Raw genomic sequence first — 72,089 nt, forward strand, 5'->3', positions numbered from 1 at the left:
GATGGCGCCGGACTGGATCCGGAAAAGCAACAACTTCTAAGCCAGTTAGAGACTGGGGAGAGCGTGTTGACAAAGGTGAGGCAGGAGAAGAATGATCTTCAGGATGCCAACACCAAGCTGGGCGTTGAACTAAAAGATGTTTGTGCCCAGCTGTCGGACTCCACTAAGGAGAATCGACGGCTTCGACGCGGCATGTATAGTAAGTGCTTAAACGAACTCTGAAAAAAAGTTCGGCGAGGAAGTCAAATAACAGAGTTATGTCTGTAGGTATCCTAACAGGTCGTCCTGCAGAGGAGATGCCCAGTTCAATGGGTGACCTTCTTCCCGAGCTCTCGCAAGTGCATGAGCGAGTTCGGCAGGCGATGCAAGGCATTGCCCAAGCCTTATGGCCATCCCTCCCCAGGCTCAAGGGCCTTGGAGAGCTTGCGGAGAAGCTGAAGGGAGCACGGCGGCGCTTCCGGTTGTGGAAGATATCGGCCTGCCGCCAAGGCGCTAGGGAGGCATGGGCCATGGTGAAGACGCGGTACACGAAGGCTGACCCGAACCACATGGCCGAGGTCGGACCTGTAGGGCCTGATGGGAAGGAGATCCCTGTAAGCTTAGTATACGGCCAAGTAGAATTGGCCGCAAAGTATTCCCAGCAGGACTGTAAATTAGACAGCCTGTTAGATGGTATTGAAGAGGAATACAATCAGTCAGAGTGACTATGTAATTTTTAATTGACATGTGTAATGCCTTCTAGCCGGATTGTAGATCGTTTGTCGTTGCCGACCTTTTCGCTTCGACCTCGGGACCTGACGATCCGGAGTGTGTCCGAATACCCTAGCGGTTATGTAAGAACCGGGGTATGCATGGAGACCAGGCATAGGGGTCATTAGTGCTTTATCATACAAGTGCCCAACTAGTTATGTTATATTACATGGTTAGTAAGAAACATCTTTCAGAGAGAATAGTTCCATTAGGGGTTCCTTTCTCTGGGAGGCATGCCCTAAAGTGCATGTCCGGACTGCAAACGCAGGAAGAGCATCTGGGGGCATATATATAAATAAGAAAAAAGGTCATCTTTTAGTTCATCGACCGAATATTCCCTTAAGAACGCTAGCTTTCGGCTTCACCCAGTCTGAGGTACACGTCCGGCTAATCCGGCAGTAACAATCGCAGAGGTGCTCCCTTTACTGCCTAGCCGAACAATCGGGAACGTAGGGGTAAGCACAGGAGCCAGGCAACCTAGCTCGGCCAAAACTTAAGTCATATCGATGCATATAATGGTGAAGAAAAGGTACATGCGGAAGTTTGACACATGTGTTGGGCGTGAAGCCCGTATAAATAAGCTTCTGTTAAAGAAGCCCCCAGGTTTAGTGAGCGCGGGTAGCGCGTTACTTGATGAGCCTTTAAGGGCTATAAGAAAGAAAAAAAAGAAAGGGGGGAAGGAGAGGAATGTAAGACAGAAAATGTAAAAAATGGACAGGGGGAGGAGACGAACACAGAGTCCGGCGCTAGGCATAGAATCTTCGGAGACGGGCTGCGTTCCATGGGCTCGGCTCGAGTCGGTTATCCGATGCATCTCACAGACGGTATGCTCCACCAGTCAGGACTTGGTCGATTATGAAGGGACCTTCCCACTTGGGCTTGAGTTTGTCCTTTTTCTTATCCGGCAGGCGTAGAACTAGTTCGCCAACATTGTAATTTTTGGCCCGTACTTCTCTGCTTTGATATCTTCGAGCCTGCTGTTGATAGAATGCGGAACAGGCTTTTGCCACATCACGCTCCTCCTCCAAGGCGTCCAAGCTGTCCTGCCGATCGAGCTCGGCTTCTCTTTCTTTGTACATGCGCACTCGAGGTGAGTCATGAATTATGTCGCAAGGCAGAACTGCCTCTGCGCCGTACACCATAAAGAATGGTGTGTATCCGGTGGTGCGATTCGGCATGGTCCGCAGCCCCCAGAGTACGGAGTCGAGCTCCTCTACCCAGTGCGTGTTAGATTCCTTGAGGGACCGCACTAATCTGGGTTTGATGCCGCTCATGATAAGACCATTTGCACGTTCGACCTGGCCGTTAGTTTGTGGGTGATAGACGAAAGCATAATCGAGCTTGATGCCCATGTTTTTGCACCGGAGTTTTACCTCATCGGCCGTAAAGTTCGTGCCGTTATCAGTGATGATGTTGTGGGGGACGCCGTAACGGTGTACGACCCCGGATATAAAGTCTATCACCGGTACGGATTCGGCCGTCTTAACAGGCTTGGCTTCTATCCATTTGGTGAACTTATCCACCATGACCAGTAAGTATTTTTTCTTGTTAGTTCCCCCTTTAAGGGGTCCAACCATGTCAAGCCCCCAGACCGCGAAGGGCCAAGTGATGGGGATAGTTTGGAGGGCGGTAGGTGGCATATGGCTTTGGTTTGCAAAAAGATGGCAACCGACGCATTGTTGGACCAAGTCATGAGCGTCTGCCCGGGCCGTCGGCCAATAAAAGCCTGTACGGAAAGCCTTGCTTACAAGGGACCGAGCTGCAGCGTGATGACCACCGAGTCCGGCATGAATTTCAGCCAGCAGTTTCCGCCCTTCCTCTTTGGAGATGCACCTTTGAAGGACTCCGGTAGTGCTTTTCTTATAAAGCTCTCCCTCATGGACTTTATAGGCTTTAGATCGCCGCACTATGCAGCGTGCCTCGTTTTGGTCCTCTGGGAGTTCCTGCCTAGTAAGGTAGGCTAGGAATGGTTCTGTCCACGGGGCGATGACGGCCATTATTGCGTGGGCTGAAGTTGTAATTTCATTGGCAGAGCCTCCAATTATGTCAGATTGTTCGACGTCGGACAGTGTGGTTGGGTTCGGGCTGGTATTGCCAGGTTCCCCTTCCCATGCTACGGAAGGCTTGAACAGCCTTTCCAAGAAGATGTTGGGGGGGACTGCATCGCGTTTTGCACTGATGCGTGCCAGGACGTCTGCCGCCTGATTGTTTTCTCGGGTTATGTGGTGAAATTCGAGCCCCTTGAACCGAGCTGACATTTTTAGGACGGCATTGCGGTAAGCCGCCATTTTGGGATCCTTGGCATCGAAGTCTCCATTTATTTGGGATATCGCGAGGTTCAAATCCCCGCGCACCTCTAGGCGTTGAATGCCCATGGATACTGCCATCCGGAGGCCATGTAAAAGGGCCTCATATTCGGCTGCATTGTTGGAGTCCGTGTACATAATCTGGAGTACATATTGAACTGTATCTCCTGTGGGGGATGTCAAAACGACGCCAGCCCCTAGTCCGGCCAACATTTTGGAGCCATCGAAATGCATGATCCAATTTGAGTATGTGCCGTACTCTTTAGGGAGTTCGGCCTCCGTCCATTCTGCGACGAAGTCAGCCAAAACTTGCGACTTGATAGCGCGCCGTGGCTTATAAGTTATGTCAAACGGGAGGAGCTCGATGGCCCATTTTGCAATCCGGCCTGTTGCGTCGCGGTTGTTTATAATATCGTTGAGTGGTACTTCCGATGCTACTGTGATTGAACACTCTTGAAAGTAGTGTCGTAGCTTCCGGGATGCCATGAATACCGCATATGCAATCTTTTGATAATGTGGGTACCGTGATTTGCATGAAGTGAGGACAGTGGACACGTAGTAAACCGGCTTTTGAAGGGGGAATTTGTGTCCATTCGTTTCCCGCTCGACGACGAGTACTGCGCTGACAACTTGATGGGTTGCTGCAATGTACAATAGCATTGGTTCGCCGATGTTTGGCGCGGCCAGGACTGGGTTTGTTGCCAATATGGCTTTTATTTCACTGAGTCCGGCCGTGGCGGCATCCGTCCACTCGAAGTGTTCGATGCGCTGAAGGAGGCGATAGAGGGGTAGTGCCTTTTCTCCCAAACGGAAGATAAAGAGGCTTAAAGCCGCCACGCATCAGTTTGTTTTTGTATTTGTTTGAGGTCCTTTGGGATATCCAATTGTGACAAAGCTCGGATCTTGGCTGGATTTGCTTCGATTCCTCTACCGGATACAATGAAGCCCAAGAGCTTTCCGGCTGGAACGCCGAAAACGCATTTTTCTGGGTTTAGCTTGATGTCATATGTTCGGAGGTTATCAAATGTAAGCCTCAATCGTCTACTAGAGATTCGACATGTCTTGTTTTTACGACCACATCATCCACGTATGCCTCCACTGTTTTGCCGATCTGGTTTGCCAGACATGTCTGAATCATGCGCTGATACGTTGCGCCGGCATTTTTGAGCCCAAAAGGCATTGTGTTGAAGCAGAATGGGCCGTATGGGGTGATGAATGCTGTTGCGGCTTGGTCTGACTCGGCCATCTTGATTTGATGGTAGCCAGAGTATGCGTCGAGGAAGCACAACGAATCGTGTCCTGCAGTGGCGTCAATAATTTGATCGATGTGGGCGAGGGGGAAGGGATCCTTTGGGCAAGCCTTGTTAAGGTCTTTAAAATCAACGCACAGGCGCCAGGATTTTTCCTTCTTTGGTACCATCACTAGGTTTGCTAGCCAGTCCGAATGCTTTATATCTCTGATGAATCCGGCCTCTAATAGTTTGGCTAGCTCCTCTCCCATTGCCTGTCTCTTGGGTTCAGAGAAACGCCGAAGGGCTTGTTTGACAGGTTTGAATCCTTTTAGGATATTTAAGCTGTGTTCGGCCAGCCCGCGTGGGATTCCTGGCATGTCTGAAGGGTGCCAGGCAAAAATGTCCCGGTTCTCACGTAGGAACTCTCGCAGTGCGGTGTCTACATCAGGGTTTAATCGTGCCCCGATGGAAGCTGTTTTATTGGGGTCCGTTGGATGGACCTGGAATTTGACTATTTCATCCGCTGGCTTGAAGGAGGTGGACTTGGATCTTTTGTCGAGTATCACATCGTCCCTGTTTACCGTGGAGTGCAGCGTAGTCAGTTCCTCAGCCGCTAGGGCTTCGGACAGTGCCTCAAGGGCCAATGCGCCTGTCTTGTTTTCGGTGCGGAGTGCTATGTCCGGATCAATAGCGAGAGTGATGATTCTGTTCGGCCCGGGCATCTTGAGCTTCATGTACCCGTAATGGGGTATTGCTTGGAAGATTGTAAACGCTTCCCGCCCTAGCAGAGCGTGGTATCCGCTACTGAACGGGGCCATCTGGAATGTGACCTCTTCGGACCTATAATTATCCGGCGTGCCGAACACCACATCTAGTGTGATTTTTCCTGTACAGCGTGCTTCCCGACTGGGGATTATTCCTCTAAAGGTTGTGCTGCTTCACTCAATGCGGTTCCAGTCTATTTCCATTTTTTGAAGGGTTTCCTCATAAATGAGGTTCAATCCGCTGCCTCCGTCCATGAGCACCTTGGTGAGGCGAAAGCCGTCCACTATTGGATTGAGGACCGATGCGGCTAGTGCTCGAGCTGTTCGGAATTTAGGTTCATCACTGGCATTAAAAGTAATGGCCGTGTCGCTCCATGGGTTTATTGTTGCTACTTGATAGACTTCGGCGAGGCTGCGGAATGTCCTTTTTCGCATATTATTCGATGCAAAAGTCTCGAAGACTGTTAAGACTATACTGGAGTCCCTGAGGTGGCTTTCTGCGGCCTCCAGAATTAGGAGATCTTCGCCCCTTTTGGCCACCTGCCGGAGTATCCAACATGCTCTAAGGCTGTGAGTTGGTGTGGCGTCCTCTGTACTATGAATTTTACAGGGTCCATTAAGCCATCCCTCTAGTACGGTTCCATGCCCTATAAAGGGTTTTGGTTTTTTGGTTTTTAACCCGGGTGTCTGATGATGATGCACCCTTTTATTTTGGACGAGGTTTCTATTCAGGGCCGGATTGTCCCAAAATTTAATTTTGGTTTTCCAGGCGCTTTCCATCGCACAGTACTTTTGTACTATGGATGCCAAGTCAGCGAAGCGTGTAATATCATGACGGCCTATGGCGTTGAGGATTCCTTTGTCCGTGCAAATATTGCAGAAGATTGAGATTGCGTCTTCCTCACGGCAGTCCTTTATCCTGTTCATAACCAGGAGGAACCTTGCCCAGTAATGATGTACTGTTTCTTCGGGCTTTTGCCTGATTTGGGATAGATCGCTTATGTTCCGGTGGGTGGGTGGAATTAAATCCGAACCCTCACCCAATCTGAGACTCAGAGGCCAAGGAGTTTCCAAACTCTGAAGTTTGGATTCTTGGATGTTGTCCAGTGAATCTAGCCCGTTGCCTGATTCTAAGTTCAGGTCTTAGGTTACATCCTCCCCTCCGCGGGTATCCGGCTTGGAGGGATCGGGAATCCGGACGTAGCTAGTCCTTAAGATAGATGAAGGGTCGCCGCACTGTGCCTCTACCACGGCAACGTGATGGGTGACTCGGGGAGAATTAATCTCTCTTAGATCGGGTTTAAGCCCAACCTGGTCATAATCCGTAGTGACCCCCAAGGCGGCGATGCGATCCAAGAGTTCGTTTACGGAAGAGAGCTCCATTGGATCTAACTGCTCGACGAGTTCCGAGCTGACGTGAAGATTGCTTTTGATGACCCGAGAGGTCACCGTCGGTGCAACTGCCGAACAGGCGGTCATGAGAAACCACCTAGCCGGGGAGTTTGGCCGACAGCCAAGGCTCCCTTAGTAACGGCGCCGTCTTTGAAGACGGGAAGAGACATCCTTCCTGATTGCGACGGCACAGAGGAACTCTCAATGAAAGCACCAATGTCGATGTCAAAACCGGCGGATCTCGGGTAGGGGGTCCCGAACTATGCGTCTAGGCCGGATAGTAACAGGCGGCAAGGAACACGATGTTTTACCCGGGCCCTCTTGATGGAGGTAAAACCCTACATCCTGCTTGATTAATATTGATGATATGGGTAGTACAAGAGTAGATCTACCACGAGATCAAGGAGGCTAAACCCTAGAAGCTAGCCTATGGTATGATTGTTGTATCTTGGAGTTGTCCTACGGACTAAAACCCTCCGGTTTATATAGACACCAGAGAGGGTTAGGGTTACACAAAGTCGGTTACAATGGTAGGAGATCTTGAATATCCGCATCGCCAAGCTTGCCTTCCACGCCAAGGAAAGTCCCATCCGGACACGGGACGGAGTCTTCAATCTTGTATCTTCATAGTCCTGGAGTCCGGCTGAAGGTATAGTCCGGCTACCAGGACACCCCCTAATCCAGGACTCCCTCAGGGCCTGTTCCGGAGCTCCACCGGAGGGGGCATCCATCACGGAGGGCTTCTACATCAACACCATAGCCTCTCCGATGAAGTGTGAGTAGTTTACCTCAGACCTTCGGGTCCATAGTTAGTAGCTAGATGGCTTCTTCTCTCTTTTTAGATCTGAATACAATGTTCTCCCCCTCTCTCGTGGAGATCTATTCGATGTAATCTTCTTTTTGCGGTGTGTTTGTTGAGACCGATGAATTGTGGGTTTATGATCAAGATTATCTATGAACAATATTTGAATCTTCTCTGAATTCTTTTATGTATGATTGGTTATCTTTGCAAGTCTCTTCGAATTATCAGTTTGGTTTGGCCTACTAGATTGATCTTTCTTTCAATGGGAGAAGTGCTTAGCTTTGGGTTCAATCTTGCGGTGTCCTTTCCTAGTGACAGTAGGGGCAGCAAGGCACGTATTGTATTGTTGCCATCGAGGATAACAAGATGGGTTTTTTTATCATATTGCATGAATTTATCCCTCTACATCATGTCATCTTGCTTAAGGCGTTACTCTATTTTCATGAACTTAATACTCTAGATGCATGCTGGATAGCGGTCTATGAGTGGAGTAATAGTAGTAGATGCAGGCAGGAGTCAGTCTACTTGTCTTAGACGTGATGCCTATATACATGATCATACCTAGATATTCTCATAACTATGCTCAATTCTGTCAATTGCTCAACAGTAATTCGTTCACCCACCGTAAAATACTTATGATCTTGAGAGAAGCCACTAGTGAAACCTATGGCCCCCGGGTCTATCTTCATCATATTAATCTTCCAACACTTAGTTATTTCCTTTGCTTTTTTACTTTGCTTTTATTTTACTTTGCATCTTTATCATAAAAATACCAAAAATATTATCCTATCATATCTATCAGATCTCACTCTCGTAAGTGACTATGAAGGGATTGACAACCCCTTATCGCGTTGGTTGCGAGGATTTATTTGTTTTGTGTAGGTGTGAGGGACTCGCGCATAGCCTCCTACTGGATTGATACCTTGGTTCTCAAAAACTGAGGGGAAATACTTACGCTACTTTGCTGCATCACCCTTTCCTCTTCAAGGGAAAACCAGCACAGTGCTCAAGAGGTAGCGAGAAGGATTTCTGGCACCGTTGCCGAGGAGGTCTATGCAAATGTCAACATACCAAGTACCCATCACAATCCCTTATCTCCCGCATTACATTTTTTGCCATTTGCCTCTTGTTTTCCTCTCCCCCACTTCACCCTTGCCGTTTTATTCGCCCTCTCTTTTTCGTTCGCCCCTTTTTCGCTTGCTTTTTCTTTGCTCGTGTGTTGGATTGCTTGTTTGTCACGATGGCTCAAGATAATACCAAATTATGTGACTTTACCAATACCAACAATAATGATTTCCTTAGCACTCCTATTGCTCCTCTTACCAATACTAAATCTTGTGAAATCAATGCTGCCTTGTTGAATCTTGTTATGAAAGATCAATTCGCCGGCCTTCCTAGTGAAGATGCCGCTACTCATCTAAATAGCTTCGTTGATTTGTGTGATATGCAAAAGAATAAAGATGTTTATAATGATATTGTTAAGTTGAAGCTATTTCCTTTTTCGCTTAGAGATCGTGCTAAAGCTTGGTTTTCGTCTTTGCCTAAAAATAGTATTGATTCTTGGAACAAGTGCAAAGATGCTTTTATCTCTAAGTATTTCCCCCCGCTAAGATCATCTCTCTTAGAAACGATATTATGAATTTTAAGCAACTTGATCATGAACATGTTGCACAAGCTTGGGAGAGGATGAAATTGATGATACGTAATTGCCCTACTCATGGTTTGAATTTGTGGATGATTATACAAAGAATTTATGCCGGATTGAATTTTGCTTCTAGAAATCTTTTAGATTCGGCCGCGGGAGGCACTTTTATGGAAATCACTTTAGGAGAAGCTACTAAACTCCTAGATAATATTATGGTTAATTATTCTCAATGGCACACTGAAAGATCTACTAATAAAAAAGTGCATGCGATAGAAGAAATTAATGTTTTGAGTGGAAAGATGGATGAACTTATGAAATTATTTGCTACTAAGAGTGTTTCTTCTGATCCTAATGATATACCTTTGTCTACTTTGATTGAGAATAATAAGGAATCTATGGATGTGAATTTTGTTGGTAGGAATAGTTTTGGTAACAACGCGTATAGAGGAAACTTTAATCCTAGGCCTTATCCTAGTAATTCCTCTAATAATTATGGTAATTCCTACAACAACTCTTATGGAAATTTTAATAAGATGCCCTCTGAATTTGAGACTAGTGTTAAATAGTTTATGAATTCACAAAAGAATTTCAATGCTTTGCTTGAAGAGAAATTGCTTAAAGTTGATGAATTGGCTAGGAACGTTGATAGAATTTCTCTTGATGTTGATTCTTTAAAGCTTAGATCTATTCCTCCTAAGCATGATATCAATGAGTCTCTCAAAGCCATGAGAATTTCCATTGATGAGTGCAAAGAAAGAACCGCTAGGATGCGTGCTAAGAAAGATTGCTTTATGAAAGCGTGTTCTTCAAATTTCTATGAAAATAAAGAAGAAGATCTAAAAGTTATTGATGTGTCCCCTATTAAATCTTTGTTTTGCAATATGAATCTTGATAATTATGGGACTGAATATGATCCACCTTTACCTAGAAGGCGTTCCAAAAATTCGGAGTTTTTAGATCTTGATGCTAAAATTGATAAAAGTGGGATTGAAGAAATCAAAACCCTAGATGTTAATAAACCCACTATTTTGAATTTCAAGGAATTTAATTATGAAAATTGTTCTTTGATAGATTGTATTTCCTTGTTGCAATCCGTGCTAAATTCTCCTCATGCTTATAGTCAGAATAAAGCGTTTACCAAACATATCGTTGATGCCTTGATGCAATCCTATGAATAAAAGCTTGAGTTGGAAGTTACTATCCCTAGAAAACTTTATGATGAGTGGGAACCTACTATTAAAATTAAGATCAAGGATCATGATTTCTATGCTTTATGTGATTTGGGTGCTAGTGTTTTCACTATTTCCAAAACTTTGTGTGATTTGCTAGATTTCCGTGATTTTGATGATTGCTCTCTAAACTTGCACCTTGCGGATTCCACTATTAAGAAACCTATGGGAAGAATTAATGATGTTCTTATTGTTGCAAATAGGAATTATGTTCCCATATAATTTATCGTTCTTGATATAGATTGCAATCCTTCATGTCCTATTATTCTTGGTAGACCCTTCCTTAGAACGATTGGTGCAATTATTGATATGAAGGAAGGGAATATTAGATTCTAATTTCCATTAAAGAATGTCATGGAACACTTCCCTAGGAAGAAAATAAAATTACCATATGAATCTATCATGAGAGCCACTTATGGATTGCCTATCAAAGATGGCAATACCTAGATCTATCCTTGCTTTTATGCCTAGCTAGAGGCGTTAAACGATAGCGCTTGTTGGGAGGCAACCCAATTTTATTTTTAGTTTTTTGCTTTTTGCTTCTGTTTAGGAATAAATATTTGATCTAGCCTCTAGTTAGATGTGTTTTTATGTTTTAATTAGTGTTTGTGCCAAGTTAAACCTATAGGATCTTCTTGGATGATAGTTATTTGATCTTGCAGAAATTTCCAGAAACTTTCTGTTCACAAAAATAATTGTTAAAAATCACTAGAACGAGATAAAATAGTGATTCCAATTGATTATGATCAACAAAAAAATTGTCTAGGTCTTCCTATTTTTGCTGATTTTTTGGAGTTCCAGAAGTTGGCGTTAGTTACAGATTACTACAGACTGTTCTGTTTTTGACAGATTCTGTTTTTCGTGTGTTGTTTGCTTATTTTGATGAATCTATGGCTACTAAATAGTTTATAAACCATAGAGAAGTTGGAATATAGTAGTTTTAACACCAATATAAATAAAGAATGAGTTCATTACAATACCTTGAAGTGGTCTTTTGTTTTCTTTCGCGAACGGAGCTCACGAAATTTTTCGTTGAGTTTTGTGTTGTGAAGTTTTCAAGTTTTGGGTGAAAGATTTTGATGGATTATGGAAAAAGGAGTGGCAAGAACCTAAGCTTGGGGATGCCCATGGCACCCCCAAGATAATCTAAGGACACCAAAAAGCCAAAGCTTGGGGATGCCCCGGAAGGCATCCCCTCTTTCGTCTACTTCCGTCGGTAACTTTACTTGGAGCTATATTTTTATTCACCACATGATATGTGTTTTGCTTGGAGCGTCTTGTATGATTTGAGTCTTTTCTTTTTAGTTTACCACAATCATCCTTGCTGTACACACCTTTCGAGAGAGCCATACATGATTTGGAATTTGTTAGAATACTCTATGTGCTTCGCTTATATCTTTTGAGTTATATAGTTTTGCTCTAGTACTTTACTTATATCTTTTAGAGCACGGTGGTGGATTTGTTTTATAGAAACTATTGATCTTTCATGCTTCACTTAGATTATTTTAGGAGTCTTAAATAGCATGGTAATTTGCTTAAATAATCCTATTATGCTTGGTATTCAAGATTAGTAAAAACTTTCTTATGAGTGTGTTGAATACTATGAGAAGTTTGATGCTTGATAATTGTTTTGAGATATAAAGATGGTGATATTAGAGTCATGCTAGTTGAGTAGTTGTGAATTTGAGAAATACTTGTGTCAAAGTTTGTGATTCCCGTAGCATGCACGTATGGTGAACCGTTATGTGATGAAGTCGGAGCATGGTTTATTTATTGATTGTCTTCCTTACGAGTGGCGGTCGGGGACGAGCGATGGTCTTTTCCTACCAATCTATCCCCCTAGGAGCATGCGCGTAATACTTTGCTTTCATAACTTGTAGATTTTTGCAATAAGTATATGAGTTCTTTATGACTAATGTTGAGTCCATGGATTATACGCACTTTCTTCCTTCCACCATTGCTAGCCTCTCTAATATCGCGCACTTTTCGCCGGTATCATACACCCACCATAAACCTTCCTCAAAACAGCCATCATACCTACCTATCATGGCATTTCCATAGCCATTCCGAGATATATTGCCATGCAACTTTCCACCGTTCCGTTTATTATGACACGCTCCATCATTGTCATATTGCTTTGCATGATCATGTAGTTGACATCGTATTTGTGGCAAAACCACCGTTCATAATTCTTTCATACATGTCACTCTTGATTCATTGCATATCCCGGTACACCGCCGGAGGCATTCATATAGAGTTATATTTTGTTCTAAGTATCGAGTTGTAATTGTTGAGTTGTAATAAAATAAAAGTGTGATGATCTTCATTTTTAGAGCATTGTCGCAAGTGAGGAAAAGGATGATGGAGACTATGGTTCCCCCACAAGTCGGGATGAGACTCCGGACAAAAAAAAGAGGCCATAAAAAAAGAGAAAAGGCCCAAAAAAACAAAAAAATGAGAGAAAAAGAGAGAAGGGACAATGTTACTATCCTTTTACCACACTTATGCTTCAAAGTAGAACCATGATCTTCATGATAGAGAGTCTCTCATTTTGTCACTTTCATATACTAGTGGGAAATTTTTCATTATAGAACTTGGCTTGTATATTCCAATGATAGGCTTCCTCAAAATGCCCTAGGTCTTCGTGAGCAAGCGAGTTGGATGCACACCCACTTAGTTTCTTTTGTTGAGCTTTCATATACTTATAGCTCTAGTGCATCCGTTGCATGGCAATCCCCACCCACTCACATTGATATCTATTGATGGGCATCTCCATAGCCCGTTGATACGCCTAGTTAATGTGAGAATATCTTCTCCTATTTTTGTCTTCTCCACAACCACCATTCTATTCCACATATAGTGCTATATCCATGGCTCACACTCATGTATTGCGTGAAGATTGAAAAAGTTTGAGAACGTTAAAAGTATGAAACAATTGATTGGCTTGTCATCGGGGTTGTGCATGATTTAAATACTTTGTGTGGTGAAGATAGAGCATAGCCAGACTATATGATTTTGTAGGGATAACTTTCTTTGGACATGTTATTTTGAGAAGACATGATTGCTTAGTTAGTATGCTTGAAGTATTATTATTTTTATGTCAATATTAAACTTTTGTCTTGAATCTTTCGGATCTGAATATTCATACCACAATTAAGAAGAATTATATTGAAATTATGCCAAGTAGCACTCCGCATCAAAAATTCAGTTTTTATCATTTACCTACTCGAGGACGAGAAGGAATTAAGCTTGGGGATGCTTGATACGTCTCCAACGTATCTATAATTTTTGATTGCTCCATGCTATATTATTTACTGTTTTGGACATTATTGGGCTTTATTATTCACTTTTATATTACTTTTGGGACTAACCTATTAACCGGAGGCCCAGCCCAGAATCATTGTTTTTTGCCTATTTCAGAGTTTTGTAAAAAAGGAATATCAAACGGAGTCCAAACGGAATGAAACCTTCGAGAACGTGATTTTTAGGAAGAATATGATCCAGGAGACTTGGACCCTACGTAAAGAAACAAAAGAGGAGGCCACGAGGTAGGGGGCGCACCCACCCCCCAGGGCACGCCCTCCACCCTCGTGGGCCCCCTGTTGCTCCACCGACATACTCCTTCCTCCTATATATACCTACGTACCCCCAAACGATCAGATACAGAGCCAAAAACCTAATAACACCGCCGCAACCTTCTGTACCCACGAGATCCCATCTTGGGGCCCGTTCCGGAGCTCTGCCAAAGGGGGCATCCATCACGGAGGGCTTCTACATCAACACCATAGCCTCTTCGATGAAGTGTGAGTAGTTTACCTCAGACCTTCGAGTCCATAGTTAGTAGCTAGATGGCTTCTTCTCTCTTTTTGGATCTCAATACAATGTTCTCCCCCAATCTCGTGGAGATCTATTCGATGTAATCTTCTTTTTGCGGTGTGTTTGTTGAGACCGATGAATTGTGGGTTTATGATCAAGATTATTTATGAACAATATTTGGATGTTCTCTGAATTCTTTTATGTATGATTGGTTATCTTTGCAAGTCTCTTCGAATTATCAGTTTGGTTTGGCCTACTAGATTGATCTTTCTTGCAATGGGAGAAGTGCTTAGCTTTGGGTTCAATCTTGCGGTGTCCTTTCCCAGTGACAGTAGGGGCAGCAAGGCATGTATTGTATTGTTGCCATCGAGGATAACAAGATGGGGTTTTTATCATATTGCATGAATTTATCCCTCTACATCATGTCATCTTGCTTAAGGCGTTACTCTGTTTTGATGAACTTAATACTCTAGATGCATGCTGGATCGCGGTCAATGAGTGAAGTAATAGTAGTAGATGCAGGCAGGAGTCGGTCTACTTGTCTCGGACGTGATGCCTATATACATGATCATATCTAGATATTCTCATAACTATGCTCAATTTTGTCAATTGCTCAACAATATTCGTTCACCCACCGTAAAATACTTATGCTCTTGAGAGAAGCCACTAGTGAAACCTATGGCCCCCGGGTCTATCTTCATCATATTAATCTTCCAACACTTGGTTATTTCCTTTGCTTTTTTACTTTGCTTTTATTTTACTTTGCATCTTTATCATAAAAATACCAAAAATATTATCCTATCATATCTATCAGATCTCACTCTCGTAAGTGACCGTGAAGGGATTGACAACCCCTTATCGTGTTGGTTGCGAGGATTTATTTGTTTTGTGTAGGTGCGAGGGACTCGCGCGTAGCCTCCTACTGGATTGATACCTTGGTTCTCAAAAACTGAGGGAAATACTTACTCTACTTTGCTGCATCACCCTTTCCTCTTCAAGGGAAAACCATCGCAGTGCTCAAGAGGTAGCACCCTTTCGGTCTCAGTGTTCCGAGGCCATATTTGCATATGCTAGGCTCGTCAAGTTTAACCGTAGTATTCTGCATGTGCAAAACTGGCTTGCACCCGCTGTATGTGAACGTAGAGCTTATCACACCCGATCATCACGTGGTGTCTTGGCACGACGAACTGTAGCAACGGTGCATACTTAGGGAGAACACTTATACCTTGAAATTTAGTGAGAGATCATCTTATAATGCTACCGCCGTACTAAAAAAAATAAGATGCATAAAGGATAAGCATCACATGCAATCAATATAAGTGATATGATATGGCCATCATCATCTTGTGCCTTTGATCTCCATCTCCAAAGCACCGTCATGATCAGCATCGTCACGGGCTTGACACCTTGATCTCCATCGAAGCATCGTTGTCGTCTCGCCAACTATTGCTTCTACGACTATCGCTACCGCTTAGTGATAAAGTAAAGCAATTACATGGCGTTTGCATTTCATACAATAAAGCGACAACCATATGGCTCCTCCCAGTTGCCGATAACTGTTACAAAACATGATCATCTCATACAAAAATTTATATATCATCACGTCTTGACCATATCACATCACAGCAAGCCGCGCAAAAACAAGTTAGACGTCCTCTACTTTGTTGTTGCAAGTTTTACGTGGCTGCTATGGGCTTCTAGCAAGAACCGTTCTTACCTATGCATAAAACCACAACGATTTTTCGTCATGTGTGCTATTTTAACCTTCAACAAGGACCGGGCGTAGTCAAACTCGATTCAACTAAAGCTGGAGAAACAGACACCCACTAGTCACCTATGTGCGAAGCACGTTGGTAGAACCAGTGAACACGGTCATGTAATGTCGGTCTGGGCCGCTTCATCCAACAATACCGCCGAATCAAAGTAAGACATGCTGGTAGGCAGTATGACAATTATCGCCCACAATTCATTGTGTTCTACTCATGCATATAACATCTACGCATAGACCTGGCTCGAATGCCACTGTTGCGGAACGTAGTATTTAATTTTTTTTGCCTACGATCACGCAAGATCTATCTAGGAGAAGCATAGCAACGAGCGGGGAGAGTGTGTCCACGTACCCTTGTAGACCGAAAGCGGAAGCGTTTAGTAAGTCGGTTGATGTAGTCGAACGTCTTCGCGATCCAACCGATCCAAGTACCGAATGTACAACACCTCCGCGATCTGCACACGTTCAGCTCGGTGATGTCCCTTGAACTCTTGATCCAGTTGAGGCTGAGGGAGAGTTTCGTTAGCACGATAGTGTGGTGACAGTGATGATGAAGTTACAGACGCAGGGCTTCGCCTAAGCACTACGATGATATGACCGAGGTGTGTAACTGTGGAGGGGGGAACCGCACACGGCTAAAAGATCAACTTGTGTGTTCTAGGGTGCCCCTTGCCCCCGTATATAAAGGAGGAAGGGGGAGGCCGGTCGACCCTACGGGCGCGCCCAAGGAGAGGGAGTCCTACTAGGATTACCAATCCTAGTAGGATTCCTCCACAAGGAAGAGAGGGGGATGGAAGGAGAGGCACCCTTCCCTTGTCCAATCGGGGCTGCCCTGGCTGCCCTCCTCTCTCTCCAACAAGGCCCATGGTGGCCCATTAGTTCCCCCGGGGGGTTCCGGTAACCCCTTCGGCACTCCGGTTTTTACCCGAAACCATCCGGAACACTTCCGGTGTCTGAATAACATGGTCCAATATATCAATCTTTATGTCTCGACCATTTCGAGACTCCTCAGCATGTCTGTGATCTCATCCGGGACTCCAAACAACTTGCGGTCATCAAATCACATAAACTCATAATACAAATCGTCATCGAACGTTAAGCGTGCGGACCCTACGGGTTCGAGAACTATGCAGACATGACCGAGACACATCTCCGGTCAATAACCAATAGCGGAACCTAGATGCTCATATTGGTTCCTACATATTCTACGAAGATCTTTATCGGTCAAACCGCATAACGACATACGTTGTTCCCTTTGTCATCGATATGTTACTTGCCCGAGATTCGATCGTCAGTATCCACATACCTAGTTCAATCTCGTTACCGGCAAGTCTCTTTACTTGTTCCGTAATGCATCAGCCCGTGACTAACTCATTAGTCACATTGCTTACAAGGCTTATAGTGATGTGCACTACCCAGAGGGCTCAGAGATACCTCTCCGACATTCGGAGTGACAAATCCTAATATCGATCTATGCCAACTCAACAAACACCATCGGAGACACCTGTAGAGCATCTTTATAATCACCCAGTTACGTTGTGACGTTTGATAGCACACAAGGTATTCCTCCGGTATCCGGGAGTTGCATAATCTCATAGTCGAAGGAATATGTATTTGACATGAAGAAACCAATAGCAATAAAACTGAACGATCAATATGCTAAGCTAACGGATGGGTCTTGTCCATCACATCATTCTCCTAATGATGTGATCCCGTTCATCAAATGACAACATATGTCTATGCTTAGGAAACTTAACCATCTTTGATTAACGAGCTAGTCTAGTAGAGGCTTACTAGGGACACGGTGTTTTGTCTATGTATCCACACATGTATCAAGTTTCTGGTTAATACAATTCTAGCATGAATAATAAACATTTATCATGATATAAGGAAATATAAAATAACAACTTTATTATTGCCTCTAGGGTATATTTCCTTCAGTTGCTTCACCTCATAGGTGATATGGCTGAACACCTGCGCCTATACTTGCTCATGTTACTACGGAGGATCTGGTTTGTTTGAAATGAGATCACCCATCATAAAAGCAGAGACTCCTATTGATGTCTCCAAACGCTTCCTATATGTGTAGTCTCTTCTAAACATACATTATGAGTCGCATCTTGATCCCATCAAAGGCAAATCGGTGTTGGGAGAGATAAGGAATCCAAAAAAGAGTGTGATTGATGTTCAAGAAGGGGCAGTTTGGATGGTTCTGAAGGAGGGTTGGGTAAAACTAAATATGGACAGATCATTTCTCCCAGAGAATGACACTGCTGGAACCGGTATGATCTTGCAGGATCACATAGGGGACATAATCTTTTCTTCATGCAGATGTTTACACTACTACTATGATGGTTTCGATGCAGAGCTAATGGCCATAAAAGAAGGTCTGTCACTTGCCTTATAGTCGAGCAACCTACCCATCCACATTGAGTACGATTGTCCCAAAGCTATTAATCTAGTGAAGAAGGAGGGCTTAGACACATCAAAATATGGATTCTTGGTGCGTGATATTAGTATACTCATGGCATTGGCATCTCGAAATACTTGTATTACCCATGTTCGACGAAACCACAACCATGTTAGTCATACTCTAGCAAATTATGGTAGAACTACTATACGAACAACCATGTGGCTTAGTGTTGGTCCGGACGGCATTGTCGAAATTTGTAAGTCTGATTGTAGCTTGGTTACGTGAGTAATAAAAGTCATTTCCCGAAAAAATAAGTCTCGGTGTTTTTTTTGGTAGAGTGATGAGATATGAGGTCAATTGCTTCATAGTTCATGCTATAGGGGATTTTTGGTTTGGAGCCCTCAGTTGTCCGACCAAAAAATTGATTGTTGACTAGGTTTGGAGTGGCATTTGGATGGGTTCCAAATCACTAATAGCTGAGATTGTTTTATTTATTTATTTTGTATGTAAGACAAGCATTTATGTATGACTTTTCATCATTCTACATTTGTGACAAGATCATATATCTATATAGCCATGTTTTTATGTGTGCATGTGAAGATAACCATACAAGGCCCGAGTAGCTTGTGCATCTGCTTGGCTCAGTTGGAAAATTACGGTGATGTATGGCTAGTTTGTATTAAGACCTGGTGTGCATGCCTCGGAGAAAACTGGGCATGACCATGGCTTGAGAACTTGAAAATAATTGGTTGGCCTATGTAGCTATTATCTTTGTGTCAGATTATACGTATCTGTTAGCCACAGATATATAGTTGGCTAGCCTGAAAGCTATATGTTGGGTTAGTATTCTGGTTTGCATAGCTATTATCTCTCTCAGTTTGTATATATATATATATATCTGTTAGCCCACATGAGCAAATAGAGGATTAGATTACCAGACCGACGCCGGTCGGCACATCCAGAACACCTGGTCCAGGCTAATGAATTTGCCTAGTGTTTGGACGAGGCTAATGACTACACTAGGTACTCCATGTCAGATTAGTGTTTGACTGTTCATAACACCAACCAAACAATATTCAGGTAGGCTTCACAAAAGTTCCAGACCAGGCAAAATATTGCCAGGTGATAGATGCAAACCCTTTGAATGAGTTCATGCCAAGGGTGGCCCGATCTTCACGTCGTAGGATCAAACTAGGGTGGAAAACTAGTTGCTAGCAACTGAGATAACTAGCTTTATAGCTTCCAAGGTTGGATGCAGTTGGGGATGGCTGACCGGAGTTGTAGAACTCCAACCTCCAATCCGAACAATCATAGAACCATAAACTGGGACTAACCCACACAAAATGGTCGGAACTGTAGAGCACGAATTAGGGGGAACCAGAGGCTCCTTCTCGCGAATATGAACGAACTCACAAGAGCAGGTAGTAAGGATCTCTCGGATCTCTAGTAGTCTTGCTGCATAAGCAGTAGCTTAATGATTTGACAAAATGTTTCTAAAAGGATGGGGGAGATGTGTTTTATAGCAGGGACAACCCCGCTTAGCTAGGTGTGAAAATATTTCAAAAATAATCAGATTTGCATGGTTTCCTTGGGGTGAATAAGCAATCAACTTTGAAAGTTGTTGGAGAGCTACTCGGAAATTCGCAAAGCCTTGACAACCTGGACACTTTCCACAAGAATGGCTTAGAACGTTTGACTCACAATTCCAAATGATGTGAGATTTTTTTGCGCTGAAAAAGTAAATTTGATGTAGCTTCTGGTGATATACCACTATGGCCCCGTTTGTCCTCCAAATGAGTACGTCACAACAATACATCAGAGGTAAAAATTGACAACATCAGCTTCACTCGAAACTTGTTTTCTTCATTCCGTTTCTTCAAGAGCTCATAGATTGTTGGGTCTCTTCAATGTAATACCTGAGTTCAACCAACAACATTGGGAATGAAAGTGGATCCATGTGTTCAAAATTATAGTAAGAACTTAAGTTAGCATTCACCTAGTTACTTATTGATTTGGCGCCACTTCTTATGATTGGACCTATAATTGTCGGAGTCTTGCCTTATGGTTGTGGTGCCCTCAACACCATGTCTCAAACCAAACTAGCCCATAATACAAGGGAGTAATGGTGCAAGAGTAAGAAGAATAAAAAAGGGAGGAGGTTGCACCAACAATGGATCAAACAAGGCATATCCAACTATACTTCGTAAAAAATTATCGCACCGCGGTCTTCTCACCCCTATTTACATATGTTAAACGAAATATTATTGTCCATTTACCCATCGTTTTGCTTTCTGAGTGTTTTTTTATTAGGGTTTGTGTTCTGCAACTTGCAGAGGCGAGGCAACGACAACTCTCTGAAGATGGAATAAGATTCTCCCGGCCCAGCCGCCGTCTTGGCAGTGAATCTAGCGTCGTCGGAGGGCGTGTTGTGGTTTGTCTCAGATGGATCTCGCGGCATCCGTTAGGTAGCGTTTGTTTTCGATGGATCCACATGGATCTGGTCTTCGTTCGTCTGTATTTGTGTCTATAGGTTGAATTTTTCCGATCAATAATTTCCTTGATCGATAGTTGTTGTTGTTCTGGTCATTCGCCCTGTAGAGTCTGAATACGATGACTTCCTGACCGTTTGTTAAAAAAGACACATCTTTGACTCATTTCAATGCTTGTAGTCCTCGTTAGATAGTCTACAAATTTGAATATAATTTTTACTTCTAATGTTTTTTATACTATATAGTAGATAGCTGAGAATAGATCGAAAGTTTTCGAAGAAAAAGTAAGCATTTGAAATTCCGATTGTGGAGCACGATCTGCCACATTTTTCTCCCCTGCTACAAAGTCCTCCAACGCTAGCCGTGGTCAACAACCGTGTTCCAAACGGGAGAAAAGTTGACCACGGTTTTTCAGCCAGGGACGCTGGAGCAAATCACTAAAACTACGGGTGACCAAATAGCAAAGAGGCAAACAACAATAATAAGACAGAAAAGAATAGAAAAGCAAAGGAAAAGAAAAGGAGGACCCGAGAAGCGGGCGACAGCTTTGTGCGCCCGGCGCCGTGGGATGGGCCCCGCAAGGTCCACGGCGTCTGATGCGCGGAGGCCTGCGGTTTCCGCCACGTGGGGCCACGCGAGACCGCCGGCGGGGCTCGTGGACCCGGTCTTGGCACGGCAGGCGGACCTCGGCTCGGCATGGGGGGTGGGCTGGCACATGGGGGGCATGGGCCCGCGCGCCGCGTCGAAGCGTGCGGTGCTAGCTCCGAGCTAGCTAGCCTGGAAGGCGCTTTCCCGGCACACCAGCGGGAGACCTGTGCCCGCCGACTGACAGGTGGGAAGCGGGCGCATGTGGGCCCCAGTTACCAGTCGGTCGTCGAGAGGGCCGGCGTATCACCGGATCGTCTGGAGGATAGAGCTGGTGACGTGGACCTAGCTGCTTCGTGTCACGCAACGACGACAGCCCACGCGAAAGCTAGAGTCGGAAACCTGGGGCAGAGATGCGGCGGCAGCAGGTGCAGCCAGCCATGCTGATTTGGATACGAAACTGCTACGCAGACGACGGTTGCCGAACTAACTATGCACGATGGAGGATTTGACGATGATGTCCAGGCTTGCAGTGCGAATGGACGGCTTGATGTTGTGCGTCGTCCGAGAATCGTTCGGTAATTACCGTGTGTGTAGCATCGTTCGTTTGGATAACAGAACAGCGAGACGAACCGCATGCCGCCGTTCCGGGTCGTCGTCTTACGGTGATCAGGGCAACATGGTGCTGAGTGGATGATCAACATACCAGAATAAGTATCGAGGCTCTGTGGCAGTACCAGTTGCTTGCTGTCAGACGTACTAGCAAAAGCGGCAGTTGCGAGCAGGAGTGGCATCGTCCGGCGGGTGGACGATGGATGTTAAGACTAGCCATAATGGAGAGTAACATACACTAGTAATATACACATATCTCTAGACTATATTACTATCTTCATAGTGGGTAATAACATAAGTGTGGTAACACGCAGAGCTTCATTTATTAGGTTATAGATACATATTGCATTGGGACATGTGATGTTACAGTAACTAGCTAAGTTACTACAAGTACCTCTCTCCTCATTAACTCACTGCCACATAAGCAAATTTGCTGAGTTGGACTCGATATTACTGCTGAAGTTACTCTCACTATGACTAGTCTAAGGGTCATTGTCAGGTATACCTCTCAGGTCCACAGGGGATGTTTCCTTTTTCTTTTTTGCGAAATCTCGGGGGATAACACAGAGCGGCAGATCAGCCGAAAGCCAGCTCGCGGCCTACACACCTCGATCCAGGATGCTGGTCAATTGTCGTGGCGCTGTAAATCACCAAGTGGGAAATCTAGTTGCTCACTTAATCTGGCTCGGGAGGAATCTGATGAGCCGATCATTAAAAAGTCTGTTTTGTCAATAGATCTGCTGCTGAGGCTGGTCGTAATATAGTAACATAGCTAGTATCATGCATGCCAACTAAACAATTTTGATAATGTATCATAGCATTAAATGAAGAAAGAGAGGGTGTAGTATCATATCATGATACCGTATCATATTAAATGCTATGCTACTTTGTGTCATGCATGACAATAAATAGAGTACTACATGATGCTAATATATGATACTATGCATTAGGGAGGTAGTATCATACATTAGTATCATATGCATGATACTAGTATATGATACTCCCCATTACAACCAGCCTGATGGCTGGCAGCTGACCATTAATTAGTGCAGCTGGGTCATGTTAGGTCAACATCGGCTAGTAATGACACCAGCTGTTTCCGCAACCGCGCAACGGATACACACCCAGGCAGGCTAGCCGCGGGGGCGTCCTTGTTCCCTTGTGCCTTGTCGCCCTAGCATTAGCGAAGGCCGTCCCTCTCCCAAGACTAAATCATCAGCTGAGAAAAAGTCCAATTGATACACTAACTAAGACGGCAGCCGGCCAATTGATATTTTATACTACTAGTATCTACTGGGATTTGGCTTCATTCAGTAAGGGCCAGGCGCACTCACGCGTGTTTGATCTTTACGAGATACGTATATCTGTTCAACGGAGACAATGGATTGACCTGGAAACACGGCAACTACTCGTCACAGTAATGGGTGGGTGCAGCATGCCTCATACGAGTATATGTCACCACGAATCCACGACGACGACGACGACAGCGGAGGTGTGCAGCCTCAGATGTCAACACGTACGGAAACCCAATCCAATCGTATGGTGGTGTCTGGTGTGGGGAGAATATGGTGTCATGGGTGCGCAGAAATGATCTGCCTTTATCTTGCAGCCCTGGTACGGGCAACAATGTGTCTATAGTGAAAAAACTCAAGGAAGGAGATTCCAACACCAAATCCTTTCATCTAAGAGTCAAAAGTAGAAGAAGAAAAAGATTCATCCACTGACTCAAGGTCGGCCAGGGCTGGATCACATCACATAGCGAGAAGGAAAAGGTGACACAATACCATTTCAAGGAGATTTTCCACAAAGGCTCGACAAGGAATCAGGACTTCAACTGGGAGGCCTTGCAGTTCGATAGTTGTGACCTTTCAAGACTCGGCGATAGTTTCAGCGAGGTCGAGGTACTTGCCGCCATTAACCAGATGCCTGGAGACAAAACCCCTGGTCTGGACAGTTTCAAAGGTGATTTTTTCAAGTCCTGTTGGGATATCATTAAAGTTGATATAATGAACATGATCAACTCCTTTTCGAACTTGCACATTATAGATTTACATTGACTGAACTCATCCAATATTGTGCTGCTCCCTAAGGAGGTGGCGGAGGATATTGTGGATTTCTGACCTATCAGCCTCATTCATTCTTTTGCCAAAATTATTGCCAAGATCACAGCCAACCGATTGGCTCCATTCATGAGTGGCTCGGTTTCCAGGTCGCAGAGCGCCTTCATAAATACTAGAAGTATCCATGACAACTTCATGTTCATTCGCCGATTTACCAGGCGACCGTGCAGCACAAAAACGCCACCCCTTCTTCTCAAGCTAGACATCAAAAGGGCATGTGAATCGGTTTGATGGGTCTACCTTCTGGACTTACTACATCGCCGAGGCTTCCCCACAAAATTGAGAAAAACTGGATTGCCACGCTTTGGGCCTCGTCATCATCGCGGTTTCTTCTCAACGGCGTGCCCCGGGACCCAATTAAGCTGGGCAGGGATTGCGGCTGGGTGACCCACTGATCTCCCCGTTCCTGTTCATCATTGCCATCGACCCCTTGCGGCAACTCCTTGCCAAAGCCAAGGATCAAGGCCTCCTCCATCATCCGAGGATCCGTACAACCACTGTGCGCACCTCCCTTTATCCAGCCGCCGCCGCCATCTTTGTAGCTCCCATCAAAGAGGACATTGATCATCTCTCGACCAACTTGGCCATGTGCCTGGTGGCTAACCCGCTCAAAAGCAGGTCGCGCCCATCCGCTTGACAGCCTTAACCTCGATGACATACTGCAAAGTTTTTCGGTTAAGAGGCCAGGTTTCCCCTTGAGATATCTTGGCCTTCCTCTTTCCACCAATTCTCTAAAGAAATCTCATTGTCAATTTCTGGTGGATAAAGTGGTAGCCAAACTTCCACCCTGGCAAGGCAACAGCATCAATATGGCTGGCTGCTTAGCCCTTGTCAAGTCGGTTCTGGCATCCCTTGTGATTTACCACATCACCGATCTGGATGTGCTGATGGGTACCAAAGAGAGCATCACCAATATTCAACGCGCTTTTCTATGGATGGGGACTGACAAGGTCATGGGCGAAAAAAATGCAAGGTTAACTGGAAGTTGGTATGTCGCCCGACCTATCTTGGCGGTCTGGGCATCCTCGATCTCGACAAATTCTCTTGCGCACTCCGGCTGCGCTGGCTCTGGTCTGCCTGGACGGATCCTTAGCGTGCGTGGGTGGGCATGGAGACCCCGTGCGATGACAAGGACAAGGACCTTTTTTGTGCGGCAACGGCAATCACCATGAGTGATGGTTTGACGACAAGCTTCTAGCACCCCCACATAGCTAAATGGTCAAAAACCAAAGGACATAGCCCCGGGCATTTTTTTCCTTCTCTAAGCACGCCAGTAGTTGTGTCGCCAAGGCCTTGAATAAAAATGATTGGGTTTGACACATCAACCCGCAAGGCGGTCTCTCGGTCTCCCTCATTCAACAATTTTACGATCTTTGGTGGCAATCCCTTGATGTTGAGTTGGCCCTAGGCCCGAAGGACGAAATCCAATGGAAGTTTACGGCTGATGGATGCTACTTCGCTGCCACAACATACAAGATACAATTTGCCGGATTGATCAAATCTAAGATGCCTACTATGATTTGGAAGATTTTGTCACCTCCAAAGGTCAAGTTTTTCTCCTGGCTCACTCTTTAGGATAAAATGTGGATGGCGGACAGGCTGATCTGCAGAGGTTGGCCAAATTGCGGTCCTTGCCAACTTTGCAAGCGTGAACCAGAAAACAGCGGCCCACCTTATGTTCAAGTGCCGCTTTGCGATCGGATTCTGGAATTTGATCTATAGTTGGATCCAGGACGCCATCTTGGAGCGGCCTGCACACAATTAAGCAATGGCGGAACTCGAGCGGAGGGAAGCCATGATACAATACAAAGGCGATTAACTCTTTACAGATGCTCATATGTTGGGAGATTTGGAATGAAAGGAATGCGTGGGCTTTCCACAACAAGGCATCCCTGCCCACTCAAGTGGCGGCGATAATCATGAATGAGGCGAGGACTTGGGTAATTGTTGGGGCTATATTTTTAGGAAACATTTCACCGGGATAGTGACCCTTTTAGTCGGTCCTGCATGACCCTGTAAAAATTAAAACTACTAGCAGGCAGAAGGCGCGGCGGCACGCCACCCCCATAGTTGAGCCTGTGCAAAGAGGTCCCTTTATGCTCATTGTTGGCCAAATTCTAGAATCATAGACCTAGATAAGGACAAGAACTTTGTGGACTTTGTTGTAGTTTGTAAATATTTTGGATGACTTGTTTTTGTTTTGCATTTTGTATCGTCATTGTCTTCTTCGGATGAGAGCATAATTATTTCTGTGGGGCTGGTTTCTTTACCTGGAGTCCTGTCAAATATTCTTCTTTTAGTTGGCATTAATTAATTTTATTCAAGCCAGAAGAGTTGATCTTCCTCATTGAGGGAGTCCTGGATTAGGGGGTGTCCGGATAGCCGGACAATAACCTTTGGCCGGACTCTTGGACTATGAGGATACAAGATTGAAGACTTCGTCCCGTGTCCGGATGGGACTTTTCTTGGTGTGGAAGGCAAGCTTGGCAATACGGATATGTAGATCTCCTCCCCTTGTAACCGACTCTGTGTGACCCTAGCCCTCTCCGGTGTCTATATAAACTGGAGGGTTTAGTCCGTAGGACGAAAAACAATCATACCATAGGCTAGCTTCTAGGGTTTAGCCTCTCTGATCTCGTGGTAGACCTACTCTTGTACTACCCATATCATCAATATTAATCAAGCAGGAGTAGGGTTTTACCTCCATCGAGAGGGCCCGAACCTGGGAAAAACATTGTGTCCCTTGTCTCCTGTTACCATCCGCCTAGATGCACAGTTCGGGACCCCCTACCCGAGATCCGCCGGGTTTGACACCGACATTGGTGCTTTCATTGAGAGTTCCTCTGTGTCGTCACTTTTAGGCCCGATGGCTCCTCCGATCATCAACAGCGACGCGGTCCAGGATGAGACTTTTCTCCCCGGACAGATCTTCGTATTCGGCGGCTTTGCACTGCGGGCCAATTCACTTGGCCATCTGGAGCAGATTGAAAGCTACGCCCCTGGCCATTAGGTCAGATTTGGAAGTTTGAACTACACGGCTGACATCCGCGGAGACTTGATCTTCGACGGATTCGAGCCGCAGCTGGGCGCGCCGCACTATCACGATGGGCATGACTTAACTCTGCCGCCGAACAGTGCCCTGGAGGCCGCACCCGCGTTAGCTCCGACCCTTAGCTCGGAGCCCATCGTGCCGATCGAGGACGGGTGGCTAGACCCCGTGCGGGGGCTGCAGCCTCGACGGCGGTCGAGCCGAACACCAGCCTTATCCTCTGCGAAGCCCGTGACTCCAAGGTGCCGGACTCGTCTCCGGACTCCGAACCCCCTGTGCCCCTGCCAATCGAATCTGATTGGGTGCCGATCATGGAATTCACCGCCGCGGATATCTTTTAGCACTCGCCCTTTGGCGACATTCTGAATTCACTAAGGTCTCTCTCTTTGTCAGGAGAGTCCTGGCCGGATTATGATCGGCAGGATTGGGATGCGGACGACGAAGAAATTCAACGCCCACCCACCACCCACTTCATAGCCACTGTCGATGATTTAACCGACATGCGAGACTTTGACTCCGAAGATACCGACGGTATGGACGATGATATAGGAGACGAATAGGAACCAGCGCCTATAGGGCACTGGAAAGCCACCTCGTCATATATATGGTGGATACACCCAAAGAAGGCAATGGCGACGGGACAGCGGGGGATGACCCCTCCAAGAAGCAACCTAAGCGCCGGCGTCAGCGGCGCCGCTCTAAGTCCCGCCAAAGCAAAAACGGTGATACCAACACGGGAGATAATAACACCCCGGACAGTGCCGAAGACAACTCCCTCCAGCAAGATTCAGCGCAGGAGGATGGAGAAGCCAGCCCCCCTGAGAGGGCAGCAGACAGAGAGGAGGAGGATGATAATTACATGCCTCCCTCCAAAGACGAGGCAAGCCTCGGTGACGACAAAATTGTCGTGCCTGAGGATCCCGTCGAACAAGAGCGCTTTAAGCGCAGGCTTATGGCCACGGCGAGTAGCCTTAAGAAAAAACAGCAACAACTTAGAGCTGATCAAGATTTGCTAGCCGACAGATGGACTAAAGTCCTTGCGGCCGAGGAATATGAACTCGAACGACCCTCCAAGAGCTACCCAAAGCGCAGGTTGCTACCCCAATTAGAGGAGGAAGCACTTAAACCTACATCACCAGCGCATGACGCTGCTGGCCGGCCACCTCGCGGCCGCGACAGAGAGGCCTCTCAGCCCTCCACTCAAGCCGCACCCCGGCGTCGCTCAAAAAATACCAAGGCACGGGGAAATGCGCCAGACCTGCAAGATATGTTGGAGGACAAGGCAAGGCAAACAAGATCTATCTACGGATCGCGCGGGCGCCCAACGACACGAGACGATAACCGTCACGCCGGATACAGTAAATCCGGCCAGGCCGAACACAGCAGACAAAGCTCGTTTGAGCTACGTCGTGATATAGCCCAATACAGAGGTGCCGCACACCCACTATGCTTCACAGATGAAGCAAAGGATCATCAAATCCCAGAGGGTTTCAAACCCGTAAACATTGAATCATACGACGGCACAACAGATCCTGCGGTATGGATCGAGGACTATCTCCTTCATATCCACATGGCCTGTGGCGATGATCTACACGCCATCAAATACCTCCCACTCAAGCTTAAAGGACCAGCTCGGCATTGGCTTAACAACTTGCTAGCAGAATCAATTGGTTGTTGGGAGGACCTAGAAGCCGCATTCCTCGACAATTTCCAGGGCACCTATGTGCGACTACCAGACGCCGATGACCTGAGCCACATAATCCAGCAGCCAGAAGAATCGACCAGACAATTCTGGACACGGTTCCTAACCAAGAAAAATCAAATCGTCGACTGTCCGGACGCAGAGGCCCTAGCAGCCTTCAAGCATAACATCCATGATGAGTGGCTTGCCCGACACCTAGGACAGGAAAATCCGAGATCTATGACAGCCCTCACGACACTCATGACCCGATTTTGCGCGGGAGAAGACAAATGGCTGGCTCGTAGCAACAACATGACCAAGAGCCCTGGTAATTCGGATACCAAGGACAGCAATGGCAGGTCGCGTCGCAACAAGCACAAGCGCCGCATTAACAGCGACAATGCTGAGGATACGGCAGTTAATGCCAGATTCAGAGGCTCTAAACCCGGTCAGCGGAAAAAGCCATTCAAAAGAAATACCCCGGGCCCGTCCAGTTTGGACCGTATACTCGATCGCTCGTGCCAGATACATGGCACCCCCGAAAAGCCAGCCAATCACACCAACAGGGATTGTTGGGTGTTCAAGCAGGCCGGTAAGTTAAATACCAAAAACAGAGACAAGGGGCTACACAGCGACGACGATGATGAACCCAGACCACCGAACAATAATGGACAGAAGGGCTTCCCCCCACAAGTGCGGTCGGTGAACATGATATACGCAACCCACATCCCCAAGCAGGAGCGGAAGCGTGCGTTAAGGGACGTATACGCGTTGGAGCCAGTCGCCCGAAAGTTCAACCCATGGTCCTCCTGCCCGATCACTTTTGATCGAAGGGACCACCCCACTAGCATCCGTCATGGCGGATTCGCCGCATTGGTTCTAGACCCAATCATTGACGGATTTCACCTCACTAGAGTCCTCATGGACGGCGGCAGTAGCCTGAACCTGCTTTATCAGGATACAGTGCGTAAAATGGGCATAGATCCCTCAAGGATTAAACCCACAAAAATGACCTTTAAAGGCGTCATACCAGGTGTGGAGGCCAACTGTACAGGCTCAGTTACACTTGAAGTGGTCTTCGGATCCCCGGATAATTTCTGAAGTGAGGAGTTAATCTTCGACATAGTCCCGTTCCGCAGCGGCTATCACGCACTGCTTGGACGAACCGCATTTGCAAAGTTCAATGCGGTGCTGCATTACGCATACCTCAAGCTCAAGATGCCAGGCCCTCGAGGAGTCATTACGGTCAATGGAAACACCGAACGCTCTCTCCGAACGGAGGAGCATACGACGGCCCTCGCAGTGGAAGTACAAAGCAGCCTCTCAAGGCAATTCTCTAGTCCGGCTATTAAACGTCCGGACACCGTCAAGCGCGCCCGGAGTAACCTACAACAAGACCGCCTGGCATGTTCCGAGCAAGCGTAGCAATGCGGCCCCCACCCCAGCCCTCACGAAACGGCGAAATCAGTGCTACGCGTACATAATTACGCTCTGAAAATAACATGGGCACAGGGGGAGGGGCACCATCATGGCACGCCCGAAATGTGGCTTAACCGCACTAGGGGCTGCCGATTTTGTCATTTTTTCTTACTTCCAGGACTCCACTCTCCGGAGGACCGGATCGGCAGTACAATTGCCGCACAACCGATACAACAACCAGGGAAGCAGAAAGCTACGCCGCACTACGGAACTCCCAGGTGGTCTCTAGAACGAGCAGTGTACCTGTTTCACATGCCATTCCGCAGCTAGCCCCTGGAGGGGGTCATGTCAAATAGTCCCATCTCTTGCTTATCGCACTATTTGTATCGTTCTGCTTTTACAGCAGCCTTTTAAAATAAACAATGCTTAGCTTCAGCTTATTATTGCATTCTCTATTCATTTCTTTTTCAAATATATGTTCAGTTATGACATTTAGCACCCGTACACTTTGGTACGGTCAATACGCCAGGGGCTCAAGCACCCCATAATACGGCGTGAGAAGTCCGAACACTTTCACAAGTGTGGCCCTCCGAACTTATAGCATTATATGCATCAGCTCCGAATCATGTCTTTGGTCAATAGTTGGGTTTGCCCGGCTCCCATGTTTTGGTATCTTACGTTCCGCTATATCGGCTAAGGTAGCGCTGGGAGAACTACTGCGATTGTGCCCCGGTTGAGCTGGGCTAAGAACCTCAGTAGAGAAAGCTAAAACTGACTGTCATGATAGGGCGAGAGCTGGTCGCTATTCGGGAGGTTCGAGTCCCTAAAGACTTATGCCGCTTAGAGCGAGGAGTCGGCTTTGTCCGGCCTAGGCGTGTATAGCGCCCCGAACTCGGTCTTCCAAACACTAGGGGCTTCACCGAAATTTAAAATTATAGAATTCTCTGGCCAAGTGAGAGTGATAACGCATTATAGTCCGATTGCCTTGTTCGTTGTGCTGAGCACCTCCCTCGAAGGACCCAAGAATGGGAAAAAGAGTGCTCAGGTTTATCCCGAACACCCCAGCACTCGTGGCATGGGGGCAGAAGCCGACGACTCGCCATCTCTCAAATTTAATAAACAACCGCATAGAAGGTAATATTTTAAATTAAAACAAGAGTTGCATAGCGCATATGAACAAGTTTTCAGCGCACAGGATAAAACGAGCAAGTTTCACTCAAAAATTACATCTTTAGAACATTCGTCCGCCACAAGGCGGGCGCCCTTCAGGACGCCCTCATAATACATCTCGGGGTGGCGATGCTCCTTGCCCGACGGTGGCCCGTCCTTCACAAGCTTCTCCGCATCCATCTTGCCCCAGTGCACCTTAGCGCGGGCAAGCGCCCTACGGTCACCTTCGATGCAGACGGAGCGCTTGACGACTTCAAGCCACGGATAGGCGTCCACCAGCCGCCTCACCAGCCCGAAGTAGCTCCCAGGCAGGGCCTATCCAGGCCACAACCGAACTATAAGGCCCCTCATGGCCTGTTTGGCCACCTTGTGGAGCTCGACCAGTTGCTTCAGCTGGTCGCTCAAAGGCACCGGGTGTCCGGCCTCACCATACTGAGACCAGAACACCTTCTCCGTCGAGCTGCCCTCCTCGACTCGGTAGAAAGCAGCGGCATCAGACACGCTATGGGGCAAATCTGCGAATGCTCCTGGAGAGCTCCGGACTCGGGTAAGTAACAAGTAATTCACTTTCACGTGCTTGCTTTGCATAAAGAATGCCTTAACCGCCGCTATCTTCTTCATCGCCTCAACTTCCTGGAGGGTTTTCTGGGCTTCGGCCTTGGCAGATTTGGCGCATTCAAGGGCCGTTGCAAGCTCGGACTCTCGCGTCTTTGAGTCAAGCTCCAAACTCTCGTGTTTTTTCACGAGAGCCTGGAGCTCTTGCTGCACCTCGCCAACCCGCGCCTCATGCTTCTCCCGCTCGGTGCGCTCCGTGGCTGCCTTCTTTTCGGCCTCGGACAGCGCTTGCTTAAGGGTCGCCACCTCAGTCGTGGTCCCTAGGATACCAATAGCGATCCTGTCATTTTTTGCAACTGCATCTTTTTAAATAAACTCCACAAGGTATTACTTACCTTCTTTTTCCTCGAGCTGCTTCATGGCAAGGCCGAGCTCTTGTTCGGACCGCTCGAGGCTCTGCTTCAGTGCATCCACCTCCGTAGTCAGTGCGGCAGAGGCCAGCAGCGAAGCCTGCATACGCATATTGACTTAATTATGTTAGACTCCTGCGAATGTTATTAGTTCCTCTATTCGGCTTTTCTTTCCGAACGCCAAACAGAGCATCAGGGGCTACTGTCTATGTGGTAATGTTTTCACATATTTTTCACATACCTCAAATCCTGTTAGCAGGCTAGCACAGGCTTCAGTCAGCCCGCTTTTAGTGGACCGAACCTTCTGGATCACCGCACTCATAATAGTGCGGTGCTCCTCGTCAATGGAGGCGCCGTTAAGCACCTCCAGCAAATTATCCGGTGCCTCCGGTTGGGCCGAGGTCACCAGCGTCATAGGCTTGCCCTTCTTACTAGGGGGCCGCCTGCCGGACTCCGGAACCATTGAAGGTTCCGGTGCGGTGTCCGGCCCAGGGCCGGACTTGGAGCCCTTGGGGGTTTTGTCCCCTTTGTGCCTGGAGTCCGGGAGGTCACCTTGCGGCGCCTCCAGGACCACCTCCTCCTGGCTTGGAACCTTCTGGGACAACACCTCGGCGTCATCCGTAGGGGAGGGGGAGGTAGCGGTCGGAAGCGAATTCACATCCGACGAATCCAAGGAACCACTCGATGACACGTTGAGCCGGTCTTTGGGCGGACTGCATAATTATATTCGGCGTCAGGAGAAGCTATGCAATAAAGGAACGCCATGAGTCACTCTGGTGTCCGAATACTTACGACTTCGCCAGGGGCTTGGCCCTGAGCGGCCACTCCTCTTCGCCGTCGTCGGCGTTGGTGGAGTAGTCCGTAGGAAGGGTCCTCCCTTTCTTGGACCCTCCGGCCTCCCCAGTTGGGGCGGCCTTCCTTTTCTTCTCTCTCCCAGCTGGGGAAGAAACCTCTCTTTCCTCCTCCTCGTCTTCGTGGGAGGAGTCCGCCTCGGAGTCATCGGACGATGAGTCCGACTCCACCGGGCGCCGGGAACTCTTCCGGGTTCCCGTGGCCTTCTTCTTGGCCTTCTTCTCCGGCACCACGTAGGGGTCCGGAACCAGCAGCTCCGCCAAGCGGGCGTCCGCTGGGTCTTCGGGAAAAGGAGCCGGACAGTTGATCTGTTCGGCCATCCTCTGGCAGTCCTGTCAAAGGCATGGGAGCTTAGATACTGCATAGAGTCAAACTATGAAACACAAATATCCTGTAAGAGGTAAAAACAGCTTACCGCGTTGGCCTGACGCTGCGCGCTGAATCCGCTATCCTTGGTAGCGGATGCGGGAGCCTCGGCACCCTTGAATAGCACCTTCCAGGAATCTTCGTACGTTGTGTCGAAGAGCCTGCTCAGAGTTCGGTGCTGGGCCGGGTTGAACTCCCACAAGCTGAAAGCCCGTTGTTGGCACGGGAGGATCTAGCGGATGAGCATGACCTGGACTACGTTGACAAGCTTGAGCTTCTTGCTCACCAGGTTTTGGAGGCATGTTTGGAGTCCGGTCAGCTCTCCTTTTTTACCGCACGGCAGGCCCTTCTCTTTCTAGGAGGTGAGCAGCATAGGGATCCCGGATCGGAACTCAGGGGCTGCGACCCATGCAGGGTCGCGCGGCTCGGTGATGTAGAACCACCCCGATTGCCACCCCTTTATGGTCTCCACGAAGGAGCCCTCGAGCCATAGGATGTTGGGCATCTTGCCCACCATGGCGCCTCCGCACTCCGCCTGGCGGCCGCCCACTACCTTCGGCTTGACATTGAAGGTCTTCAGCCATAAGCCGAAGTGGGGCTAGATGCAGACGAAGGCCTCACACACGATGATGAACGCCGAGATGCTGAGGATGAAGTTCAGGGCCAGATCGTGGAAATCCAGGCCGTAGTAGAACATGAGCCCCCGGACGAATGGGTGGAGAGGGAAGCCTAGTCCGCGGAGGAAATGGGTGAGGAACACCACCCTCTCATGGTGCCTGGGGGTGGGGATGAGCTACCCCTCGTCTGGAAGTCGGTGCGCGATGTCGTCAGACAAGTATCCGGCTTTCCTCAGTTTCTTGATGTTCCCCTCCGTGACGGAGGAGACCATCCACTTGCCTCCTGCTCCGGACATGGCTGGAGAAGGTTGAGGTGGGGAATGCAGACTTGGGCGCTGGAGCCCGGGTGCGCGAGAATGGATGAGCAAAGGAGGAAGAAGGCGTGGGTGAAAAGGTGGATCCTTATCCCCTTATATGGGCGGACGAAGCTGCGTGTCCCCACCAGCCTGGTAAAACTCGCTTATCTCCCAAGCGCCGTAATCAATGGCACGGTTGGGTTACCCACGCCCGTATTGATGAGAATCCTGAAATAAGGGGACACAATCTCTGGTTCGACAAGACGTGCCAAGGAAACCGCCTCGCTAAATGCGCTGAGGTGGGACTGTAAAATGATTCGAATAAAGGCTTGGCCGTGGTGTGATGTCACGCTACAGAATACGACAGCAGATTAGATTTTGTAAATATTATTCTCTCTATGGCAATATGTGGAACTTATTTTGCAGAGCTGGACACTATCCTTGTGTTCAAAATCTTCTATGAAGTATTCGGAGGAGGAACCCGCCTTGCAATTCCGAAGACAATCTGCGCGCCGGACTCGTCGTCATTGAAGCCTGGTTCAGGGGCTACTGAGGGAGTCCTGGATTAGGGGGTGTCCGGATAGCCGGACAATAACCTTTGGCTGGACTCTTGGACTATGAAGATACAAGATTGAAGACTTCGTCCCGTGTCCGGATGGGACTTTCCTTGGCGTGGAAGGCAAGCTTGGCAATACGGATATGTAGATCTCCTCTCCTTGTAACCGACTCTGTGTAACCCTAGCCCTCTCCGGTGTCTATATAAACCGGAGGGTTCAGTCCGTAGGACGAAAAACAATCATACCATAGGCTAGCTTCTAGGGTTTAGCCTGTCTGATCTCGTGGTAGATCTACTCTTGTACTACCCATATCATCAATATTAATCAAGCAGGAGTAGGGTTTTACCTCCATCGAGAGGGCCTGAACCTGGGTAAAAACATTGTGTCCCTTGTCTCCTGTTACCATCCGCCTAGACGCATAGTTCGGGACCCCCTACCCGAGATCCGCCGGTTTTGACACCCACACTCATCTTGACAGAGGGTGGTACTTATCTATAAGATTCCTCAAGTTTATTAAAGTTGGAAAATAGGATGAAGCAGCAGTTGAGCATACATCAAGATTGGGATTTTCATATAAGGAATTAGGCATGAAGATAGACAAAAAGTAACTGAGACGGAATGCAAGGAGCTACTTGTCATGCTGTCGCGCCCTGTTGTTAGGCTGGGTCTGTGCCTCGGTGGTGGCTAGAATGCACGACCTCCCACCTGACCATGCGACGGCCACCTCCGATGCGGTCGCCGCTACTGGCGGCACCGCGATAGCAACCACGTGGACATTGGACGACTTTGGAGGAGGAGCTCGAAGAAGAGAGAGGTGGGAGGAGGAGGAGGAGCACGGGGAAGAAGAATGGCTAGGGCATCATGGCGTTCCAACAGTAGCCGGCTCGCTTGCGAGCATAGGTGGATGGCGGCGGTGGTGTGTATCTGAGTTGCAGAGTGAGATCGGGGATTGGGAAAAAAAGACGACTCGTGGTTGTGGTGGATGGCCCTCTAGAGGGGTTGTGGTTATGGGCTTTCTAGCGGGATCGTGGCTGGTGGTCGTGGACGTGGAGAGATGAACGTAAAAAAAACCCGCCGCAAAACCAGGAGTGAACAATAAAAAACTGATGACACATGTCAGCTCATGAAGGAATGAGTGGTATAAGTGGGAATGCATGGTTGGGGCTCTTGCTTAGCCAATTTAACTATTTTAACTATGTTCTTCTCCTTATTTAATGAGATAAGGCAAAGCTTTTGATTCCATTTTAAAGATAAAAAATCAACTTCTCTTCTTGTCCATAAAGATTTTGTGAATTGTGACCGATGGCACCCATCTGAGAGTTGGGAGCATCTCCAGCCAATCCCTCGAACCGTTCCCATATATCTGTGCGGTAGTTTGAACAGTGCCTAGATAAAAAAGATCATATCCAACATTTCATTTATCGGGACTATCCGTAAATCTGCAAACCCAGTCTGTGTGTCTGGACAGTCTGTCACCCACATCAAACCTGATCTAGCCCGATCACTTTGTTCTCTTTCTTAACTCTCTTCATCTTCCCAAATCATATATATGTCGTGATAATTTAGAAATACATTAAAAAGTGTTATTGTATATTTGAACGTGTCTGCAAATAAATGAGGATTATATTTGATGTTCGCGGCTGAATCGGTAGCGCCTTGAACGACCAGAATTGACAAACCCAAGCCCCACTAACGCACGTCGTTACTGCTTCCACGCGCGCACGCACAAATTCAAATCCCGAGATTTCCGGGGCAAATCAATTTGATTGATTACCCACGATTCCTTTTCTAAACGATGCATGTCAGTCCGATTGACCATCCTCTGCGGGGATCCGTGCACTCGGCCATGTTAAACATCCAACTGAAGTCTTCTTCAGGATTGCTATGTGACGAGCTTGACGCCCCTCCGTGGATTGACTTGGCCCTATTAGTAGGCTCCATGGCACATGGCTCCTAAACGTGGACTCGTAGAAGGCCCGCGCTGGCGTTCTCCCGGGATAAGGAGTGGCATCTCTCCGGAGAGTCAGACCACGCGCCGGCGTCGCCACTCGAATTGTAATGGCATGCCTCACCCGGCCCCAAGTCTATCTCCTCCGAGAGGCAAACGAATGCCACCGAGTTTTTCTCAGCGATCAAAGGCACCCGGTCATCTGGGTAAACCTACAGTCCATAATCCATTGTGTTTTCGTCCAGGGAACAACGAACCACGACTCGGAAATGTATTTCGAGTGCTCTCGCAGCACTGGGACTTAAACGAAGGATCGGCTCGTTTGTCCTATGAAATCTCAACCGATTCGGGGGCTAATAATGAGGTCACCTATTACAGGTAGGATCAAGGACCCATCATTTAGGACCCAACCATCACCACTATGGATAGGTACCTGGTCCATACCAGCATTCAGATGGATATATCAAGAAGTCCACTCGGATGGCTCGACTGCACTCGGGCGACCACCCGCCACTCGGTTGATGAACCACCACTCGGACCAAGGAGGCAAGCGGGCGGCGTGAGAGCTGCAACGTCGAGGAATCCTAAGTCATCCATTAAACAAAGTCAAGGCTCCCGTTACCTATAACTGCCATAGTAGAGGCTCTTCATACATGTGACTGACGCATTCGATGTCATTTAATGCCCCGACAACGTGGAGGATGTGGGGCTGCTGCGCACTCTATATAAGCTGCACCCCCCTCCATAACTGGGCACGAGCAACCTTTGTAACCATACCCATCAAATCAAAACAAGCCTCAGGGCATGAGACATAGGGTTGTTACCTCCGACGAGAGGGGTCTGAACTCGTTAAACACCAAGTATTACACCTGCGCCGTAGCTAGGTTTTGCGCCTTATTCGTACCCCTAGTACTCATTGTAAGGATCGTAACCCCAACACCCTCCGGTTGCTAAATCCACCTTGCTCGAACTGCTTCAGTGTTTGATATCGTATGTGGGGGATGATGGTCTTGTAGCTGCTCAAGTTCTGCAATAAACCTGGTTACAAATGGATGAGTGGATAGTGTTTGATACCGTATGTGAGGGATGATGGTCTTGTAGCTGCTCAAGTTCTGCAATAAACTTGGTGACAAATAGATGAGTGGATAGCGGGCTTTAGTTAATCCCCTCATGAATCAACTTCCTTCTAGTGTACCTTACCGGATTCCCAAGCTCGGCCCTTAGTATATCTGAATTTGGTAAATACGCTCCTTTTTGGATCCTCACACTTAGATACTTGGGGTACTCCAAAATCCTCCATGTCAACCTAGCCAGAAGAGCCAAGTTAAATATTTCGAAATCACGAAGCCCTAGGCCTCCAATGTATTGTGGCATGCTCATGGTGTCTCAAGACACCCACTAAGGTTTCCGTTAGCCTCTCTTATTTCTCCACCAGAAGGCCTTAATCATGGAAGTAAGCTCTCGCACAAACCCCGTGGGAGTTTAAAACAAGACATGGAATACACCGGTATTGATTGAGGCACTGATTTAATTAAGACTTCTTTACCTGCTGCCATCAATATTTTCTCCATCCATCCTTGAATTTTAGACTGGAGCCGATCTTTCAAGTACTTGAACGCCCCATTCTTTGAAGTACCCACGTCTGAAGGCATACATAGATACTTCTCATTTAACTACTCATTTAGGACATTCAGTATATTTGGAAAGGAAGTACTATTGATGTAAACTACACTTTCTGTGGATGTGGGCCTAGTATTGATGTGGCCCAGTAACAAGTTGATCCTCCTTTCTCTCGTCTCGATCAGCCGAACAAGCAACTATAGAAATGCTATATCCGCCCTTCCGCGAGATGGAAAATGTTACATCTTGCTTCTACAAGATTGAAGAAGTGCTTGTATATGTGATTCATAGCGGGCCACGACCCAATGGAAGAGGTCCACTAGGTGCTCGCGGTTTTGGAAACCTCCACTATAGTTTTAGAAAGGTATCGTCCGATTTTTCTCTACTAATTTATCTTTATCTTTTTTTTTCATTCCTTTCTTCTTTAAAATACATGTTGAAATATTTAGAAATACACTTCAAACATTTTTTAATACTTGTGAAACACTTTTCAGGTACACGTTAAACACTTTCGAATACATGTTAAACATTTATCCGAACACATGTTGAACATTTGTCTTCAAATGCATATAGGGATGGCAACGGGGCCCCATCCCGCCAAACCCATGGGGATTTCATCTATTAGGGGGTGGGGATGGGCGAAAAACATCCCCACGGGGATATTTACCAAACTATTTTATTCCCCATAGGGTACAACGGGGATGGGGACAATATCCTATTCCCCAGACCCAATACCCATCGGGGACCCGGTTAGTAACTGTGATACGGCGGTCAACCTTAAAATATTAACAAACAAACTTGCGAAAACAAAAAAAAGCTCTGAAAAAACCTTAAACTTGTCTCACATCCTCACCTCAGCCGCCACCATGACCAAGAAGTCAATACGACCTAGATAGGCATTAGCAGGACAAGGACAACACCATGTATGTATGTTGATTATAGGGTGTCATATTATGTATATAAGTAGTTGTTTATGGGGATGGGGACCCTAATGGGGCCCCGTTCCCCAATGGGGCATTGGTATGGGGAAATTTCATCCCGAGTCATGTAAACAGGGATGGGGATGGGATGGCAGGGAATAGATGGGGATGGGGATGTTGTAGGTATCCCCATAGGGGATTGTCCCCATTGCCATCCCTAAATGCATATAAAAAATATCATGAATGTATTTTAAACATGTAAATTGCTTATGCATATTTTTTTGAATGGTATGATGTTTTTGAAAATTTTGCAAACATTTAATGAACATTTTTAGAAAGTACCAGGAATACATTTTAAAATGCGTGAACTTGGCATGGCCAAATTTTTGAATGGTACGGACATTTTTAATTGCAAATTACAAGGATAAAATATTACATTTTCATGATTTTTAAAAATTATCCTGAACATACTTTCAAAGGTGTGGATATTTTTAAAATGTATCGACACCTTCTAAAAACCGTGTGAATTCCATGAATAATTTTTCAATGCGTGATTTTTTTTTAAAATTAAGTAGAATAATTTTTAAAATTGTTTATGTTTTGGAAATATGTGTGCATGCTTAAATAAGTATTCATGTGTCTCTAAAATTATCTTGTATTTTTCCTAAAAATTAGAGGAAAAGCAGCAGACCGCTCGGCCACATATTTGTGCATGCCTAAAAAATTGTGTGGTTTATACCTTAAAAAACATATTTGTTTTTTTGAGATATAATAATAATAAACATATTTGTGCATGTAAATTGTAGTCATGTGGACGCCAGCTGTTGCATGCACTAGGCGCACGGACCTATGTTGTTGGGCTGGCCCACGTGCATTGTGCTGGCGAGCTTGACTTGGGCGATTGCTATTTAGCGCTGCAGGCGCCGGTTATTGCTGGTTCTGCAAGCCGGCGCCTGCAGCATCGTTAGCTGGGCTCGGCCCATTCCATTTTTCAGAGGTGTTTTTAAAAAGTGTTTTCTGCATATATATGTAGAATATTTGAAAGTATAAATAAAAGTACAAAAACAAAGAAAAAACCGAGAATAGAAAACTGAAAAAAGCCAGAGACGAGGCACGCCCCCGTGCTCGCTTAAAGCGAGACATAGGGGCGCCCGTGTCAAGTTGTCGTTGATTAGCACATAGGCGAGCGACCTAGCGACCGAGATGGGCCAGCCCAATTACGAGATAACCCTTGATCCCTTCTACCAGTGAACTTAGCCGGTTTGCTTTCGATTTTTCGAAGCCCCATCCGGTATTGGGAAGATTCCACAAGCTTCCCAATCATCTTTTAATGTATTTATTTTTTATTTTTTTGCTTTTCAACCAGTTTTTGTCTGTTTTTTGTTTTTGTTTTGTTTTTCCTTTTTCATTTGTTCTTTTTGTCAACCTTTATGAGAGCATTTAGAATTTTCATACACATTCGACAAATAGTAAAATACATCACCCTAGATTTGAATTTTGGGTCGTCTTCCTCGCATCGTCTGCTTCATCCAACCGCTCAGTCCTTTCGTCTAGGCGCTCGGGACCGTCTCCAGGTGCTCAGCCCGTCTCCAGACGCGTGTCCCCTTCATCCAGGCTCTCGTCCCGCGTCTAGGCACCCAACTTGGTCGCTGCCGGCCGGCGCCTACTTGCTCATCACGGCTGCCGTACACAACACGTGCTTGGTCCTTGCCGCGAGCAGGCCTGGTCCTCCTCGCCACAGGGGCAACACTCCAACAACACTCTAGGAAGGTTCTCCTCGCCCCTCCCCTTACACAACAACATAATTCAACACTCCATGATCAGTACCAACAAATTTACAGAAGAATCCACAAGAAGCATCACTATCAACTTGTCTGCATTTTCCTCACACATGTGTGGGATCGGTACCAGTAGAGAAGAACATGTTCCCGAATAGTGTGCATTTAAATACATAAGCAAAAGGCTAATGTGCAAATATCTTGTTTTGCTTTTGAATTGTTATAGAGTTTTGTTCTAAAGAAAACATGTTTTAAGCCTTGTCATAGTGGTAGTCTGACACTGAGATGATAGCAAACTGAAATCGCGAACTCGATTTATCGAGTAGCCAAATTCCTGTGAAGCATAACGCGAGGTGGACCATTTTTCTGTAAGGAATGGTGACAAAGAACTTGAACCTTATTTTCTTGAGTATTGTTGGAGAAGTACAAAGCACCAAGATAAGGACATACAAAATAATATTTTATGTTCCTACCCCTCTACCTCATGATCCACTTGCCATAGTGCAAAACAACTTCGAAATACATACAATAAAGTGATGTTAGAGCTCTTATTCGATTTGGTGTCACAATCCAAGGACTTCGACTTCTACTTGACAGAAGTTGCACCAAGAGACTTGCCACGTTGGCAGGGCATGGCAGCATGCCGCCCCATGCCAGGGCACCATGCTCAGCAGCATGACGCCCCTGCCCAGGGCGCCATGCTCCTTGCATCAACAAAATAGTGTGGCCCCTCTGTTTACCACCACAAACCATCTCTTTTCCCCCTTCTCCACCCCACCGCCCCACTCATGCCCCTCCCTAATGCCCACAAAATTTTGTCGACCAGAGCTCCAAATCGGTGATTTATCCTCCCCTTCGACCCCTCAAGGTATTCTCCCTCATTCCTCCTCTTTTTGTTGGTTGAGATCTCATCTCCACATTGTGGCAATTTGGGGAAACCCTAGGTCATCCAATTTTGCAATTTTTGTTGATGCAATTTGGTGTTTATGATTGTAGATGGCGAGGATCGTGAATGTGCATCATGTGGACTTTGTCTCCTTTGAGAAGGGAGACACGGAGTATGGTGACCCGAAGAAGAAGCCGGTAGTGATGGTGTTTCCCACAATCCTAGCCTTGAGGAGGTTGTGGTTGATCTTTGAAGAAGGTTGAATTGGATGGAAGAAAACGATGGAGTAGACTTAGTACGAAGGTATAATGTTGGGTATAGGCAAAATATTTGTTGGAAGATAATGCCTCTTGACTCCGAGTTTCATTTGGTAGCATATAAAGAGAGTGTGTTGGCCTCACAAGATAAATCATTTGAGTTATTTGCCAGAAGGTTGTTTGTGCTTGGTTGCACATTGGTTTGAATCGGTGTGCATCTTCATGTGACGTTAGAAGCCCGGTTCAAGATTCATCACATGTTAATCCGGATGTGTATGACACAACAATGAGCCAACCTCCAATGACCCAACCTTTGAGCCCCGTCGGGAATGACCAAGTTGATAATGAAGACTTGCAAATGGATGGTGATGAGTTTGAGGGTCATGAATCGGAGGCTTATCTTCGTGACCATATGTTGGTGATGTGGAGCCAAATTGCATGGAAGAGGACATGGACCATGACATTGCATACAATAGGTCCTATGCAGGGGACTCAGAGGACGAAGGCCCGGATGAAGAAATATATGAGGATGGTTTGACGGCTAAAGAAGCCAATGCTTTCAAGAAGGTAATAGGCCGGGATCACAAAACACTAGTACAACGAGCTCCTAAACAAACGGTTTTTAACCCCTTTCCGCAACGGCATTTGGAACCGTCGCCAAGTGAGTGTGGGCGATAGGGGGGTCCTTCCCACACGACCCAAAAACCATCGGGGATATGCCCTCCTGGCACACACGTTCGACAAAATGAGGTCGTGTGTGACCGGCGAGCGCTCAAATACGGAAATACGTATAGTAGAGCTAAAAAATACAATTATACGGCGAAATTGTTTCCGGTCGCAAGCACATCCCACACAGTCAGTCCCCGCTAAACGTTTATGTTCGTATGTACATCCCACATAGTCGCTCCAAGGAAAACGTTTCCGTTCACATGTATAATTTTTCCCGTTAAATCGCTTGCATTATTGAATATATCACACACGGTCCATGGAAGAAACTGTGTGGCAAAGACTATCCATCACACACAGTTTTCATGTGGTAAACGTTTGCGCTAGGTGGCCTAACGCAAATAGTTTTCAAGAGAAAGTCATGTGTGATTGTTCGTTGATCCAACACTGTTTATTCCTAGAAACTGTGTGCGTTTCCTGAGGTCATCGCCCATGGTATTTTTTCAACAACCGTTTGCAATAGCTAAACCCAATTAGCAGGCTAATTCGCCACTAGCAGGCTAATTATCCGGTTATTCATAATCCATTTATTAATCTAATTGACAGTTCATATTAAGCACACAATATATTTCATTTTCATAATTGAAATACATCAGAGTACAAGATCATATAGCTTCAGCACTTAGCTACCCTATTACACAACTACACCAGGACCAAGTTTCACATGCAACATCTATAACCTTTCAAAATTAGCATCATAGACGGTACATAGACAGATGTATCTCATCTAGAAAACTGCTGAAGCAGAAGGTGAATATTGAGCCTTCATTGATGTTGAAGGTCTTTGTAACTTTAGGCCAGTGCCTGTGGATAATTGACCGTCCATCCTTCGTCCTCTTCAGGAACACTTTAATATTGAACCGTGGGTGTTGTATGAATACCTTCCTCGCCTCCTGACCATATAGGTGGTTTGAGAGGTAATCATTAGTGAACTACTTTAGAAAAGCCTGAAAACAAGGATGTGCATAAATATCTTCTCTATATTGGAAATGGGGCAAAGGAATAAAAAAGGCAAGGTATAATAGTTAGTACCATCCCGTAGTGAACTGATGTCTTCTTCATTGTGCAGACAAAAATATTGTTGTTTTTTGTTGCTAATTTCTTTATTCCTAACAATCTTTCTGAGTTTATTGACTTGACTGATATTCATGGACAACTCATTTCCCCATATGCAAAAAGTGTCGAAGAATGGGTCAAAACCTCTGACAGCAGGACCTACATGTGCAAGACCAAAATGTTAAAAACCTAAATATTAGAATGGTTCCCGCAATTGCACAATAATGTTCTATTAGACAACGAACCATGCACGTGCTAACCTCGATTGTAAACCTCAGTGCTTCCCATTATTTCCCTGTAACACATATAATGTAGTTAGTCATTAGGTTAAGTAAGGATTCACATGCTATCCGTAAAATATGTTGTTGAAAAATAATCACATTGCAGATTCATCAGATTAATTCAAGCCACATGGAAAACCCATTTATCCAAACCAAGCATGATTAAGAACTAGGAAATATAGCACTTGTATATGTTTCTCATGTATTAAGTGCAACCAAATTCGATTTATTCCTCACATGCACAACAATACAAAATTCCACCCACGACAATTGGACATCGCATTGCAGAATTGAACCAAGCAGTTAACTAAATACCACATCAAATGAACCAAACATTAACTGAGCACCACATTGCACAATATAACATACTAGTAATAGAAGATTAGACTGTTAACCAAACAGTTAACTATAGCTAATTGTAGCAATTTTATTCGTTTCTCACGTATTTACTACAGCCAAATTCAATTTATTCCTCACATGGTATAGAATAATAGAATGCACCCACAATTTTGTAAAGATAAATTCGATTTATTTCTCACATGGAAGACAATACAAAATTGCAGCCTGAAGAATTGAACATCACATTTCCAGAATTGAACCATACAGTTAACTGAAGACAATAACTAATTAACAAAAAGTTAATAAGTGAGCACCACACTGCACGACATATAGAACATATACACTAGAGCAACAGATTGCATGGTAAAATTAGATAGCACAATTCACTAGAATTTGTGAAGGGAAGGCAGGAGCAACAGACGCAACGAGTAAACCGAGCATGCTTAACCGGCGTAGCTAGCAAATGGCAAGGTGCTCCTTCAAGATCTAGGGGACGACATGAATGGTAGCCATCACGGCTTCATCCGCGCGTGCGGCCACGATTTGCTTCTCCACTGCCAAATGCTCCTTGAGGTCCTGGCTATACTTCATGCACCATGGCTTAGGCCGACGCGTATTTGGTGGAGGGGTTGGCGATTTGGGTGGAAGGTGTCGCGCTCGTGCCGACGGTAGGGTCATGTGGGATGTGGAAGGAGGAGGAGGATGGGGGTCGGGTGTGGATTACCTGCCTGGATAGGCGAGGCCGAGGAGCGCGAAGGAGGGTCGCCGGCGAGGAGGCGGTGGCGCTGCAAGCAAGGAGTGAAGGTTTCAACTTGGAAAGGAAGGCGGAAAGAAGGGAAATGTGGCTTTTGGTAAGGGGGAGGGGGCGGGGAGGTAGATATTTTCGCGAAAGCCGAAAATTTGGAATCGCTTCAGCCAAAAAACTGGTGCGCAAAGTGTCATCAGACACGGTCCCTTATTCAGAACTGTGTACGATATGTGAACATCACAAATGATTCAGATAGCTTAACCTCTGTGTGTTGAGTTTGAACGCCAAAAATTTTGGTTTGCACTTCCCTGGTTACTGTGGTCATCCACGTCATTGCATAATTTGGGTACACAAAGGAGACTAACTTCTTAATCGAGCAAGTTCAGCAATTAAACAGAGCTAGCTGACCTAAACATTACTCTAACAAATTAAAGACCGACACTCTTAATTAAACAAAAAAAGAGTACTACTATGGCTGGTGCTCGTCGATCTCCACTGCCGCCTCCATGTCTAGCTCGCGCCCGACGGTCTCTTGGGGAAGGGGCTCCATGGCATAAATTGCACCATACTCGACAAGCATCTCGCCATCCGCATCCGCCATATCTTTGGAATAGGTCGACACGAGTTGGGCATGGGCGGCCTCGATCTGGGCTTTGGCGGGCTCTGTCGTGGCAAGGTATGCCGCGCAGGAACGGACGGCTGCTCGAACTCTCTCGGCGATTGACAGCTCTTCGGCCGTGGATTGCCGACCGTTGTCGGAGAAGCTTCGTTCGATTTGTGCGGTGACCGCCACGAGCTGGACATGGATGGCCTCGACATGGTAGTGGGAGGCCTGCAGCAGGGCTAAGGCCGCCGCTGCGGAATGGACAGCTGCTGTGCCGCTCTTGCCAGTTGCTATCCCCGAGGCAGATGCTGCTGCCGCCGCCTGAGAAGCAACAATGGCGTTTGGGCTGCCTTGGCCGCCCGGACGCAGACTGCGGTCGCCCTCACGAAGCTTGTTAGCACGCTCCTGGCAGCTGCGGCCATGCTCTCGCCGGAGTGGGCCGCTGAAGTTGCCCTTACGACGTGGGTCCACGTCCCCATCTTTCACCGGCGATGAATGAACAGTGAAATGATATTTGGGGAGTGAGCTAGTGTGCTAGACATGCCGGCTGTGGACTGTAGCCGACGCACCTTCTCTCGTAAGCCATGGGCGTACTATACACCGATGGTGCTTCAAGATATTTTGTGCTGCATCTCATATAATTGGTGATAATAAAATGTGTGCGATCTACTTGATTTATCGTCTTGATCATTTGAATTACGTAATGGGGTCACAGCTACAAAGGATGGTGTTTGAATTGTTAGAACTTTTATCTACAGTGAACATGCAACTATAAGTGTGTCGCCAAAAAAATTGGAATTATTCAGGGTTCGTTTGTACATTTTTATACATTAACTAGGGTTTCCAGGCATTTTATGCACATAATTCAAATTTGAACTACATGCACATGCCTCGGTGCATATAAACTTATTGAAAAATCAAATATGTGTCCTTGGTTGCATGCAAGAAATGAGAAGGGATTTCAAACACCCTGCCACCGTCACTCGGCCGCAAACATTGAGATACCTGGTTTTTAAATTCTAGTAAATCCAAAACTCGTCTGAAATTCATGAAACTTGGCATGCTATCATGTAGCGGCATCAACATGCCGTGGTAAATTTTTTGTCCCATTTGGGGCAGGTTTGGGTATAAGCTTCTCACAGATCAGAGCTTCTCACAACAAGCGTGATGGTTTCGGTAGGGAACATGCCACCTTTGGGGACGAAACGATATCCGTTGCCTCTTATTTCTTTCAAATTTTTTCGAGTGTCAACATAGAACAACAAGAGTGTTGTGTTCAATTTTGGAAATTTTCGGGGTTCATTTGGACATTTCTATGCATTAACTGAGTTTTCAATGCATTAATATGCATAATTCAAATTTGAACTGCATGCACATGCTCCAGTGCATATAAATTGGTTGAAAGATCAAATCTATGTCCTTGGGTGCATGCTTAGGTCCCATGCAAGAAATGGGAATGAATTTCAAGCACCAGGGCACCGTTGATTGTAGGCAAAACATTGATATGCCTAGTTTTTAAATTCTAGCAAATCCAAAAATCGTGTGAAATTCATGAAACTTGGCATGTTATCATCGAGCGGCATCAACATGCCGTGGTACAAATTTTGTCCCATTTGGGGCAGGTTTGGGTATGTGCTTCTCCCAAACCGGAGCTTCTCACACCAAGCATGATGGTTTTCGGTAGGGAACGCCCCACCTTTGGGGACGAAACGATATCCATTGCCTCTTATTGCTTTCATTTTTTTTCTCGTGTCAACATAGAACAACAGGAGTGTTGTGTGAATTTTTGTAATTTTTCGGGGTTCGTTTGGACATTTTTATGCATTAACTAAGTTTTCAATGCATTTATGTGCATAATTCAAATTTGAACTACATGCACATGCTCCAATGCATATAAATTGGTTGAAAAATCAAATCTGTGTCCTTGGGTGCATGCTTAGGTGCCATGCAAGAAATGAGAATGAACTTCAAACACCAGGGCACCGTTGATTGCCGGAAAAATGTTGAGATGCCTGGTTTTTAAATTCTAGTAAATCCAAAACTCGTCTGAAATTCATGAAACTTGGCATGCTATCATGGAGAGGCATCAACATATCGTGGTACAAATTTTGTCCCATTTGGGGCAGGTTTGGGTATATGCTTCTGACAAACCGGAGCTTCTCACAACAAGCATGATGGTTTTCGGTAGGGAACACCCCACCTTTGGGGACGAAACGATATCCATTGCCTCCTATTGCTTTCAATTTTTTTTTCTCTGTCAACATAGAACAACAGGAGTGTTTTGTGAATTTTTGTGATTTTTCGGGGTTTGTTTGGACATTTTTATGCATTAACTGAGTTTTCAATGCATTTATGTGCATAATTCAAATTTGAACTACATGAACATGCTACAGTGCATATAAATTGGTTGAAAAATCAAATCTCTGCCCTTGGGTGCATGCTTAGGTCCCATGCAAGAAATGGGAATGAATTTCAAACACCAGGGCACCGTTGATTGCCGGCAAAACGTTGAGATGCTTGGTTTTTAAATTCTAGTAAATCCAAAACTCGTCTGAAATTCATGAAACTTGGCATGCTATCATGGAGCGGCATCAACACGTCGTGGTACAAATTTTGTCCCATTTGGGGCAGGTTTGGGTATATGCTTCTGACAAACCGGAGCTTCTCACAACAAGCATGATGGTTTTCGGTAGGGAACGCCCCACCTTTGGGGACAAAACGATATCCATTGCCTCTTAGTGCTTTCAAATTTTTTTCTCTGTCAACATAGAACAACAGGGGTGTTGTGTGAATTTTTGTGATTTTTCGGGGTTCATTTGGACTTTTTTATGCATTAACTGAGTTTTCACTGCATTTATGTGCATAATTCAAATTTGAACTACATGCACATGCTCCAGTGCATATAAATTGGTTGAAAAATCAAATCTGTGTCCTTGGGTGCATGCTTAGGTCCCATGCAAGAATGAGAATGAATTTCAAACACCAGGGCACCATTGATTGCCGGCAAAACATTGAGATGCCTGGTTTTTAAATTCTAGTAAATCCAAAATTCTGTTAACCATTCATGTGGCGCCATGTGTCTTGGTTTTAATGGCTGTAGGAGGTGCCGTGCGGATAGCTGCTTGACCTTGACTGAACAGGAGGTGGAGGACGGGGTGGCTGAACCGGCGGGACGACCAGATCAACGACGGATCCTCATCCGGTACGGTGGATGAGGGACGTCGAGGTGTTGCTGTGGACGATGTCGTTGGGGAAGAGGCTCCGGATGGGTGGCGGATGGAGGAGGGTGTGGGGCTTCGCGGGTTTTGCCGGCCTCGGTGTACGAATGGGTGGGCGGATGGGATGGGAGTGGGGAACCATGGCTTAGGGACGTGCTTGTCCGAAATGTGGGGTAAGTTACGAAAGTACCCCCACCGATTTGAGGCGGTTCTTTCGGTTCAGGGTTATCACGGGCATTTCACGTGTCGGGATTTCACAGGAGGTGGGAGTTTTCGCACGCGTTGTAATTTTGGAATAGCAAGGCGTGGGTTGAGATGGAGGGAGTTGTCGGAGTACAACGAGACAAAGATATATCTTAAATATTTCGGGCTAACAAGGCGCGGGTTGAAGAGGCAGGAGTTTCGTAGCACGATAGACAGAGACGCTAGCTTGAAATTTCGGCATAACAAGGCGTGGCTTGAAATTTTGGGAGAACAAGCTTAACATGTACCAAAAAAGACAATTTAGACTAGTATGATATACTACGTACAATGTGTTTAACACGCACAACACACACATACACCATTTAGACTAGTAAGGTACACGTGCATTGCACGCATGAGATTTGGCAACCAAATTATGAATCAATACCACATTATAGCATGTAAGCTTTGAGTCATATATGCATGATGTAGATGCTCGTTTAATTCTTATAGTTCATTTCATTCAAAATCATCTAGTTTTTATAAGAAAGCTAATCTACTTTAAGATTCATGGAATTGTGCGTTGTAAGGCATAAAGTAGAAACAAATCATGTAGAGAAACATTTGGGAAATTCTGATATGGAAGATTCTAGAACAAAGAAGAAGTGCTTGTGTTTTGAGGTTTGTGCATTATGCTTAAGTTCAACCATAGAGTCTTCTAGATTGTACATGTGGCAAAATCTGGTGGAATCTAGATGATATCTAATGGCCAGTAGTGCTCAAATTTGCCAGCTCTGCACCATCGGATTGGCCTCATCCAACGACCATCTTTCAAAGTTAAAGTTATCCGCACATTATATAAAAAATAAAAAATATAATATATATAGGGGTATAGATATAGATATGTGATGCGAAAGCCACCCATCATCTCCAATTAGAATAGTGTGTCCATGCACGGATGCAATGTGGCCAAACGATGTCTGCCATCAGTATCTCAAATTCAAACCAACCTGACCTTGTTCAATGTGTATACATTGCAACATGCTCGTTTTCAAACCACACTGCGCAGATCTCCATTATATTCATGCATGCATGGGTTTCAAACATCATGATCTCTTATTCAAATATTTGAATTCAACTTTACATCGATTATGACCTCACCTAGTCTTTTACACCCACACATTGGTGTTCTCTTTATAATTGTACCACTAACTTTCTCTCGTGCATGCATGCACACACACTACCAGTCGGCATTATCCATCGCACACATGCACTCTTTTTCTTCAGGTTGGTCTCCCATGAAGGCACACACACACATCCCCCTCTCCATCATATCGGGCATTCTTTATCTCTCACGTGCATGCGCAACGATCGATGTTCCTCTATGTGTGTGTGTGTAGCTAGGTCTTTCATAGTTTTCCACATAAACCGATCAATCTATATATCTAGTGAGGTCTCACCCTCTTTCCCACGCCCACATCGATCAATCTATACCTCTCTATACAGGATTACATATATAGCTAATACACCCACATTAATTATATATCCAACGCCCCCCCTCCCATCATCCATGCCTTCCGCTTCATTTGTCAGACGCGCGCACAATGGCGAAGACAGGGGGCAGCAAGGGCCCTGCCCCCCCTAACATCACTATATATCGAGGCTAATATGAATGTGTTCATTAGACAATTGCTAGTAAAAATGGTTTAAGTTGATGAATTGGCCCTCCTCGTAAAGGATTAGCAATGCTTGGCCCCCTAGCTCATGGGACATTTTTCATGGCTCCGCCACTGCGTGCAACAGCGCACGTTCTCGCCCCCTCTCTCTAAATATCGATCTCGCAGTTGTGCACTCCTTCATAGTCTCCCTCCACTCGGCCCCTCGCACCATCTTCTAGCCCCCCCACCGGATTTTGCCACATGTACAATCTAGCAGACTCCATGGTTGAACTTAAGCATAATGCACAAATCTCGAAACAACAGTGGTTCTCCTTTGTTCTAGAATCTTCCGTATCATAACTACCCAAACTTTTTTTCTAGTTGAATTGCCATTATTTGTTTTTACTTTATGCTTTACAACGCAAAATTCCATGAATCAAAAAATAGATTAAGGGCTTCTTTGATTCAAAGGATTCTCGAAGGAATTTTGGAGGATTCTAATCCTTAGGAATTTTTCCTATCTTGGTTGTTTGATTCGTAGGATTATAAACCATAGGAATTTTTCCATATGATTCATTTGCACTAGATTTCATACGAAACATCCCATCCACTCAAACCTCTTTGAAAGAATTCTGCATTTTTTCTATGCACAATCAAACACTCGTACCATCCTGTAGGATTCAAGACGACATTCCACTCTAATCCCATGTTCTTCCTATTCCCGCGCTTTGGAAATCCTACGAATCAAAGAGGCCCTAGGTTTTTTTATAAAAACTAATTGATTTTGAATGAGATGCCTATAAGAATTAAACAAAGGTCTATATCAAGCATATATGACTCAGAGCTTACATGCTACAGTGTGGTATTTATTCATAATTTGGTTGCAAAATCTGACGCGTGCAATGCACGTGTACCTTACTAGTACTTCGAGTATGTGCAAAATACAGTGGCACAATACACAGTGTCTCTCTTACAGTTCATGAAGCCACGTGGCACATGTGGAGGCGTTTTCGCGACATCCTTGTGTGGATTGATCACAGTGACATGCTGCTGGTTCCAGAAGAATGTACTCGTCCTCCCTGAGCCGCACTGGCGGTACATGCACGAAGCGAAGATGTGCACGCACGCCACACACATAGTCATTCCCTCGCACGCACACGCGGGTACACGGGCGAATGCAATTTTGTACCAAGATCCACCACATGTGATAATTTGACGCGTGTAAAGTCCTTCACTTCATTGATGGTCAATTAATACAGCGCATGCAAATTGAGTGGACGTGAGGACGGAAGAAAGACATTACTACTCCACTGCGCGCATGCGAGTAGTTAAATCATGGGTTGCTAGTAGTACTTCCATTGGTCTCCTTCATATTTTGTGCCAATTTTTGACAGTAACATAATATTTACGCATCTGAGCAGTGTAGTCTACTTGAAATTTATGTTCCACTAAACTCATCGGGAGATGTTTCGGGCCTCGAAACCAAAAACCATCAATTAATCTTTACCCTTGTTCCCATCACATTCGAAAGTACTAGTGCTACAATTAAGTGCAAGCCTGCTCACACCTACCAGTACATACCAAACCTGAACGTGTTCCCACTATGCAGGTTTTAGTACTAGTGCTAGTACTTAGGTTATAAAAAGGGGAACTACCTAACCAAAAATTACTCTACCTTCCTCCTCATAAGTCCTCCTTCTTTGTCCGTCCTTGCCATGGCCGGTGTGCAGAGCTCTAGGTCGAGAACTACTCGTAACAAGAGAGTGGCAACCAAGGTTGCGAAAAAAAGAGAGGGCTCGCCGCCATGCAGAGACCTCGAAAGACCACTCACGGGCAGGCGATGGCTCCCAAGAACGCCCTAGACATGGAGGGGAACATGCCGAGCTGGCAGCACTGGAGTCGTTATCCCTCGATGGCATGCCCGATCAGCTCAATAAGCACCTCAATAAGCAGAAGGAGTTCATCCACGTCTTGGTGGAGCTGCTGAAGGAGAGCCTCAACGACATGCCTGCTGAGCTCAATGAGCAGGGGGAGTTGACCGCCGGCTTGGTGATGCTGCCGAAGAAGAGCATTGCCTCGAAGAAGAAGGCGACCGGCGAAATCCTGCAACTTCAGGAGGACAAGGCGAGGCTCTGCCATGAGCTCGACCTGCTGAAGGAGGAGAACGCCAGCTGGAAGAAGCTGCATGAGAATAGTAGTTCCTCGATGAAGATGTTGCATGCCCTCATCATGGAAAAGAAGGAGGAGTTGGCGAAGCTCCGCATCGAGCACCTGGCTGCTGTCAAGGTACGTAATGCGGCCGTGGAACAGATGATGAAGGCTCGTGTCGAGAAATCCCGCGTCATGGACACAATGATGAAGATGGCGGAGGAGACGCACAAGGAGATGGAGGTCGTGGAGGCGATGAAGAAGCAGTTACGACTCCGTGGCCAACAACCCTTCATGTAGTGAGAGCAGCGCCCCAGACTTGTGTGTGCGTCTTCCTTCTTTTTTTGGGGTGATAATCCTCCTTCTTCTTTTGCTCCTGTGTTTCTTATTTTGCTTCGGGTGTTTCGCCACACGTGTCACCTTCTCTGCGAGGCATGAATAGAACAATGCTAAAAATAAGATGACTAGCAAATTAGATCATTCTTTATCACCAATAGAACAGTGCCTCTTGCTAGTAATATATAATAAGAGTAGAGAGTAGAGGATATGGCACTGGGCTGCCATGTTTCGTGCTCCTTCGTCGTACTCCAGTGGAAAACTTGAGTATACCGCACGGTTCTTTGCTCCTCCTCAGGTCGTCGGCACATTTATACGAGCAGTCAAATCACAAGGCCCCGCCTTCCAGCAGTAATGAGCCGTCAAATCACAAAGGCCCTCGCCTCTCATGAAAAGGACCAAGCTAGACTGCCCCGCCCTCTAGCCTTTTAAAAAATGTATACATTTGTACAGTAGTAGTATCGATGGATTGCACCATGGAGCAAAACTAGCAAGATGTAATTAAAGAAAAAAAGGTGGTACATATAGAGAGCGCTCGTTGCCAAATTATGCATATACTGCACTACCCACTATGAAGGTACTAGTAACATAGACTAGTAACTGGTCTATGTTACTCTCCACTATGACCATCCAAAGTCGAGGCACAGATACCAACAAGGGCCTGGTTGTGCCTATACTTGGACAACTCACCCGATTACTTGCACACCAGGCAGACGAAGCTCGTGTCGTGTTGGTGCAGTGTGCGGCCCGCACATTAACCAAAACCTCACGCCTCCATCTTAGCCTCATTGTTTAAAACATCTCAATCTCATGGCCAAGGAGCAACGTGAAACCTATGATAGAGCCAATCAGATGGTTGAGAACACTACAAATCATAGCTACAGATGCATGTGTGAGAGAGGACGAGTGCGTGCGTGCACCTCTTCTTAGAGTACAACTGTATGTGGGTGGCATCGACCTAGGGAGCAGTGATGGTGCATGCGAGAAGTCCCGAGAGATAGTTGTAATGCGTCTGAAAAAAAGACCAGTCTATAGCTCACCACGAGGCTATTCCTGTCGAACGCCAAGCGTAAGATATGTATCCGACGGTGTCAGTTTTTGCACGTACACAGCAGTAGAAAAAGAACTAGTACCATGGCATATGCTACACCACGGCCGAGAAAACATGTCGACATTACGCCATCCGGGAATAGTGCCGCACTTCGAATCTAGAACCGTTAATAAATTTTGAGCGCGTCTCGTCACATTCCAAATTACTACTACTACCATGCTATATTTAATTGCAAACCTGTTCACACCGATCACAACCTAAACGGTTTCCCACTTAGGAGCGTATTAGTAGTACTCAGTTATAAATACTACTATGCTAAGATTACTGCACATTCCTCCTCAACTCCTCATCCACAAAAAACAATCAAGTCAATCAAGCCATAGCCAGCGTGAGTTCTGGATTGAGAGATTTCCACCAGGGAGAGGTGAGCATGGAAGAGGAAGCACGAGAGATGTCCCACCTCGCCACGAAAGCAGCCGACATGTCCAGCCGCGCAGCAGTAGCAGCACAGAGGTCCCGCTGCGCCGCCGAAGCAACACAGAGGTCTCGCAGCGCCGTCGGTGTAGCAGACTGGTTCGGCCACGCCACGGAAGCAGCAGTGATGTCCCGCCGTGCCGCCGAAGCAGCAGGGAGGTCCCGCCGCGCCGCGGCGGCCTGAGAAAATTTCTCGCGGGCAGGTGAGGACTCTTACATGCGCATGCATGCGATTGTCCATAGTCAGATGGATCAGATCTCCGACTGGGCGAGGATGCAGGACGAGGCTACCAACATCATTCGGCAACTGGGGGAGGGCAATGCTAAGCTCCGAGGCAAGTGCGACCTACTGAGGGCGAAGATCACCGGAAGGGCGAAGCAGGAGGAGGAGACCGCTGTCGTGTTGCAGAGGACGGGCGTCATCATCAAGAAACTTATGGACGAGAATGCCATGCTCCGCATCGAGCGCAACAGGCTGGTGGAGGAATCCATGGATGCTGCCAAGCAGCGTATTAAGGACATGAAACTGATGAAAGAGATCATCGCCCACCGCGAGAACTAGTCTCTGCGACCTGCAGCGCATAAAGAAAGTAGAGATCAGCGAGCCAGATGTATGCGTCTTCCTTCTTATTTTGCCCTTGTGTATTTCGGGCGTAGCCGCATGTGGCTTTTTTAATTATCTTCCTAATTATGTAAGACAATTATTATCCACTCTCGTCGTCCTTATATATATATTCATCAGTCTTGCTATAAGTCGCAGTAGATGCTATATAGGTCCGTCGGATCTTACATCAAGATCCGTGCAAAATTTTCTTTTTAGATTTATTTTCTCTCTCTTAAATCTCAGTCGAGTGAGACATTGCCACGCCATTAAACAGAGGCTCAGGCGCCATTAATGGAGACCTTGGGAGAGAGGTGGACGGCAGATGGAGGTCAAAGGGCTCTCCTCCCGATAAGCAGGCGCAGGGGTCTGATCGCACGCCTCCCGTACTCAAATAGCTACCCTGCATGGCACCTCCTAGCTCATAAAAAAAGGGGACGCGTGGGGCACGTAAATGGTAAATAGAACGCCCACGGTTTTAATAATACTTGTGTTTCCGATTGTAATGTGACAACACTTGTTCCAAAATGACTTTGTTGATTGTTAATGTGTGCGCCTTCGCAAATCGGACAGCAAAATTACCACGGCATGTTGGTGCCATGTTATGGCACCAAGCCAAGTTTCATGATTTTCATGCGTGTTTCGGATTTACAGGAACTAAAAAACCAAGTTTCTCAATGTTTCCAGCCGAGCCATGACGTCCAGATGTTTGAATTTCATTCCCATTTTTGGCATGGGACCTAGAAATTTACCCGAGGACACACATGTGATTTTTCAACTAGCTTTGGTGCACTGGAGCATGTGCTTGTATTTAAAATTTGAATTATGCACACAAATGTGACACGTTCCCTCTCAGAACCACGAGCCTTCTTGAGAGAAGCTCCGGTTTGCAAGAAACTTATACCAAAACTTGTTCCTATTCTGCAATTTTTTTACCACAACATGGTAGTACCATGACATGACACCATACCAAGTTTCATGATTTTCAGGCGTGTTTTGGATTTACAAGAATTTTAAAACCAAGCTTCTCAATGTTCTCTCCCGAACCACGATGCCCAGATGTTTGAATTTCATTCCCATTTCTTGCATGGGACCTAAAAATTCACCCGAGGACACACATGTGATTTTTCAGTCAACTTTGGTGCACAGGAGCATGTGCTTGTAGTTCAAATTTGAATTATGCACATTAAATGACCAGAAACTCAATTAATGTATAAAAAAGGCCAAACGAATCTGGAATAATTCCAAAATTTAACAGGGCACTCATATAGTTCTATGTTGCCTCTGTAAAGAAAATTTGGCGAGAGGCAGCGTATATTGTTTCGCACACAAAGGTATAAAGAAATAAAGAAATAAAGAAATTATCCCTATTTAATTCTTGGGTTCTTATTATTTATGCCACTAGTTGTGTATCACTACTTTTGCCATTATAAGTTACAACTATTCAAAAAATGCCATCGATCCGTGAGATGCCTGCTCAAAATGCAATTAGATATCTAAAAAATGCCATCGTTAAGTTAGATGTTTGCTCAGAAATGCCATTAGACATTGTTATTTTCACGTCAAACCCATTGACCATGTTACACGAAACAAATAAGCCGATTCTCACAATGATAAGTTAATGGTGTCTAGCACAACACAACCCTCAAATAAAACTAAGTACCCTGGAATTCTTTGACAAAACTAAGCACCCTGAAATTCTTTGACAACTAAACTGTTGGCTATATGATGTTGGCCATATATATTGTACGTATATAATGTCAAGAAACGAGTGGTAGTACTATACCAACTAAAAGATGAAATGTATGAAATATAACGAGAAGAAACATAACATAGTTCTGCTGGGGGCTCAGCACAACACATCCCTCAAATAAAACTAAGCACACCAAAAATTAAACTAAGCAACTAATCCGGTAGACACTGCATTAGAGCCACCATGAGCAATGACATTGCCACCTTACTCGGAGTCCTCGTCCACGTCCTCGACTTCGTCCTTGTCCCTCTTCCTCTTGGGCGATACTTCTTTGCTTGAACCGCACACTTGGCTCTTGCTCTTCATCCAACCCTTGAAGATATTGAAACAAAGGTAGCCATCCATTGCAGTGTAGTGGATGTGGTCTATATCTAGTACAGTCCACTGCCATGCACGATGAAACGTGTGCGGAGCTTTCTTCAGTTCACCGTACATAGGATGAACCATGGCTCCTGCCAGGGTCAGCATTGAAGGCTGATCAAGGGAGGGCACTAGCCCTTCCTTCTGGAGGTCGAAGGGGTCGCCTACAACGAGGCCTATCCGACCCAGGATTTCCTTGTCATTCCTAAAGTCTATAGTAACGAATTTGACTCGGCCTCCCTTGAGGAACTTCTTAAATTCCTCGCACTCAACGTCGGCATGGCATATGTGGTAGACCAAGCATAAGTCATGCACGCAAACCTGGATCACGGCAGGCTTCTTCTTCTCTGCCTCCTTTAGTTTCTTCTCGCTTCCCAGGACTGTGGTGTACTCACTCAACATTTAGCCCAGCGACCCACTCATCATTTGAGTTTTCGAACATGCGTTTGAAGCGAGCAAGACATTCTTTCACCCTTGCGGAAGAACGGGTGTAGATGACGTCAAACTCATTGCCGGTGATGGTTCTAACCTTGTACTCACCGCCGATCATGGAGATTTGGGACGCCATGGATTTGGGAGGAGGGTTAGGATTAGTGGAACTGCCGTAATGTGAAAGGACGGGATGACTAGGAGCGGTTTATCGATTGTAAAAATGTTGAGTGGGGGAGGGGTGCGAATGGCAGGGTAGTGGCTTGCCCGGTGGATAAATGGATATATGCACAGTACTATGGGGGCCCAATTAGATGTGATGTCTACTCGAGGCCCAATTAAATGGCTTTCGATGTCATGTCAAGCGTCGGGAAAATTACAGGTGATACGAAGCTTTCCATTCTCCCATGATACGGGCTTCTGAGAGCCCTTGGATCTGAGACCGAACGGTTGCATGGCGTGATTCTAGACCTATGGGTGAATATCCTATTCTGGAGGGTTATTCTGCCAATTTTCAGCAACTTAGCATGCGACCATTCGATCTCAGATCCAAGGGCTGCCAGCCGCCCGTATCATGGTCGCGCCTACCACGACCGTCGCCTCGCTCGTGCCCTTGGAGATTTAACACGGTGCGTTAGGCTATCTGATGTTGGCATGTCATACATAGTCATCACTTAGTCACTCATACAAACAAGGTTAGCTATAAGGTTGGCTATGAGAGTATTTTTTATTTACTTCTCTCTATCTCTTTCTTCGTAGTATTTATTGCATTTGCCAAGGAGTGACCTCTTACAATGAAATGGTGCTTAGATGAGGTGCTATGGGCATTAAATGGCTTAGCAACTCAAGTCCCCAATGCATAAGTGCTTAGTTTTTTGTTGCTAAGTTTGCTTCATCTAGGTACACACGCTTATCACCGTTTCTTCTTGGGTTCGCCAAACTAGTCTCTCTCTTCTTAATTATCTTGCCACATCAGACTTTATGCCCATGTGGCAGGCTTAGCACCTGCAGGATCAAGTACAATAGTGGGCTATAAGCCCGCTTTACATGGCATTTTTGCATATGTGGGGGAAAGAGGCAAGGAAAAAGTGGAGGAGTGGGCTCTCAAGTGAGAGCCAGCCTCTACATGGTGGAGCATCGGGAGAGGAACCTGTATGGAGGTGGTCAGGAATCGGGAGACTCAAGCCGGTCGTAGCGCCGCAGTTAAAATGATAATGGCAAGTCAAATCACCGGGCCCCACCTGTCCAGCAGTAACTCACTGTCAAATCACACAACCCTACGTTTGCAGCAGCCTACTCCCTCATCTTCTCGCATCTCTATTGAACCGACTAGGCGGAACTGCCCCGCCTACCGCGTGGGAAAAGCCCCGCCCTCGACTTTTAAATAGTACAGTATACTAATTTTGTATCCATGGATTGCGCCATGGAGCAAAGCCTCAAGAAAATGGTGGTACACATGCACGGAGTATATAGCACGCCCGTCGCATTCGCGTCCCACCCTAGACAGTCGGTCGGTCTGGCACGCCGCTCTCCTAATAGAACGCGCGTCATATTGCATTTGCATACACATGTGGGACTGCAATTGAGAATCGACCATAGGAACACTCCCCGGCCCCGCAAGTCGGGTGAGTTAATAGAAGTACATATGTTGGTACCTGGACGATCCCTGCAAGACACGAAAGATCAGTTCGTCCATGCATGTGACCATACTCCAGCAGACACGCCTGGATTGGCTATCGTCTACATATCGTGCAGGCTGTGATGTATAGGGCTGTAGTTCTGGTGAGAAATCTAAAAAAAGGTTTCTTGTCATCTCGCAAAATTAGGTGTCATGTGCTTTGGATCACTGCGAGGGTTAAACAGCGACAACTGAGTTGGACTAGTCATTAGGGGCACATGCATGAAGACTACTCGGCTGCCATCTATGTCAAGCCGGTTATGTTAATTAGGACATCTATCGACAGACCCCTTTTCTACGAGTTTATCTTTAATTTGAGCTTTGCTCCTCGTCTAGTTTGTCCGTCGGGATTCATCTTGTCTCCTTTGGGCAGTGAGGTTATGATTAATTGTCATGTGGCATTTTTTCGTGTTATATGTTATAATCCGGTGCTTCAGATCAAAATGATGACAACTGTGCCTCCGGGGCACGTGCATGAAGACTTCTCGACAGTCATTGCCGAGGTCAAGCCGGCTCCGGCCGGTAGACAAAAGAAAACTAGTACTCCACTATATAGGGAGGAGCCTCCGCGCTTGCTTGCTAGTGTTGCTCTCTTTAAACTGTCTCATCCTCTCCAGATCTAAACACGACAACGGTGGCCACACACTCCCTCTCTCTACTCACTGCTGGTCACAGATCCAGCCGGATCCTCTCCGCCGGGGAAGGTGAGAAGGTGCAACGTTCACGCGGTCGTCGGCGACGGCTCTTACCCACTGCCGGCACGTGATACGTCCATTTTGCATCATGCTTTTATATTGATATTTATTGCATTATGGGCTATTATTACACGTTATGTCACAATACTTATGCCTATTCTCTCTTATTTTACAAGGTTTACATAAGGAGGGAGAATGCCGGCAGCTGGAATTCTGGGCTGGAAAAGGAGCAAATATTAGACCTATTCTGCACAACTCCAAAAGTCCTGAAACTCCACGAAAGTCATTTTTGGAAATAATAAAAAATATGGAGCGGAAGAAGTTCACCAGAGGGGGACCCACCTGGCCACGAGGGTGGGTAACGCGCCCTACCCCCCAGGGCGCGCCCCCTGCCTCGTGGGCCCCCTGTTGGCTCTCCGATGGCCATCTTCTGCTATATGAGGTCTTTCTTCGAGGAAAAAAATCATAAGCAACCTTTCAGGATGAAACTCCGCCGCCACAAGGCGGAACCTTGGCGGAACCAATCTAGGGCTCCGGCAGAGCTGTTCAGCCGGGGACACTTCCCTCCGGGAGGGGGAAATCATCACCATCGTCATCACCAACGCTCCTCTCATCGGAAGAGGGCAATCTCCATCAACATCTTCACCAGCACCATCTCCTCTCAAAACCCTAGTTCATCTCTTGTATCCAATTCTTGTCTCCAAGTCCGGGATTGGTACTAGTAGGTTGCTAGTAGTGTTGATTACTCCTTGTAGTTGATGCTAGTTGGTTTATTTGGTGGAAGATCATATGTTCAGATCCTTTATGCATATCAATACCCCTCTGATTATGAACATGAATATGCTTTGTGAGTAGTTAAGTTTGTTCCTGAGGACATGGGAGAAGTCATGCTATTAGTAGTCATGTGAATTTGGTATTTGTTCGATATTTTGATGAGATGTATGTTGTCTAGCCTCTAGTGGTGTTATGTGAACGTCGACTACATAACACTTCACCATTATTTGGTCCTAGAGGAAGGCATTGGGAAGTGATAAGTAGATGATGGGTTGCTAGAGTGACAAAAGCTTAAACCCTAGTTTATGCGTTGCTTCGTAAGGGGCTGATTTGGATCCATATGTTTCATGCTATGGTTAGGTTTACCTTAATACTTTTGTTGTAGTTGCGGATGCTTGCAATAGAGGTTAATCATAAGTGGGATGCTTGTTCAAGTAAGAACAGCACCCAAGCACCGGTCCACCCACATATCAAATTATCAAAGTGGAAAAATTTATATAGTGTGGTGAAATTTACTGTCACTTGTTACTATGGAAAGTAATCCACTGAGGGGCTTGTTCGGGGTATCTTCACCCCGACCAGTAGAGGAAAGAGTTGCTCCTCAACCTACTGAATTCCTTCGGGTATGTTAGAAAAACTGCTAGATAATCCTTTTGTAGGAGATGGAACAAAGCATCCTGATGAGCACCTAATATATGTGGATGAAGTTTGTGGATTATTTAAGCTTGCCGGTATACCCGATGATGTTGGTAAGAAGAAGGTCTTCCCTTTATCTTTGAAGGGAGATGCATCGACATGGTATAAGCTATGTGATGATACAAAGTCATGGAACTATAAATGAATGAAATTGGAATTTCATCAGAAGTATTATCCTATGCATCTTGTTCATCGTGATCTCAATTATATATATAATTTTTGGCCTCGCGAAGGAGAAAGCATCGCTCCAGCTTGGGGGAGGCTTAAATCAATGTTATATTCATGCCCCAATCATGAGCTCTCAAGAGAAATATATCTTCAAAATTTTTATGCTCGGCTTTCTCATAATAATCAATCCATGCTCGATACTTCTTGTGATGGCTCTTTTACAATGAAGACTATTGAATTCAGATGGAAATTATTGGATAGAATTAAATGCAACTCTGAAGATTGGGATCTCGATGAAGGTAAGGAGTCAGGTATGACACCTAAGTTTGATTGTGTTAAATCTTTTATGGATGCCGATGTTTTCCGTAAATTTAGCACTAAATATGGACTTGACTCTGAGATAGTAGCTTCATTCTATGAATCTTTTGCTACTTATGTTGATCTCCCCAAGGAGAAGTGGTTTAAATATCATCCTCCCATAGAAGTAAAAATAGCTGCACCTATTAAAGTTGAAGAAAAGACTGTCACTTATAATGATCCTATTGTTCCTACTTATGATGTTGAGAAACCACCTTTCCCTGTTAGGATAAAGGATCATGCTAAAGCTTCAACTGTGGTTTGTAAAAGCAATATTAGAACTTATACACCTCCTGAGCAAGTCAAAGTTGATCCTAATATTGCTATTATTAAAGATCTCTTTTCTGATAATATTGATGGGCATGTTATTCATTTCTGCGGTGAAACCGCTAGAATTGCCAAACCTTGTGCTAAAGATAAACATAGACCTATGGTAGGCGTGCCTGTTATTTCTGTTAAAATTGGAGATCATTGTTATCATGGCTTTTGTGATATGGGTGCTAGTGCTAGTGTTATACCGCATACTTTATACGAAGAAATTAAGCATGAAATTACACCTGCTAAGTTAGAAGGTATTGATGTTACAATTAAACTTGCCAATAGAGATACTATTCCACCAATGGGAATTGTTCGAGATGTTGAAGTCTTGTGTGGGAAAAATAAATATCCTGCTGATTTTCTTGTTCTTGGTTCCCCACAAGATAGCTTTTGTCCCATTATATTTGGCAGACCCTTCTTGAACACTGTCAATGCTAAGATAGACTGCGAAAATAATGTTGTTACTATTGGTTTGGGTGATATGATTCATGAGTTTAATTTCTCTAAATTTAGTAGACAACACTGTGAAGAAGAATTGCCTAGTAAGGATGATATTATTGGTCTTGCTTCTATTGCCGTACCTCCTAACGGTCCTTTAGAACAATATTTGCTAGACCATGAAAATGATATGTTTATGAATGAAAGAAGGAAGATAGATGAAGTATTCTTTAAGCAGGAACCTATTCTAAAACAGAATTTGCCTGTTGAAATCCTAGGGGATCCTCCTCCACTCAAGGGTGATCCTGTGTTTGAGCTTAAACCGTTGCCTGATAATCTTAAATATGCTTATCTTGATGAAAAGAAGATATATCCTGTTATTATTAGTGCTAACCTTTCAGAGCATGAAGAAGAGAGATTATTGAAAACTCTTAAGAAGCACCGTGCTGCTATTGGATATACTCTTGATGATCTTAAGGGCATTAGTCCCACTCTATGTCAACATAAAATAAATTTGGAAGAAGATGCCAAACCAGTCCGTGATCATCAACGAAGGCTTAATCCTAAGATGAAAGAAGTGCTAAGAAAGGAAATACTAAAGCTCCTTGAGGGGGGTATAATTTATCCCGTTGCTGATAGTCAATGGGTAAGTCCTGTCCAGTGTGTCCCTAAAAAGGGAGGTATTACTGTTGTTCCTAATGATAAGGATGAATTGATTCCGCAAAGAATTATTACAGGTTATAGGATGGTAATTGATTTCTGTAAATTAAATAAGGCTACTCAAAAGGACCATTACCCCTTACCTTTTATCGATCAAATGCTAGAAAGATTATGCAAACATACACACTATTGCTTTCTAGATGGTTATTCTGGTTTCTCTCAAATACCTGTGTCAGCTAATGATCAATCAAAGACTACTTTTACCTGCCCTTTTGGTACTTTTGCTTATAGATGTATGCATTTTGGTTTATGTAACGCACCTGCTACCTTTCAAAGATGCATGATGGCTATATTCTCTGACTTTTGTGAAAAGATTTGTGAGGTTTTCATGGACGACTTTTCCGTCTATGGATCTTCTTTTGATGATTGCTTGAGCAACCTTGATCGTGTTTTGCAGAGATGTGAAGAAACTAATCTTGTCTTGAATTGGGAAAAGTGCCACTTTATGGTAAATGAAGGTATTGTCTTGGGGCATAATGTTTCTGAAAGAGGTATTAAAGTTGATAAAGCCAAGGTCGATGCTATTGAAAAGATGCCATGTCCCAAGGACGTTAAATGTATAAGGAGTTTCCTTGATCACGCCGGATTTTATAGGAGGTTCATTAAGGACTTCTCAAAAATTTCTCGGCCTCTGACTAATTTATTACAAAAAGATATACCATTCGTCTTTGATGATGATTGTGTAGAAGCATTTGAAATACTTAAGAAAGCATTGATCTCTACACCTATTGTTCAACCACCTGATTGGAATTTACCCTTTGAAATTATGTGTGATGCTAGTGATTATGCTGTAGGTGTTGTTCTAGGGCAAAGAGTTGATAAGAAATTAAATGTTATCCATTATGCTAGTAAGACTCTAGACAATGCTCAAAGAAATTATGCGACTACTGAAAAAGAATTCTTAGCAGTCGTATTTGCTTGTGATAAGTTCAGACCTTATATTGTTGATTCTAAAGTAACTATTCACACTGATCATGCTGCTATTAAATATCTTATGGAAAAGAAAAATGCTAAACCTAGACTTATTAGATGGGTTCTCTTGCTACAAGAATTTGATTTGCATATCGTTGATAGAAAGGGAGCTGATAACCCCGTTGCAGACAACTTGACTAGGTTAGAAAATGTTCTTGATGACCCACTACCTATTGATGATAGCTTTCCTGATGAGCAATTAAATGTCATAAATACTTCTCGTAGTACTCCATGGTATGCTAATTACGCCAATTACATTGTTGCTAAATTTATACCACCTAGTTCCACATACCAGCAAAAGAATTTTTTTTTCTATGATTTGAGATATTACTTTTGGGATGACCCACATCTTTATAAAGAAGGAGTAGATGGTGTTATTACACGTTGTGTACCTGAGCATGAACAGGAACAAATCCTACGCAAGTGCCACTCCGAAGCTTATGGAGGACACCACGCGGGAGATAGAACCGAACATAAGGTATTGCAATCCGGTTTTTATTGGCCTACTCTCTTCAAGGATGGCCGTAAGTTTGTCTTGTCATGTGATGAATGCCAAAGAATTGGTAATATTAGTAGACGTCAAGAAATGCCTATGAATTATTCACTTGTTATTGAACCATTTGATGTTTGGGGCTTTGATTATATGGGACCTTTTCCTGCCTCTAATGGATATACACATATTTTAGTTGCTGTTGATTACGTTACTAAGTGGGTAGAAGCTATTCCAACTAGTAGTGCTGATCATAACACTTCTATTAAAATGCTTAAGGAAGTTATTTTTCCAAGGTTTGGAGTCCCTAGATATTTAATGGCTGATGGTGGTTCACATTTTATTCATGGTGCTTTCCGTAAAATGCTTGCTAAGTATGATGTTAATCATAGAATTGCATCTCCTTATCACCCACAGTCCAGTGGTCAAGTAGAATTGAGTAATAGAGAACTAAAATTAATTTTGCAAAAGACTGTTAATAGATCTAGAAAGAATTGGTCCAAGAAACTTGATGATGCATTATGGGCCTACAGAACTGCATATAAAAATCCTATGGGTATGTCTCCATATAAAATGGTTTATGGAAAAGCATGTCACTTACCTCTCGAACTAGAACATAAGGCATATTGGGCTATTAAAGAGCTCAACTATGATTTCAAACTTGCCGGTGAGAAGAGGTTATCTGATATTAGCTCACTTGATGAATGTAGAACCCAAGCTTATGAAAATGCCAAGTTGTTTAAAGAAAAAGTTAAAAGATGGCATGACAAAAGAATGCAAAAGCGTGAGTTTAACGTAGGTGATTATGTATTGCTATACAACTCTCGTTTAAGATTTTTTGCAGGAAAACTTCTTTCTAAATGGGAAGGTCCCTACGTTATCGAGGAGGTCTACTGTTCCGGTGCTATAAAAATCAACATCTTCGAAGGCACAAATCCGAAGGTGGTGAACGGTCAAAGAATCAAACATTATATCTCAGGTAATCCCATAAATTTTGAAACCAATGTTATTGAAATTGTAACCCCGGAGGAATACATAAGAGACACTTTCCAGAACATTTCAGACTCCGAAAAGGAATACGTATGTGGTACGGTAAGTAAACCGACTCCAAAACAGTTTTTAAGGCAATATTTCTCCGTTTTGGAATATTTGGAAAAATAAAAAAATAAGAAGCAGTCCGGGAAGGACACGAGGGATCCACGAGGGTGGAGGGCGCGCCCTACCCCCCTAGGTGCGCCCCCTACCTTGTGGGCACCTCGTGTGCCTTCCGGACTCCGTTTTCTTGCACGATACGTATTTTGGTCGGTAAAAATTCATTATATATTCTCCCGAAGGTTTTCACTCCTGTATCACGCAAATATCCTTTGTTTTTGTTTTGAGGTGTTGCTGCTGCAGATTAGAGCAAGATGTCTTCTCAAGAGTCAGTCGGGGAGAGCCGGGTGTCTCACCCGGCATCGAAACCAAGGGCAAACAGCGACGCTGACCACTTTGGGCCAGCAACAGAGGAAGAGATGGAGGCTGACTTGATGAGGGTAGATGCCATGGAGGATCAAGAAGTCACTTCTCGGTTCCGAGCTGGGTTCACGATGGGGGAACTACAGAGCTCAGCTATTCCAAACTTGCTTATCCCTTCCAATGTTAGATTTCTTTCTTATGAAAATATGAAGAGGAGTGTCACTTGTTCTCCCGCAGCTATGCAACACCCTTGGGTGCAAGGAGCCTTAGCAGATATAGGAAAGCTTCGTAAGGAAATAATGGACCTCAGGAAGCAAGTCAATAAGCTTGAGGAGGAGAATCGTATCCTGAGGGGCATCATCGCCAAGAATATTTCACCAACGACAAAGAAGGAGATATAACCACGTGGGTATGGGCACTCCCCTTGGCAACTGCCAAGCTTGGGGGAGGTGCCCCGGTATCGTATCACAATCACACTCCTATCTTTACCATTTTCTTAGTTCGATCCTATTAGTAGTATCTTGATCTAGTAGAATAAAGTTTATGGCATGATCTAGTTTTGAATTTTGCTTTATGATCTCTCTATGTAATTGAGTCCATGATCTATATATAATAAAGATTAGTGTTGAGTTAAGGGCTTGATTATTTTTCCATGATCTTGAGTGCATAAAAGAAAAAAGAAAAGAATAAAAGAAACAAAGAGTTCATATTGATCTTATTGAGAGTAATGACTTCACATAAAAAGAGTATGATGATTAGAAGATATTGGGAGTTGGCAAACATAGCTTTGGTCATCGTTGCAATTAATAGGAAGTAATAAGGAAAGAGAGGTTTCACATATAAATATACTATCATAGACATTTTTTATGATTGGGAGCACTCATTAAAATATCACATGCTAAATAGTTGATGTTGGACAAGGAAGACAACGTAATGGGTTATGTTTTCTTATATCTGAGATAAAGTATGTTGTCATGGATCATCCAACATGTTGAGCTTGCCTTTCCCCCTCATGCTAGCCAGATTCTTAGCACCAAGTAGAGATACTACTTGTGCTTCCAAAAACCCTTAAACCCAGTTTTGCCACAAGAGTCCACCATATCTACCTATGGATTGAGTAAGATCCTTCAAGTAAGTTGTCATCGGTGCAAGCAATAAAAATTGCTCTCTAAATATGTATGATTGACTAGTGTGGGAGAAAATAAGCTTTATACGATCTTGTGATGTGGAAGAAATAAAAGCGACAGACTGCATAATAAAGGTTCATATCACAAGGGGCAATATATAGTGACGTTCTTTCACATTAAGATTTCGTGCATCCAACCATAAAAGCGCATGGCAACCTCTGCTTCCCTCTGCGAAGGGCCTATCTGTTACTATTATCTTCTACTTTATGCAAGATTCATGGTGATCTTCACTTTTCCTTTTTACATTTTATCCTTTGGCAAGCACAGTGTGTTGGAAAGATCCTGATAGATATATCTAATTGGATGTAGGGGAGCATGAGTTATTATTGTTGATATTACCCTTGAGGTAAAAGGTTGGGAGGAGAAACTATAAGCCCCTATCTTTCTTTGTGTCCGATTAAAACTCCGTAACCACAAGTATCGCGTGAGTGTTAGCAATTATGAAAGACTAAATGATAGTTGAGTATGTGGACTTGCTATAAAGCTCTGACATAGACTCTTTATGATGTTATGATAAATTGCAATTGCTTCAATGACTGAGATTATAGTTTGCTAGTTCTCAATAAAGTTTATGATTCGTATTTTTGCATTGTGAATAGATTATTACTTGAGCATAAGAAATCATATGACAATATTCATATAGGTTGCTGTTATGAGAATAATCATGATGCCCACATGTCCGTATTTTATTTTATCGACACCTCTACCTCTAAACATGGGGACATATTTATCGTTATCGTCTTCCGCTTGAGGACAAGCGAGGTCTAAGCTTGGAGGAGTTGATACGTCCATTTTGCATCATGCTTTTATATCGATATTTATTGCATTATGGGTTGTTATTACACGTTATGTCACAATACTTATGCCTATTCTCTCTTATTTTACAAGGTTTACATAAGGAGGGAGAATGCCGGCAGCTAGAATTCTGGGCTGGAAAAGGAGCAAATATTAGAGACCTATTCTGCACAACTCCAAAAGTCCTGAAACTCCACGAAAGTCATTTTTGGAAATAATAAAAAACATTGAGCGGAAGAAGTTCACCAGAGGGGGACTCACCTGGCCACGAGGGTGGGGGGTGCGCCCTACCCCCCAGGGTGCGCCCCCTGCCTCGTGGGCCCCCTGTTGGCTCTCCGATGGCCATCTTATGCTATATGAGGTCTTTCATCATGGAAAAAATCAAGAGCAACCTTTCGGGACGAAACTCCGCCGCCACGAGGCGGAACCTTGGCGTAACCAATCTAGGGCTCCGGCAGAGCTGTTCTGCCGGGGACACTTCCCTCCGGGAGGGGGAAATCATCACCATCGTCATCACCAACGCTCCTCTCATCAGGAGAGGGCAATCTCCATCAACATCTTCACCAGCACCATCTCCTCTCAAAACCCCAGTTCATCTCTTGTATCCAATTCTTGTCTCCAAGTCCGGGATTGGTACTAGTAGGTTTCTAGTAGTGTTGATTACTCCTTGTAGTTGATGCTAGTTGGTTTATTTGGTGGAAAATCATATGTTCAGATCCTTTATGCATATTAATACCCCTTTGATTATGAACATGAATATGCTTTGTGAGTAGTTACGTTTGTTCCTGAGGACATGGGAGAAGTCTTGCTATTAGTAGTCATGTGAATTTGGTATTCGTTCGATATTTTGATGAGATGTATGTTGTCTAGCCTCTAGTGGTGTTATGTGAACGTCGACTACATAACACTTCACCATTATTTGGGCCTAGAGGAAGGCATTGGGAAGTAGTAAGTAGATGATGGGTTGCTGGAGTGACAGAAGCTTAAACCCTAGTTTATGCGTTGCTTCGTAAGGGGCTGATTTGGATCCATATGTTTCATGCTATGGTTAGGTTTACCTTAATACTTTTGTTGTAGTTTCGGATGCTTGCAATAGAGGTTAATCATAAGTGGGATGCTTGTTCAAGTAAGAACAGCACCCAAGCACCGGTCCACCTACATATCAAATTATCAAAGTACCGAACGCGACTCATATGAACGTGATGAAAACTAGCTTGACGATATTCCCATGTGTCCTCGGGAGCGCTTTTCTCTATATAAGAGTTTTTCCAGGCTTGTCCTTTTCTACAAAAAGGATTGGGCCACCTTGCTGCACTTTATTTACTTTTGTTTCTTGTTGCTCGTTACAAATTATCTTATCACAAAACTATCTGTTACCACTTATTTCAGTACTTGCAGAGAATACCTTGCTGAAAACCGCTTATCATTTCCTTCTGCTCCTAGTTGGGTTTGACACTCTTACTTATCGAAAGGACTACGATAGATCCCCTATACTTGTGGGTCATTAGCTCGTCCCGATCAACGTGCCTTGCCATTCTCTCCCAAGCATCGCTGGCGAGGGAGGGCCTCCCACCCCTTCTTCCTCGCTGCCGTAGTGTGGGCAGATCCGGCCTCCCGCCGCCCACCTAGCGACATCCCAGCGACCCTCAGGTATAACTTCCTTCAAAACCGGCCTTGCTCTACTTCCTGAGCTCCTGACGTCGTTGCATTTGTATCTTTTACTATTTCTCAGGCCCCCTCGTGTAGATAGGATCGATCGGCTGTTCGAAAACCACCTAATGTTTTACTGTTAAGAGGTAAAACTAGTTCATGCACTCGAATCTAGTAGTACTTCGTTCAAACAAGGAAGAAAAGGGGTGGGGGTGGGGGAAGATTTGTTACCTGAATCTAGGACTTGGTCGAAAGAGGAAATAATGGGGGCAAAAAGTAGCAGAGACTGGCTATCCAACTGGTCTCTAGGTCTAATAGGGAAATAAAGGGAACGCAATACAAACTCAATATAAACCCGATCTATTGGTTGAAAAAGGAAAGAAAGTGGGGACTGGGGGACAAGTCAATAGAGTAAGTCCAACACTAGATTTGCTAGCCTCACACAGTATAAGGTGGCTATATACCGAACAAAAATGGGACCAACCCAGATATCCTCTTCTGATGTTTGTTGCCCCGAGCCGCTCTTATGTAATGCCACTGATAAAATGTAGCAGTCGCACTGTTAAAAGTAAGGACACATTAAACCAATGTTGTTTTCAATGTAATGCCTCCAGTAATATGAATCAATGGCAGTTTTTTTCATGTCCTGCTAAATTTCCCATTAAGATAAGTTGCTTCTTTTCGTTAGAGATGCAACTATCCGGGTCCGCCTACTCTCCAGGAGCTTCACGACCAACCTTGATGTTGCTCAATTTTATTACAACTAATGAAGAAGAAGCTCTGTGGGTTTCGTTTTCTGATGGAAATGGAACCGGGGCTGGAGCCCTTTTCTTAAAAAAAGAAGAAGAAGAAGCTGCTAGTTCATGGGACATTGCTTCATTTTAGGTGAACTGCACCAAAAGGTCCCATGAATTGAATCATCCATGTTGGTGACTGGTGTCATCCCTTCTACGATGGCGTTGACTACAGATATGGTTCCCATCACGAGGTATGTTCCTTTTTGGTCTGACCGTTTGCCAAAGATCCTGCATGTTGATCCTGCTCTTGTGCTACTGTTTTGGCACTGCCATGATAAAGCAGTAATGTTATTATTTTGCACCTTAATCTAGTGGCACTATTAATTTGAGGCAATGTTTTGGCACCAATAGTGCCACTGTTTTTTTAATATATCGAAATAGGGGGTTCCCTCCGAGTTCATTAAAGGAACCCAACCATAGAGAACCATTATCCGACAACATCTCAGTGGAAACGGGCAGTTATGCAACTACTACTAGAACAGACTGAGTACTAGCAGGAGACAAGTTCGCCACATAAGCTAGGCAGGTAGGGGGACGCAACACCAGCTCGACCAAGTTTGGATTACAACCCAAATGCTACCACAGAAACATCAGGGGGAAGATAGGGACTGAAGGAGTCAGCTTCAGCAT

Source organism: Triticum urartu, chromosome 7A (assembly GCF_056163025.1).
Source record: "Triticum urartu cultivar PI428250 chromosome 7A, HENAU_Tu73, whole genome shotgun sequence".
Classification (NCBI taxonomy): domain Eukaryota; kingdom Viridiplantae; phylum Streptophyta; class Magnoliopsida; order Poales; family Poaceae; genus Triticum; species Triticum urartu.